General features: G+C 44.1%; 2 protein-coding genes across 2 annotated transcripts; one reads left to right on the top strand and one right to left on the bottom strand.

Moving 5' to 3' along the window:
* Window positions 1–20,827: 20,827 nt before the first annotated feature.
* EAF2 (ELL associated factor 2) lies at window positions 20,828–29,283 on the bottom strand. The gene is made up of 5 exons (XM_082001374.1): window positions 29,097–29,283; window positions 26,436–26,530; window positions 25,610–25,746; window positions 24,710–24,855; window positions 20,828–21,166 (listed from the first exon to the last, which is right to left on the bottom strand). The coding sequence occupies exons 1-5, from the start codon at window positions 29,197–29,199 to the stop codon at window positions 20,844–20,846; spliced, it is 804 nt and encodes a 267-aa protein (XP_081857500.1). The 5' UTR covers window positions 29,200–29,283; the 3' UTR covers window positions 20,828–20,843.
* Window positions 29,284–30,285: 1,002 nt separating this feature from the next.
* Window positions 30,286–49,224, top strand: IQCB1 (IQ motif containing B1; the record flags this gene model as incomplete). The annotated part of the gene is made up of 13 exons (XM_082001399.1): window positions 30,286–30,403; window positions 31,238–31,400; window positions 33,060–33,189; window positions 35,425–35,518; window positions 36,623–36,722; window positions 37,102–37,274; window positions 39,885–39,997; window positions 41,092–41,201; window positions 46,046–46,188; window positions 46,617–46,765; window positions 47,223–47,351; window positions 47,733–47,889; window positions 48,995–49,224. The coding sequence occupies 13 exons, from the start codon at window positions 30,286–30,288 to the stop codon at window positions 49,222–49,224; spliced, it is 1,809 nt and encodes a 602-aa protein (XP_081857525.1).
* Between the last annotated feature and the right edge of the window lie 22,562 nt (window positions 49,225–71,786).

Genomic DNA, 71,786 nt, shown 5'->3' on the forward strand with positions numbered 1-71,786 from the left:
GATGAGTGTTGCAACGCCCATGCTATGCACTGTAATAGAGCATGCAGTCGTTTCTCTTTATGTCCTTGATCCAAGCAGAGTTTAATAAAAACCAGTTCCCTTTCAAGAAGTATATTCTGAGCAAAACTATTTCATTCAAAAATATTTTCAGCCACTTCAAGTACAACAGCTCAAACCCATTTGTGGCATTGTGCATACTCTGCAATTTATCAGAGCAATAGGCAATATTTGCCTTTGTCGTTAGCTACGGTAAGAACCTTTGCTGCTGCAGACACTCCCTTCTTTCCGTATGCTTTTAACACCACCTCTGCCTCCAGCTTCTCTTTGCTTCCACGCACTTTGCAGATACACTCATGAGCAAAGTCAGCATCTCATTCATGGGACAGACAAGGCAGAACAAAAAGAGGGCTGAAAATACACCTCTCTTGCAGAAGGGAAAGCTGAAGTCTGTCATTCTGCAGGGCAAATCAAGCAAGCAATAAAGACCCTCACTTTCCTTTGGTAACAGCCTCAGTGAAATCCAGACCCAGAAAGCCAGCCAGGAGCACAGAAGCATATTGTGAGCAATAGAGCAAACTCCCAAATGGCACAGGACTGAGCATGTCCCCCTGTGCTCTGCAAACTGCAGCTGATTAATTCCTTCCACAGCCCTTCTCCATCCTCCCAGCACAGGAGAGCTTGCCCAGCACCTCCCTTCTAACCAGCACACACCTTGCCAGAGCTGACATCTGGGATTTAGCTTTGCTTTCAGTGCCACTGCATGGCCAGCCCGGGGACTGGCATGGGCTCCACTAACCTCACAGCTGCCCACTACAGCAGTGCTGTACAGGTGTGCTGTCCAACTCGCAGAGCTCATGGAGAGTCACAGCTGCAACAGGGACATACAGGAGCGCAATCCAGCAGGCAGGAGAGACTCCTTCTTCATGGACATCCACAATTTGATGGATAAGCCAGGCTTTGAAGATGATGTTATACATGTTTTCCAAACATTTTATCACTCTGGACACTTACTGACCAAGTCCTTACAGAAGGATACCTCAGTTTCCCCATCAGCACACTCAAACACAAATGGGTATAGTCACCTAGCACTTTTCCTCAGTTTCAAGAAAAAAAACCAACAGCATTTCCAGACATAAAGACCTCACAGTCACCACCAGATCTTGGGAAAGAGCTGCAGAGGTTTCTCCCTCTTCCTTAAGGGCTCATTACCAAACTAACACATAGTCAGGGTTTGCTCTTAGGTGCTTTTTCGTAAGACAATCTATCTGCAATTCAAACAGTTTAGAACACAGTATGAACGCAACACAATTTATCTTAACTGAAAACAGCTTCAATCTGGCACTATTTGTCTTAGAAAGCGGGTCTCCCTCCCAAGGTTATTCGAGTTACACAACGCTCTGTGTCACGGTAGGTATGTAGAGGATGATGAGATAATGCTGAGCACATGGAAAGCAAGGCAGGCAGACCTGGAACGTCACTCAGTATCATACAGCCCATCCAGCTGAGAAGCCACAGGATACAGGCATCAGTTTCAAGCAGTTCTTTGACTGGAAATTGCTATTACTCCTCTGCATTCCTCACACCGAGATGCAAGCCAAACTATTCCTGCAGGTGAGAGCAGCAGCAAACCATAACCCTGAGATTAAAAAAGTGTCAGGAGTCCTGGCATCAGCCCAGGTTTATCACAATGAGGACCTGGAGCTTTGGATGATGGCTGAGCCAAAAAAAAAGAACATAAACCATAAAACAAACAGGCTGACCTTTAACAGTTTGAGGCTGTTTTCAGTGAACTCCGAGCCTTTTTCTCCTCCAGGTCACACTAAATGTCTCATTTTCCTCCCTAGAAATTGCAATGATTTAAATAAACATCAGTTTCAGCAAAATGTGTCACATTTTATTCTGAGGCTGTCAGAGCAAAACCTTACTTGGAAAAGTTCTCCCTCTTCATTTTTGGCCCAAATAATTCACTGAACTCAGCTCCGACTCCCAAAAATTTCAGTCCTCAAAACTGTATTTTTCAATGAATTAAGTATTCCTCAAGAGGCATTTCACCCTATGCTGATGACCTCTACCATTTTCTTCTTTGATGTTGCAAGTAATAAAAGACAACTAAGCGAGAACAAGACACTCCTTTACTTTACCATTACACAAGCGATTCTGCTCCTGACCACTTTTTCAGGTTAGATACAGGCTCCTCAGACTTTCAGAGATGTGAAGTTCCTTCAGAGAAAGGAAATGACTTGCCTACAGTCACACCAATTCAATGGCAAGGCAAAAGAGATCTCTTGCATTGCAACTCTCTGCTTGAACCACACAACACCCTTGAGAGGAAGAGATTTATTTCTACAGTTTCATGGTTTGCAACAGAAGCACCACCACAAGGGTTATTGTGAGGAATAATCACTAACAGAAATACCAGAGTCATGTCTAAAAGCACCAGATATGACAATTGCATTGTGTGAGATGTCATCCCCACACCTAGTGAGAGACAGGCCTTGGAGTGCAGGGCTTGCAGTCTGTGAAGACAGCTGAAGGATATGATGAGAAGTGTTAGTTCCTTTCAAATGCAGAGAGAGGCAGTGACTCCACAGCATTCAGTCTGCATTCCCAGAGCACCAGACGGGCAGCTTATCTTGGACAGACTTTCTTCCCTAATGTGTATTAGCCAAGAAACCACAATTCATTTCTGCAAATCTCCCATTTCTCACTGGTTGCTACTGAGACGTTCTTTGTTGCCTCACTCAGTGCTGGCTGCCTCCTCCCATGCAGAGCAGCAGCGATCAGGGCGAGGATGTGTCGATGAGATTCTTTTTTGGATAAAAACCATAGAAAGCTCTTGAGGCTGACCCTGCATGAACTGAGGGAACAAGGATGCAGTGCACCTTGCCTATTTCTAACTCCTACTGCTCTGTGCAATCTCAGCATGATTGCTCAGTTGTGTTCCCCAGAAACCCACCTGCAGTCAATGCTTAGCAATGACTGAGCGTTATGCCATCCTCCGTGGGGGCCACCAAATTCAGGAGGCTGTTAAGTGCAAATAGGAAGACCTATATTTAACACCTCCCCAGACTCCATGGGCACACGTGCATAGACAGGCACAGGTCAACACTCCCAAGCTCCGACCTGCCTGGCGCAAGCCAAATCCTGCCTGGGAATAAGTGGCAGAGTTAGTGCAGCACTGCCCACTCTTGCTCACACTCGGGCAGTGTCAAAGTACCTACCCACACCCCAAAACGTGTGTCTGACAGGGGCAGCACACGAGGACAGCACGCGTCCTTCACTCAGGACGAGGAGCCCCAAGGACACAGGGACCCCATGGCACCATACTGCACGGCGTCAAGCCTCGCCACACAAGCACTGAGCGATCGGCAGGCAGCGCATTTTTCGGTAGCTGGCGAGCACCGGGTACCACACTGGTTTCTTTGTTCCTGAACTGAGACGTTTGAGAAACACAAGTCTGTAAAGGATAAAAGCCTACGTTACCAGGTCAGGAAAGAGAGGGGAGGACAAATCAAACCACAGCATACCAAGTGCTTTTTTGGCTGTCAGCAGCTGCCTGCTGGCAGCGAGGAGGGTTTCCCTGGCAGAGAAGACCTTCTTGCTCCAGCTGCTCTTGAGCCCCAAGAGCTCATCTGGGCTCTACCCACACCACCAACTGCACTTTGAATTTTCCCTCCCAGCCCTAGTGCAGGTGTTTCATCCTAAGGCGGAGGTCGGGCCTGGGAGTGCTCCGGGGCAGCCGCGGCTCTCCTCGGCGGCAGCGGCCGTAAGGGCGGGAAGAGGCGCGAGAGCTCCGACAGCTCTCGCAGCTCCTCACCGGCGCTCACTGCGCCCCCAGCCCCCGGGGCCAGCTGCCCTCCAGGCCCCTCTGAGCTCCCCTTTGCTCCCCATCTCCACCGCTCCCTCAGCTGCATTTCCCTGCCGCTCCCCAGCCCGCCCTTCAGCCCCCTCCGCCGTGCGGCGCAGCCCAGAAGATGGCGCCGGCCCCTCAGCCATTGCCGCCTTCCGTGCTGGGGAAGGCGCGGGGCTGGAGTGGGCGGCACCTGCGGGGCGCTGAGATAAAGCACGATGGAGGAAACCTGCTTGTCCCCCGGGACAGCGGTTAAAATAAAACAGCCCCTTGCCATGCCCGCAGGGGAACAGGAGCCGGCGCCCACGCGGCTTTGACTGCAGCTCGCGATGTGAAAGCTGCCCGCAAGCAACCGCCGCCAGCGGGTATTGAACCCGCCGGTGCTGGCTGGCACTCTGGGCGCTGCTGTGGCCCCTTCCCGCCTCTCCTCGCCTGCCTCCAGAGCCCGGCCAGAGCTGGAGACCCCCGGGGAGCGCTTCAGGCCACCGCCGGCCCCTTCCCGGGGTGGCTGCCTCCAGCCCAGCCTGGCCCCAGCAGAGCTCCCTGGCCCCAGGGACTCAGTGCTAGGGGAAACGGGAACATAGGAGATCACCCCAGGGAGGGAAAAGACCATTTTTTGTTATGGCAGCTTTCAGCAGGCAGGATTGAACCATGACTTGCAGAGACCAGGACATCTGCTGCCTACAGAACAAGTTTTCCGGCACCAAATGGAGCAGTCCAGGGAACCAGTGGGTGAGGCGGCCTGTGGACGCTAGGCCTGGACCTACAGCCAGGAGCACGGCTCTTTCCTCTAGAGCGGGCTGCAGAGGAGCAACACGCTCTCCCTGGCGCTCTCCTCAGTCATCACTACCTTTAAACCTTTAAATCGCTGCGGATCGATTGCCAAACAGCTTGGGTGCCTGCTTGGTGCTTTCAGGCTGCAGCAGGAATTTTGTCAGGGGAGGTTTGACTTGACAGCTGGGACTCGGTGCTTGCAACAGACCTCAGGAAACGCAGGAGGCAATATCCACTTATAACAACAAAAATGCAGCTTAAAGTTGGTTTTAACATGGCTGGTTCTTTGGAAATGTTTTTCTTTCACGGCTGCTTGGGAAGGCAGTCCTTGGGACGTATGGCAGTTGCTGGTGGAACTGGGGAAGGAAATAGTTCCCTTCAGAAGTTATTCTCCTCTCACCTATATGTGGATGTACACATATAAAGCAACAGTGAAGCCTCATTTCTCAGCAGTGGCAAACACCTTCAAAAGACAAACTGAAACATCAAGAGTGCTTTTAAAAAGGGAGTCAGAGATCCCAAACACCAGTGTTCTTCAAAGACAGCAAAACTCTGGGCAACTGCCTGGTCTGGCACCTGGCCTGAGCACCAAGGCACATTATCCCCACTGGAGGAGTGAGGCAGGGGAAGGTCCTTGAGTGGGAGCTGGGGAGACGCAGGTAGCAAAGCTCACGGGTATGGCCATGTGTGACCTGACAGGGAACCAAGCCCACTGGACACAGAGGACACACAGCTGCCATTTGGGTGTTTGTACAACTGTTGTCACAGGTCCCTTGGGGGAAAGACCTTCATCTGGGGGAGATGTTTCAAAAAGCTTCACTCTATTTGTCTTTCTTCTCTTTTCTTTTTTTCTATTCCTGCTAGTAGTCAGTTGCATCTTCTAGATGCCCAATTCCCAGTGTCCTGGTTAGAAGATCTGGTGGCACTCAGGCAATCCGTTAATAAAAGGTCCTGCTCTGGACTGCTCCGTGGAATGACCTTGAGAAGCTCTGTGAGCTCTGTGTGTCCTAATCCATACCAACACCAGCTCTCATGGGGCTGGTTCCTGTGCCCAGCCTCAGGATCTCTTCACTCTCAATCTTAGGTTATGGAAAAATGGTCTGCCTTCCTTGGCAAACTGTGGTTGCACAAGAAGGAAAGCATGCAGCATGCAAAAATAACAGATTTAAGACTAGAACACTGTGGGAAGAGGCCCCAAACCAAATTGCTTCAGATTTCCTTGCAAAGCAAGAGTCCACGGAATCAAACTATTCCCGATCCTCTCTCGCACACAAATCCCCCAGAGCTGAGTGCTGAAACACCAGTTTTAAATAGTGTTGTTTATGTGCTTCACCAGCATGCAAATGTAAGTCTTTGGGGTTAGACAAGCTCCTGGAAAAAGGTGTGTATCTGCAGGAACCAAAACTTAAGTAAAGATTTGCCCAGAGAGAATACAAACTATACTTGGCGTCAGTCTGGTCAAATTTGTTGAACAATTTGGGATGCCAAGTTTAGGCTTTTGGAAACCTGCAAGCACATGAAACACAAGTACTTTCATCAGCTGGGGTGTCTTTTAATTGCAGTTGTTTTATTTAAAAAAAAAACAAACAACCTTGCTGGATTTAAACTTCCTCTTTGTTGGGGAGCAGCACAGGCCGGCTGCTCCTCAAGGCATGGGGAGCCAGGATCCAAATGTGATAACACAGCCAGCAGAGATGGTGGCCTTGTCAGTGAATTCCCGCAGCGCTGTCTGGAAGCATCTCCCCATGGTCACCAAAGGAAGGGGGCTGCCCTGGGCTGCACTGGCTCTAGCTCAGCCTAAGCCCAGGTACCAAAAGCCCCAGGAGAGGGGATACTTTCAGGATCTCTACACTCTTCCCACTGGCAGCCCAGCTACGCTAGTGCATAGGGATGAACAGTCCTGCTGGCAATCATTGGAAGAGTCAAGTACAGAAAGATCAACCAAACTACACCAGTCATACAAAATGAGCTGGGGAAGGTGACACTAGGAGTTGTGCATGTATCTAATCCCTGTGGAAATTCCTTTTCCATGCCGTGAAGAATGCCGCTTGGATATTTGCAAATTCAAGATGTCATTTTGGTCACACTGAAGTCAGAATTTTGCAATTAATTTAAATGATTGTCAGAATTTAAAATCCATGTTACTACCCTGAGGCATTTAAAGCTGTTATAAATGAAAAATGAAATTTATCAACCATTTCTCCCTCACACTGAAAAGTGCCTTTCAGCGAACAATTACTGCTAACAGTTCTCTTCATCCTGTTGAAGTCGAGTCCAGAATCTACAGCACCAAATGCTCTTTCTTCAGAGCTCTCTGTATCTCAGCACACATACACAAAAGAGAGTTAACAGCAGGCCTTGCAGACACACAGTTTTATCTTAACACAGCTAATACATTACCAGCTAATTCCTGGAAATTCAAAGCAGACAGGTCTAGGACCCCACTCACACATGTTGCTTGTGATAAGAAGCCACACTTTTGTATTTATGCATCTGTTTGTCAGCATGACTGAACAGGTAAGCTGTTTTACTGCTAAATACGTCCTGACCGTCTCGTTTCCTCCCAGCCCACTGTCAGCCAGCTGTAAACCTGCCTCTCCAAAGAGTTATTTTGGCACTGCCGGTCTCTAACAAACAGCCATCACACTAAAGATTAAAGTCTGAGGGAGGCTGCACTGTGGCTGGGGATGGGTAAATTTTATGCTGTCCATAGAGGGCCTCACAATAAAATGCTCAATTGTACCATCCCCTGAAAACCTCAGATAAAGCCATTTGAGAAAGCAGTGTTCTAATTTCCAGTTGTTTTGTTGTTCAAGAACTAGAAATGTTAAAAGCAGGAACAATATTCTAGTCAGAAAAATGTCTCTCTGCAAATTTCCAGAGATACACAATTAATACTAAACTGTCGTTACCCCTGCATACAGCTTTACAAAGCAGACTATAAAATAATCTGAAATTGCGTCCTTGCCAAATTCATCAGGACATGCCTTTTCAATACAAAGATGCTGATTGTTTGAAACAGCTCTTAATGAGTCACTTTGGACCACAGATAAATTGTTTCTGCCTCAAGGGATTCAACCCTCCTTTGTCAGATGCAACAGTAGCAGCAATATATCTCCGGTTTGCCTTTTATCATCGATTTTGTGATGTCTATGTGTAAATCCAGCTAGACCCAGGCCCAGGATCCCATTTTGGCAGAGTTCAGACATTTCTGCACCAACAGCTCCTTCCAACACCACCTTGAGCTTCAGCACAGCCAGATCCATCTCCTTCAGGACAAATTAGGAGCAATACTTACCTGTTGCTGGGGTGGGTTAGTCAGCACAGCCTCACCTAATCCTACTCACTCACCCTCTGTTTATGACTCAAACATTTGCATTTTATGCTTTTTCTTTCCTCATGGATGGTAGCACTGGAGGCTGGGAGACCATGCAGCTGGGTGGGTTATGCCCTGACAGAAGGGTGAGCTTGGATGTGTGACTAACTTAGACACAGAGGGAAAAGGACTACCTGGTGTGGTTCCCATGGCTTGTCTCCCTTCTGAGATGCTCTTTCTTTGTGCTTTGAAAGTGGCCCCTTTAGGAAGACCGCGTCTCATTCCCTTTTGTCAGAAAGGACACAGCAACAATGTAAAAAACTATTGCATCAACTGGACCAGCATAGAATAACTGCATGAAGAGTAGGGTGAGAGAGTCATGCCCACTGGTTATGGACACAGGACCTGCCACCCATCACAGCTGCATATCTGCAAGGAAGCAATGTGGCACTGCTACAGAGCTGCCCCAGACCAAGTCAAGTAGATAGAGGAGACCAGAAGAAGGGCACACAGATGTCCCATTTCTCTTTTCACCCAATGGGCCACCCAACCACACACCACCATGCAAAGTGACCCAGATGTTCCCTTGTGACTCCAGCTTGACTTCAGCATAGTCATGCTTCAGCCATCAGAGAAGGTACCTGATGTGGTCCTTGCCACTGAGGCTGAGGGACATGGGAGTTGTCTCTACCTCCCCCAGTCAGAGGGAGTGGAGCAGCTGTACATATTGCAAAGGTGCTTTTAATTCCCTCCCCTGATGCAGCGGGAGGGTGGAGGGAAGGAACTTCAGTGGCTTACACCATGAGACCAGGCTAAGCAGGCCTCAGCAAAGCCAGGAAGGAGTGGGGGCATATTATCACTTCCCCACACCAGATGCAGTTAACGCAATGCTAAATACTCTCTCCCATGAGAAGAGAGGAGGGACGGGGAAAAGAAGCCTGTGAGACCAAGCGGCCTGATTTCACTGGATCTGTGTTGTGTGGCAGTCTGGGAAGGCTGTAGTAGTGCAGAAAGCTGGCGGGGTGTTAAATTGTGTGGTTTGTCACCTAAGCAGAGTCCGGCAGCGAAGAGTCCTGCTGCTGAGTCACTGTGCTACCTTGAAGAGTCACCTCACCTTATTGTGGGATGACCAAAATATTTCCCTCCCTACCGAGCACCCTGCCACTATCCCTGTAAACTGGAAAGATATGAGAGGTGCCAAGGCAAGCAAACTTGAAATTACAGTTTTCATTTAGCTTGGAAAACAAATTTACCATTTGTACAGCCCTTCTTCCTTGTCAAAGAAGTACAAGGTGAAGAAAACACAGCTGCGAGGCAGCCTCTCGCAGCTGAGCTTCTATATCAGGCAGGAGGTCTCTGTGTGGTGTGAGCTGCTGATAAGACCCAGGAGGTTCACAAACTACCACACAGCAGGGAGCAGTTTGCAGTCGCCACACTTCCAGCAACCAACGCACCTGCCTGGGGGTTGCTCTCAAGGTCCCAGGAAGCCTCAGATCAATCCACCAGCACCGTCAAGCACATCCCACAGACACTGGCTGTTTGCCAGCTTCCGTTCAGAGAGCTGCTCCCATTTAACAGCGGCTGAAATTACCTGACAGTGATCATTCTCTAGTACAGCCCAGACAATCTCACACATATTTTTGTTGGGTTTAGAGAGATCTGTGCAGCATAAGCACTTTTCATTTCCAGAACAGAGATCATTTAGATCAAAGGCTCTGATGTAACATGGTAGCTTCTTTGGCTCGCTCAGCTTAGAGTCTCTCAACAGAATTATAAATATAGCCGAGACATTATTAAAATTTTAACAAGTTTCTCTCTTGGGGACCTCAGTTATTCACCTGTGAGTAGCTGTTTTTTCATCACCAGGAGGGAGTCAAATGGAAAGTACAAAAGCAGGGATCGGTTCTAAGCTTTCAGCAGTTGTTTTGTTTTACAAATTAACGGGGATAAAAAGTCCCCACTAAGCTCAACACACTCCTTCCAGGTGGTACTTTCTAAAACATACTCATTGCGGCAAAAACTTCTTAAATAGCTTAACGGTCTTGCATCCTTGGCTAAACATAGTCACAGACACTGATCATCAGTATCCTTGACAAATACCATAGCCTGGTGAAGGTTACTGGGCAAAGCCTGGCTTCTAAGGGTGGAAGTAGCTCAAATAAGGGAGAAGCCACTAATCTACATGCAGTTTTCCCCACCTACGTTCAGGTCACATTTGGCAAACATTTTTGATGATCAGTGTTTATAAATAAAGCATTTATGAAATGTTAGCTAACTGTTTCTATTGGTGACTTTCGCACAGGGGATAAAAAAACCCCAACCAACCCCAGGTTGTCATTCAGTGCGGAAGTGGAAGTTGTTCTACACTGTGGGGGGAGAGGATTGTAAAGCACACAAGCCTTTGCAGAAGCATTGCTGAAGGACAGCTAATTCCAAAATACTTTGTCTGACCCTAATGCTCCGAGTGGCCCATTAGCTTGCGCTGCCTCTGTTGTGCCCTTGTTATTCCAGCAAAATCAGACACTGGCACAAAACCTGCTTTTATTTGAAGGGGGAATCTCAATCGGACATTGGCCTTTAAAACGGCCTTAACTTTTAGGAATGCTCGGTGGTGGGAGATTTGTTAAAACTACCATAAGCACTTGGATCAAAACTCCAGTAAAAGCCTAGATCTTTTCATAAATTGTCAATGTGGAGAGAGTCAGGTGTAAAATGGAAATTGGTTAAGGGATGAGTTGGCATTTCAGGCTGCAGTCAGGTCTCATGTCTCTCTGAGAGCTGTGTATGAGGATGTCCATGAGGATTTATTCCAAAAGTCGTGGCAACGAAAGGGTGCAGGAAAAAGGAGGGGCTGCAGAGTTTATTGGAAACTCAATACATTGAGGATCTTAGAAAAGGTACAGCCAATTAGGTGAGCTCAAGTTTAATTCTGCTGGCTGCTAAGAGGAAGTCATTGCGCAACTGTTTTGCAAGACCATTGAAACTGGTAGAACAAGATACACAGCATATGGAAGTGAAACTAAAGAGATTAAAGAACAGTTTGGGTTGTTGTTGGGTCTTCTTTAATTACCTTTTTAAGACATTCCACTTTTCTTTAAATAACAGCATGAAGAAGGCCTCATCTCTTAGAGGGAGCAAATAATCTTCTGTCATGCGTAAGCACATTTATGGGAACAAGCCAGGTATGAATTTTCAGGAGACAAACCAAGCCACACAGAAAAGACAGCATATGGGAGATGAGAGATGGAGAACAGGTTCTTTAACAAGGGCCTCTGTTCAAAGCAAGTCAAGAGAGGTCTCAGCGGCTAACTCACCAGGTATGTGTTGTACATCAACAAAGCCTTCTCTGTTGAATGAAAGGCTCCTTCATCATTGCCTCTAACCTCCATTCCTTCCTTACCACAGCAGAGGGATTTGCTTTTCAGAGAAGGAAAATCTGAGAACACACTCATTTCTTCTATGGATTCAGAAAACCGCAGAAACAACTCAAGCCCAAGCCCTAGCTGTTCCCAGCAGGCCGGACCCTTCACTACAGCAGGCGTAGCATGGGTTTTATGAAAACCGTGTATGAACTTGGTATGTCTGCTTAGGAGCTGAATGGTTCTTCCTGCTGACACAAACTCTGAGCTCTGAGTCAGCCCTTCAGGAGCTTTTCTCCAACACCAGAATCTGCAAGCAGTGAAATAAACCCCACACTAACAGATTCTTTAGAGCCTTCCACTAATTCAGCCCATTTCTGTGCATATTCCTGGTAAGCAAGGAGCTGCTGTCTGCAAATATCCAAGCTATCATGAATTATTCTTATGCAGGGGGACACCAAGATCACTTGGGACAGAATTGCTAACCATTTAAAATCCAGGAGAAGCTGTCACCACAGTTTCATTGAACTGGGCAGAGTAATAGCTGAGACACATAAGTCTTTCAATCCTCCCCTCAGATGTGGATGACTACTCCTATCAAGTTTTAGGTCTAAACTGTGAAGGAAATTTTCATTTCACACTTTTTTCTCCTCATTTCAGTACATCTTTACCTTCTTTTCACATTTCCCCTGCCTCCCCCAAAACAGCAGGATTTTAACAAAATGAAAACACCCTTATTCAAAACTTCTCTTTTCCTCATTCTTCTTTTCACATCTCCTCAGAAAGATGGTCTGAACTCTGTATCTACTTAGACTGTCCTCAGCACCTTACATGGTTAGCTGAAGGACCGCAAAAAGTGGTGAGAGGAGGAATTCAGATATACTGCAAGCATTCAGCCAGGAACCATCATGAGCGAAGTCATATTCTCTTTCCTCCTCTGGGCTTCTTCATTTCTGTCCAGACTAGGCATCCTCATGTCTTCTGTTTAAGCAGGACTCACCAGTCTGCTTGGCTGTTCTCAGAAACCTTTCCTGTAGAAAAAAAGAAAATAAAAACTGTTGGCCAGAAATGATACACTTTTTGTGGGCCAAAATCTTGAGAACCAAAGCAACTAATACCTGACATGATCTGTTCATGTTTGGTTCCCCAGAAATCAGTCAAGAAAGACCCAACAAATAATTCTTCTAGACATATTGTTGCTCTGTTCTCAAGATGATTCACTGTCTGTTAGCACAGAAGTGACTTATAAAAGTCCTTTAATCTGAAAAATGGCTATCTCCCACCTTCCTCCAAAATAAAAAACAAAGCTCACACAATGACACTAATCATATCAGGTGCCTTGACAATAAACTCCGCAATGAGCTGTGCTCCAGCTGATGCTGATATCATGATTTTAATGAGCAGCTGTTTGCAGTAATCCATGCCTAGGCATCAAAATAATTTTCAGAGATTGTGTGGAAAATAAGATTATTATTTACCAAACAAATTCATAACGCACAGACATTATATCGAGTTTGCTGTTTATAAATTAGAACTTCCCTAAAGGCCCATTACAGCATTAGGGGCAAGGATCTCAAGAGGAATTTACAGATAGACAGAAAACCCCAAGGAAGTGGCAATCCCAGTGTTAGCTGTGGAATACCATGGTGCCAGGGCTGCCCTGAAGAGATCACCTCAGCCTCCCCACATGCCCCAAGGCAGGGCTTGTGAAAAAAAGCGGGTAGGACAGAGATCTCACAAAAACTGGAAGCTGCCAGGCAAGGTAGTTAAAATTGGTAAGCACACAGTATCACCATTTCGGGACTTAACAAGGGTTGAATACTGCAACTGTGAAGAGGTAGTTACTAGACAAATAGTGCACGTCTCAGTTGCCATGCAGGGAGAAGGGCTTCGGCTGCAACGCTCCTTAGCATTGCAGTAGTTAGAAGACTAAAAAATTTTGAAGTTTCCAGTTATATTTGGAAGATATATTTGACTCATCAATGTAAGTGATATGCAGATGTTCCTCAAATCCAAACCATACACAATAGCTTAATTATAATGTCACAATAATATATTCTTCAAATGTCTGCTGCTTAGAGATACATACACACACACGCTTTAAATCTCTGGATGTAAAGACAAAAGAGCTGAAAGCAACGAGGTAGAACCAGATATATTTCAGAAGACTCTTTTGAAAGAGGTACTCAGAGGTCACAGCAACAGTGATCACAGGAACCTGCTGATTGTATTCATTGCTAGTTAAGTTGGTATAACAGGAATAAAACTGTTTTTAAAGGTGAGGAAAAGAATTTTCAAATTTCGGGGCACACAAACCAAGCCTTAGGGGAGGAAATATCTGCAGCAACTCACAAATGAGATCCAAGCCAATCCCCTCTACATGATGACAGGCCCCTTAGCTCACTTGCCTGTTTGGCACTTACATGGAGGAGGGGAGTCAGATCACATACGTTTGGGCTGGAACCAGGATACAGAGCTTTTTTCCTTCACAAATTTAAGATCTGCTATCTTTTTCCCCTTGTCTCTATAAGAACTCTGTTCCAGAATCATATCTCCTGTCTTGATATTTAAAGAGAGACTGTTTCCTCTATTATCAGGGCTGTGCATTTGACAGAAAATATCCATCTAGGTCACATATTTCTACTGGCTAGTGTCTGACTGGCCACTAATCACTTTGTACTACATGCTATACAAAAGCTTAACTGACTCTTCCCATCTTTCAACCCAAAGATCAAATCCTAAAGATAGCACAGGCTCAGTTACAGTCCTGAGACTCAGGGACTTTGAAATCTGCTTTACTCCCAGAGCTATATTTAAGCACCTGTACACATGCGAGTGCAATTATATACAGATACAGGTAGAATGTACTTGCTGGTTTTATTGCTGAAGAATTGTAATCCATGAGTAATGAGTAATTGTAATCCACACACACTCTCCGTGATTTAGACCCTGGCCTGGTCAGTGTTTCCACACATCCGCTGACTCCCAGACACCCCGAATGCACTGTGATTTGGAAAAAACAGCAGCACTGTGGCTAGAATTAGAATTTAGTGTTGGCCTAAGGGAAGACTTTGATGCAAATAAAACACTGGTGACGGAGGAAGGCAAAAAGAGAACATTTCAGCTCGGGACACTGCATTGCTGTGCACCCCTTTATTTAGCACACAAGGCTGCTCCTTAGTCCTCAGGTTACTTGCAACATCTCAGCTCCTCACATCACCCTAGCAGATGTCAGCAGCAGGTGCCAAGAACCAAGTATTCTGCTAGAGTTCCAATACCAACAGCTATGATCCATCAGAGAACTCAATACCCTTTCCCTTGAGAAAGTTCCAAGTATCTTACAGTGGTGATTACATAACATCCTTCCTCAAGGTTGCTCATTAGCCCTTTTCTTCTCAAAGACCTGTTCGCCCATGGTTATTAACTTGAGCTTTTTCCTTTGAGTATAAAAAAGAAAATGTTTTTCTTCTTACATTACCTACTTTAGTCAGCTGGAAGACTAGAATGCTGTTACCTGGTGCAGAGCACGGACCAGTGCCATAGTTTGGGGTACAGAGCGTGAGGTGGGAAGCATTAGAAAGTGGAATTTCCAATATTCATTTCTGCCTGGTGGTACAAATAAATGTTCCTTTGTGAGGGTTAGACATGGTTTTCGCCTCTTCATCTGTCTAGAGGTAAGTACAGGCTGATACTCACAGCGTAGTTGAGAGAATACGCTAGTCTAGTACCATCCATTGTATACATTTACTGAGCATGCATTTTTTCATGTCTGCACATCCAGGCTTACATATAGGATTCAGTCCTCACAGTTTAGACACAGAGATGCAATTCAGTCACTGCAATCTAGCAAAGGAGACTTCTGTGCAAGACTGAGCAGATTTATCTCATCGGAATTCATCCTACAGACATTTACAATGGTTAGGTACAACTCTTCAGTAGTAAACTACAGGATGAAGTTTGGACTCCTACCTGCAGTCCTTCAGATCTTGACGTATAATTTAAAATGAGGAAAAAATAAGACTAGGCAAACACCTTTTCTTGTCTAACACAGTAACCTTTACCAATGGCATTTGGATATAATCTGTAATAAACATTCATCAGCACACTAGCACCGCCATAAGCTTCTGGCAAGCTCTTTAATAGTTGTCTTAACGTAGGCAAAGGCAATAAACACCAGAATCCTGCAGACAGCATGGAGAGTCCGTATGAGCTACCGTTTCACTGCTTTCTATTTCTTTGCATGACTCTTTCATTGGCATGACTACTATAGGTACAAAGTGGAATTCTTAACCAGTAAAAACAGAATCAGACGCATGAAAAATGATAAATATTGCTTTATTAAATTACTTTTATACTCCTACAAAGAAATTTTCTGATTTCCGTTACAGAATTAAATGAAGAAAATTCATTGCTGTCTCTGCAGTTATCTAAATTTAGATACAAAAAGGTTGTAAAAAGACCAGCCTATTCAAGTTACATAAAAAAAGGCAGAGAATAGACAAGTTCCCTTAGGAATCTTGAGGCTCAGAATTATAAGTCCTATAATACAATGAAATTAAGAATTCAGCAATGTATTGAAGAATTGTAAACTGTAACTGCACTAGTGGACCACATTATTCAGCAGTTTCCTTAAAGTTATGAACTGTGAACTGAACAAAAAGTGTAGCTGACACTGCAGACCTCATTTAGTTGTTCTCCCTTTCACTCCCTCCAAGTAAAAGTTGTGAGATCAGCATTCAGCATTTAAATGATAGGAAGGAAACTTGCCTCCATAAATATCAGAAATTTCTCCACTCCGTAACTATTTATATAAAGTAACTAGCTGTTACAAATGAGTTTCAAGTAAAACAGGTGGCTGAGGCAAAAATAATCAAAATCAGATCATACACAATTTTACTGTAAATACAGTAATTTGAAAGATAAACACATAACCATAGCACTGACAGGATATCAATGCCGCTGTATTATAGACATGATGTGTCAGTAGAAAATTAGGATGTCTATTATCAAAATCGAGGACATTCATTCCAGTCTCTGGTAATCTAATCTTAGTGCAAAACAGATGCTAAGACACATTTAGCAAAAAAGGTGATACGTTTAAGGCCAAAAATTTGTTCAGTCATCACTATCGCTTCCAGATTCACTCAGCTGCAAGTCATTTCCTAGAAGAGAGAGAGTCATCGTATTAGTCATTTTCAAGGAAATACTTTTCTTCTTTCAAGATATTCCCTTTTCCAATGAGCAGCTTACAAAAAGTAATACCAAACAGGTCAGCGTGGTTGGACTAGACTTCTAACCCAAACTATTCTATGATAAGAAAATAAATAGGTGTAGAATCAAACTTCAGTGACAGAACCTTAGAGAGATCTTTTCTATGATTTTAAAATCTTGGCAAGGAAACCATTAGCTTATTAGCCACAAGTGCATTTATTTAATATCACCAGATCACAAAAGACAACACCTAGCTATCTTTGCCACCCACATTTTCATGCTTCGTAAGTGGGAAAACTGCTGGTGAGTGCAGTTCTGTGAAAAACGAGTTGGTTTTTTTGAAACACATCTGAATGCTACTCAGCTGTGCTTGGAAACAAAGTGGTGTCTCAATCAAGAAGAGCAGCTCTTTGATGTACCATTTAACGATGTATCAGTGACCTACTATTTCAAACAGGTTTTGGAACAAGTGAACAAACAAAACATCAAAAGAAATTTTACACAGCACTTCAATTTGGTGGCTATATATATTTCAAAAGGGGGAAGTAAGGAGAAAGACAACATTGTGCTTGCAGTGGATGCCCATAAGCTCAGGGGGTGGGAGGGAATCTTTCCAGGATGACAGATAACTAATAAAAAATACAGCAACATGCTACACAGAATCTGCATCATATCTAGCAGCTTCCCCACATTTTTAAAAAATTGTTCCAACTATAATGCTCTTATTCACACCTTCCTTGCCCAACAGCTATTAAAAAAAAAAGAATGCATCTCAGACTGTTTTGTGCAGAAATGGCCTGAAAAGCAAAGCGGGAGGGGGGGCGGAACCACTGAAACGGAGTAGGCACACTATTTCCACATGCCTTTTCCTCAGCTGCAGCACCCGTCACAGATCACTTTTGCAGATGGGTAAAAAAGTAACCTCAAGAGGGTGAACCCAACAAGACACTCAGATTGGATCTTTTGTTATCAGGCATATTATTTCTGACAGAACACTAAAGTCTTTAACACGGGTGCATTTAGACTTCTTTTGTTTTCCACTATGTCATCACTAAAGCTTAGAAAGTGGTACATGATTCTCTGCAACAAAACAGAAAACACTTTGTATAAGACAAGAATAGTGAAGATGGCTGTTTCTAGCAATCTGTAAAGTACTACTGTAGACAATTTTTTTCCTAATTCTCTCTATATTAAAATAACACGGCTGTAAATGTTGTCTCTGTAAAGTTAAAAAGCAATTTTGAAAGAAAAAAAAAAATCAGGTAATTTGTCAGTCATTATTCAGGACAATACATTATCCTGAGAAATAATACTTCATGGCAGAGAATGGCATTAGTAAATTAAACTCATGCATTTATCACTCAAAGGAAAACTTACAGTGAATTCTTAGAAATCCCAGCCCTGTTATGCACTACCTACTTTAGGAGAGAACTGGGAGTACGAACAAGAAGATAACCTTCCAAATAGTGATTCTGCAGCCTTCAAAAGTTATTTCAACATAGTTAACAGAAATTACACAAACCCTGTAACACCAGCCAAAAATACCAATGCTTGTGAAAACCAGCAGATGGGAAAAGCAAGAACTCCAAGTTCCAGAGTCAGAAATAATGCATTAGGATTTACTTCAGGGAAAACTTTCTGCCCTATTTTTATAACCCTACCTCCGAAAAACAGCTTCAGAGAGAAGGCAAAATAACACAGACTAGTGTTGTTTTTTTTCAGATGGGTTTGGTGCAAGAATGGAAAGTCCATCTGAAGAAACACCTAGACTCTATTGTACTTATGAGGCAGCAATAAAGTGGGGAAAACTGTTGAATTCAGTTTTCACAGTGCCAACTGCGTATTAGCAGTATTAACTGGGGAAATACTGCACTCCAAATTATGACATTTCCTAAACTTTTAACTCCGTGACTGTAATACATTCGATTGAATTCTTGTGAGTTATAGGGGATGGGGAAACTCATAGGAGTGACCTGTGTTTCACAGATCTTAGTAGTCACACCAACACCAAACTAATACAAGGGAAAATTATTTCATGACTAGCTGCTTGTACCAGCACCAAGAATCAAAAGAAGTGAAGTGCTGAATACTATGTACATAACGCAAGGCCCCAGAATAGCCAATCTATGCTGCGTTTTCTTTGGAAAATTACTTTATTTAACATAACTCTTGTCTAAACAAAAAGTAGACATAAAGCAACAGATGATCAAATATTTATTAAGAGATTCATTAGTGCCACCATTTCCAAACTTTGTTATAAGGCAAGTTGTGAGCCTATGCAATCAAGATTCTGAAAGGGAAGAAGCAGTATTTTGGTGGTGAGGAGCAGTCTTGAGTGCTGGATTCCTGAAGAGGTAGATCATGTATTTCTGACAGAAATACTTGGTTACCATGCTCTAGACACCACCTCCTGGGTTTTCCAAGTTCCACAAAACCTCAGCCATATGATTTCTACATGCAAGATGAAACTCTGCTCTCTAACCCTTCCCCCAGCCTTCTGCCTGCACGCAGCAAGCCAAAGGAAAACTTCGCTAATTACCCAGTATGGCCCCGCTTCTATAGAGATGCACAAAACTAGTCACACACATAAGCCAAACCTCCAAACAGGATTAGACAAGCAAACAGCTTGTGCTGACATTTGTTGATTCAATATTTTATTTTTGTAAAACATTATTTGAGATGGAAGAAATGACTGTGCAGGACCCTGACTAAGAACTCTTGTCATTCAAGCTAGAACCATGTGCAATTCATTTCGTTTCTCCAGGTTTCACTCTCCTGCCAAATTCCCTCAGCAAGGGAGCTAGAGAAACATATTCTCTTTGAAAGTAACACTTTTGATCTTTGTCTAGTTGAAGTGTATTTTAAGCGTTAGTCATACCAAAAGTTGGGGACACAATCATTTTAAGCAGTAACTAGATCTGTAACCATAACAGAAGTAAATGGGATTAAGCTAAAGATCTAGGCAAGCTCAGGTAGTCAAGCCCAAGGCTTGATGCTACAGACAGAGGTTCCATCTGTCAACATGCAGCCTTTCAGTATCTAAAGGGGGCTTATAAGAAAGATGGGGACAGGCTTTTTAGCAGGGCCTGTTGTGATGGTTTTAAACTAAAAGAGGGCAGATTTCGACTAGATAAGGAAGAAATTTTTCACAATGAGTAGTGAAACACTGGCACAGGTTGCCCAGAGAGGTGGTAGATGCTCCATCCCTGGAAACATTCAAGGTCAGGTTGGACGGGGCTTTGAGCAACCTGATCTAGTTGAAGATGTCCCTGCTCACTGCAGGGGGCTTGGACTAGCTGACCTTAAAAGCTCCCTTCCAACCCAAAGATTCTACGGTTCTCGAGCACCACCAAGCCACCAACTTCCCTTGTAACAGTTTTGATGTTATAATGTCATGTCATGTTTTAAGCAGCGTTTTCTCACTATGACTGTTGGAACTGGCCACCTGTACTTGTAAGAATATTAAGTATTAGCTACAAAAATACCCAAAACCCTGCTCATGTTATCCATTAAGTACTGAAATAAAAGTAGATCTGTCAGAGTCTAAAATTTCAGTATAACAAGTTTACGTATAAATAATGAACCTTAAAGATCTTAGGCTGCAAACCAGGGTTGATGGGAATCTCTAGGTGCTTAGCTGCAGGCTCCTGTAATTAAAAACGTAATAATTTTCAAAGAGTCACCATAGCTGAATACTCACTTTGTTGCTATTTAGGTAGTGAACTTAAAACTCTCTACCTAGTGAGATTTTTTTTCCTGTTCAAACGCTCCTTTTTTGAATACACTGAGCATTCAATTCCAGGCTGCGCAGCAACCATGTCTTGAAGAACATCATACCTACTCTTCAAATTACATTTTTAGTTGCCTGAATGGGTGGAATAAGATAGTATCACCTGAAAGCAAACAGTCTCCTTCCTTACATGCAAAGGACAGTTTTGCCGTGCCATCCAGTGGAACAGTACCATGCATAATAGTAACTGAAGTAGCTAAGAATACACCGTCTCTTCTGTAATTCAGAGTATTGCTAGTATAGTATCCTTCCCATAGTTCTACCCAAGAAATTATAAGCATGTGTTTTGGGAGTGCCCTGTTAGTTCAAGTATTTTCAATACAAAATTACTGTTCTCCAGTCCCAATGTATATAACTGAGAGGAAGCCAGTAGAGCTTAGGAAATATTTTCAACTGCATCAGCTTTAATTTAACATTTCTGGGGACCAAGAACCTTGTAGCCTAGTGTCTAATTCAGACCGCTGCTGAACAATCAAACCCTAGCATCACTTCCCACAGTTTTAATTATAACAGTGACATACTTAAAAACAATATGGTTTCCTTTCAGAATCTTGATGTCTGGAATTGTGCACTAAGAAAAGAACAGCCTTTGTACTTACGTAGTGTATTCATCATATGACCACCGCTCTCTTGGGATCTGTTATGACTGGCATCTTTGTCAGGGACAGCCTGTTGTGGTATGGCAGACACAGTAGGCTGTGGCTGTAAATACGGCATTGACATAGGAAGAGAAGGCTTCATTTCCTCGTCTTCAGAATCACTAGAACTATTCTCACTACTTGATGAAGATGACGAAGAACTTTTAGAGTCAGATGAACTATCAGAGCTACTCAGCTGGTCCATGATACTAGCTTCTGCTTTTAGCTCTGCAAACAACATGATTTGTTTCTCAGTTAACATTCATCATAATTGAAATATAAGAAGAGAAAAAAAATAATAAAAAAGAAAAATCAACAATAGAAGTCAGGTACATGCATCATGGCAACTAAAAAACCCAAACCAAAACGCACCAAAACTCTCCAAAACAAAGAAAAGGGCACATGCAAGCATCCAGCCTGTCATGTGGTTTTCTTTTCATGGCTTGGGCACTTTCTCCCTTTCAAGCCAAGCATTAGAACAAGGGTGACTGTGAACCCAAATGCTAACCCCACATTCCACAGGGTAGTGCATCCCACATAGCCTTTAGTTTCTGCAACGAGCAAGTCTTCTCTGTTTTCCTTAGCACCCCCACAGATGTCTTTCACTGACTAAAAACTGCAGTTACAATCACACAGATAAGTTAGCTGTAAGATGTCTGCAGCTGCACCCAAAATGCATCCCAGCAGTTCAGCATTACAATCAATACACTTGTTTAGACTATGTGACATTTTGCTCAAAATCAAGTTAAGCACGAATAATACCCACAGGAACCATTCACAGTTTACTATTAGGAAGATTTCACCAAATCCTTGCTCTCTTTATAGTTTTGGGGGTGGAGGGGGGAAAGCTAGAACAACATGAGGTAGACAAGAAATACTGGAAATTAACAGATCAAACTAACTCAACCAACTTTGCATTCTTGATGAAGTAACTCACCTGACTACAATAATATTTAGGAGAGTATGACTGCATAGATCATGCTACACAATATGCATTTTTCATATATACTAGCCAACGTACAGAGGAAGTTAAGTTTTGCAGAAAGGTTACACACAATAATTGTGTACAATAGGGGAGCTGCTGAAGTGAGAAGTCTGAAATAGACCACTGAATCGTGATGGATGAAGATTTTATACAACGACAAGTTACCCAGAGTGCAGAAGTTCATCATTATACAAGACACTAACTACCCAGACATTTGTTAAGGTGGTCTTGCAAGCACTCGGAACAGCTTTGATACAGCAGACAAAAAGCAAGCAGGAGAGTGCCTCATCTCACTTCAAATTTACCCGATACATTAAGACCATATTGAAGATGAAAGGCACCAAGATGCAAGACAGCTCAGACCTTAATCAAGAGAAGAAGGGAGACAAAAGAATGAGCTTCCACGCAAACTTCATGAAGACTTCAAATTCTGAGTTATCAAAGGCGACTCTAAAGGAAAGGTACATAGGCCAGTTAGACTTATCAGAGGCCAATCTAAAGGAAAATGGTGTTCAGGAAAAATGGTACCTGAAACAGCGTGGCTATGGGTACAAGGACAAACTAACTCAATGCCAAGGAAGAACAGAAAGTACAATAAAAGGCCATACTGGCTGACTCAAACATAAGGAAAGAGGAGGAGGGGGCAGAGCATCCTCGTGTTACTAACGACAGAACAGATGTATAAGAGAACAGCTTAAGGACAAAAAAGACGACAGAAGAGCTACGGCAAAAATTAGGATGCAGCTAGCAGAAGTCATTTCAAAATTAATTCTAGAGAGGAAGGGCCAAAGAAACAACTGTTCTACCACACATCTGGAGCTGTAAGCTAATTGAAAGATACCACTCAAGTCCTATGCACATAATTCCACTGCCTCCCTGCTCTCACCAATGTCTAGTAAGAGAAAAATTTCAAGTGAAAGGCTAACAGTTAATACCAAAAACTGAGAAGCAAGATCTCTGCCTTGAATTTTGATGTAATTTAATCTGGCAGAATTTAAGCATTTTCAAACAACGAAGGAAGGGTTGTACATATACCAGAGGACAGAGGTAGAATGATCTTTCCTCCACCCGAGAAAACAAAGTTAGTAACAGGTTTAAGGTAGAGTACTTAAGCAGGAATAGTCAGTTACACAACCATGGGATGAAGAACGATTAAGTAGGCAACACTTCTGAAGAGTTTGTGAGTTATAGTGGATCACTGCGCACAGTCCTACCTCACTGTGCTGTTGTGGAAATGACAAGTGTTACACTAGGACATGATACTATTTGGTCTTTGTACACAGAGACCCACAGTGTCTGTAAGAAAGCCTTCTTGCTCAACTCAGCACTGCTAAAACTGTAGCTGAAACAGTAAATGTATTTAGGCATTATACTTCAGGAAGTTTTTGGACTTTAAGACAGCTAAAGGAGAGTGACAATGAATCAGGCATCTAGAAAACCTAACTTCTAAGGAAAGATTGAACCAGCTGGCATAATTTTGCATAAAGAATGGGAAAGACATAACAGCTTCTGAGTACATGAAGGACTACTCAAAAGCAGCAATCTGGTCTATACTTGCATGATCAACATAAAAATAGTAATGGGCTTACTGTCAGATTATTTATTAGGAAGAACCTGAACAGTAAGGAGAGTAAAGCCCTGGAATGGATTGTCAGAGGGAACACAGGACCTGTCACTGGAAGGCTTTAAGAACCGTTTAAAAAATTATGTCAGAAATCTGACCTTAGGACATTAGAATAGACTAGATGACTTCAGAAGGTCCCTACCATCCCTATATTTGTCAATTATTCTGCATTCTTTAGTAGTACTCAAAACTGGACTGGCACTACACAGGAGTTTGATACATGTGGGCAGGCACGTTGGTGACTTGCAATAGTCTGACACCACTGCTCCCCCGAGAACAACAGACCACCAAGAAAAATTATAATTTTATTCTATGCGCTCAAGTACTCCTTCCTCTTTGCAAACCTCAGGTGTATTCTAGTACTGTTCTGTAGTATAGATTTCTGGTCAGAGTTTAAAACCAAAATGGAAAAAAACCCAAACCCTTCATAATGACTCATCTAAAAGAATCTGTTTAAAGGAATTCAGAACATCTTGGCAGGCAGATGTCAATTCCAGTCAATGAAACTGCCACCTGTCAGCATTTGTGCAGCAAGTAATTACCACCTGCCATCCTCCTTGTCCTCCAAAAGGAAATAAGGCCTCCTATTAAATGAAACACGAGTGTGGCACCAAACCAGAGTCTCTCAGGGATACAGTACACAGCACTGTTCAAGGGTTGATTTATGCAGGTTTTGTAGCTGTCTTTTTCATTGGAACCTCATCTTTCACAAGGTCTTATCTGATAATTTAAAATGTATTTTGAGTTGTAAAGCACTGTAACCTATACGTTACAACCTCTGAGTGCAGAGAAAGAACGAGCAGCAATGTCAAAATGGAATTGACTCAGTTGGTTCCAGTGCCTCAATACAATCAACTATATACTTGATTAAACTATCAGCGGAAGACAGAATCAGGGAGAGAGTGTAGTGGGACTCCTTGGCATTATTAAGGCTAATAGTTGATCTGATTTTTTACCTTAGCAAGTTCAAACACTGCTGGGTTACCGCTTGAGCCAGAGTGGTCATTTCCATATCAGGGTAACATGCTTATATAATTAGCTTCTAGCATGAATCTCAAATTAAAAAAAAAAAACCACACAAAAACAAAAACACCTTGACTCTTAAAAGAATAATTGCTAGTTAAGAGCAGAGTTTCTGAAACTTACGGCCAGCAGCACTTACCTCGTTCAATATCATCCATAGGAGAAGACGGAAACATCTTTTCTTTTGGTGGAGAATTTTTAACGTTGTTTGGAACCTTAGTTGCATTTCGCATTTGTTGCTGTTGCTGCTCTATGCGAGACTGGACTTTACTGCTTCCTTCAGCTCTGTGTGTAAAAGAAAAAGAATATTTTTAATTCCTAGAAGACAAGATGCAAGGAAAAAGGCAAGAATACAGGGGATACAGTACCTCAAGTAATGGAATTATTTGTCATGTCATTCTAAATAGCATCATTAGATTTCTAGGTATGTTATTATACTGGCATATAATTAAACATAGATGTATTAAAAATTGTTTTTTAATACAGTGCTAATAACTTTTTAACCCATTGTCAGTTGATTTGTTTTTATACCCAGCTACTCAGGATGACTTCATAATAATTCCGTTGGAAATTATTTATATGGACTCAGCATCAGAAAAAAAAAATATTCAAAAACTTGGTATGAGAAAAACAAGCCATTAATATTACTGAAACATGTCACAGAATTTATCTTTTTTTATTTTCTCATTTAGAAGTCAGAAGACAGTAGGCAAGCTCCTTTCCAAACATATTTTTCCCCCCTCTAAACTCAGCAGAAAATAGTTACCATCTTTTTCAATAATGTGACAGTCTTTAATTAAAAAACCAACCAATCAACCAAAAACATTCCCATTTCTCCTGCCAGTCAAGACTCAAAAGCTGTGAAGTCAGTGCGCTGAGAAAGCAGGCTTTTCAGTCTACTGAACAAGGCCAGGTACTTTCTAAAAATTATGTTTTGATAAAAATAGTAACGGGTAGTCCTGCATCTCCATTTTGACTCATTAACAAATTGATTTTCAAAATGAGTAAAGCACAGTTGTTTCTCCTGTAAACCACCCACCTGGTTTTTTTCACAGTGATGTTGCTACTAAGTTTCTCTAGGCGACATTCTCCAGTGTCATGGTTGATAATTAAGATACATTCTTTTAGGTAAGGCTTCTTTGAGCCCTTGAACACAGTCACTGGTGGAGTTGAGCCCTATAAAATCAGAAGTCCTGTAAATGTTACTACTGTAGTGTTTTTTTTTTTTCTTCTGAGAAACAGCAATCCATCACAGTGATGACAAGTTCACTATAAGTGATCATTTCTAGCCTTTAAAAATGTTGTCTGTTAATTCAAATTAGATTCACAGTAGCCATGACCAAAAGTAGCTGGTGACTGACTGGAACAGGATTTCACCCAGCTTAGCTTAGTTTGAAACTGATTAAATGCTTATTTCCCAATGAGAGCATGGAGAGCATGCTTCCTGGGGTTCCAGTTACCATATCAGCAGAGCAGTAAAGCATGGCAGGCAGTAAATTTTCCCTTTCCAGTCTTTCCTGCTTTAGAACTGCACTGCAGCAGTAAATACCAAGGGAAAACTTGCACTGCCAACATCCACATGAAGCTTTTCTGTGTACGCAACACTTCTGGGTCATCCTACAGTGTATTTCCAATGCAGGGAATACACTTAAAGTTACAGCGCAGCTGTTTAACCTTTAGGTCTTTTGTAATTTTACATTGGTAGAGCAACTGTTTTTCTACTCTTAAAAAAAAAAAAAAAAAAAATCACACAACCAGCTCTGAAACAGCACTGAAACTTCATATCCTTCTATAGTCAGTACACACTTACGGCAACAAAATTAATCATTCCCTTAGACCCACCACTCTCCAGCCACCCCACTCACCTCAATATTTGGCAGTGTTATTGTCACCTGTTCCCCTTTGCCAACTTCAAGGTCTCCTTCACAGGACATATCAATAGATGCAGGCTTAAAGTCATCTAAAGATAAAACTAAACTGGATTATTTACGGGCTTTTCAGGAATCTTATAAACGTAGACACCTTTTAATTGCAGTTGGAGGCTATTACGTTAAAGCCAATTCTTTTAACATTCCTCTGAGCAGATCATTCCGTATGTCACTAGAATTCAAAGTGAAGATGGTTTTCTCAAGATTCAGTATAACTGTTAACACCTTTCGGCTAAAATTAGAAAAATGCTTTTAGGTTTAATGGTTAGAGAGACTGAACAAGCTGTTGTATTTCAAAAGATAAATTGTCACATAACTACTTTCAGAAAAATCAACAAATAGTTCTTGAAAATGTTGATCCAAAACATGGAAGATGTAGACAAGTGACTGAAGATGCAAAGAACATCAATCCTCGATATCCACTTCTGCATCCATTTCTGATTTTACTGTCAGATTCATGTCAAAAGCTGGCCAAAAAACTTGGGCTTCAGTATATTTGTTTTTGTTAAAAGTGAATTACTTTCCAATTAAATGTTAATTTCCTTTTTGTCCTTTTCAACATCTAAAGTATTGATTAAAGTAAGTTTTAAACAAAAGATGGTATCAATTTCTGGTCCTTTTCAAAAATCTAAGACACTGAAAATGAGCATGCATTCAGACATCAGCACTGCACCTATGTAACATACCATTACCTATGAAGTATGATTTCCACCACAAACGAATTAGGAAAGGCTACAGCTAAAAGACCTGCCTGCACAGATCTAGAGAGAGATAGGACAGCACCAAGAGGCTCTGCATGGCACATGGTAACGTATGTGGGTTTGAACCCGTGGTTCCAGCGAACTCAGGCACAGGGCCAGTCTCACACCCGGGGGATGTTCGGCACCCTGCCTCGCACGCTGGGGTGCAGCACCCCGTCACAGTTGAAGAGAGGCACGGAGGGAACAGGCGTGTAAGGGGGACCCATTAGACGGCACGCTCCCTGACCGCAGCATGGCACGTGCGCCTTGCCCCGCAACCGGACACGTCACAGGCAGCACCTGGGGAGCTTCCCAGTTCAGTAACGCTGCCTGCAACCCACTGACCACAGCTGGGAACCCTGCCTCCAGCTTGCACACCAACCGGGCAAGAAAACCAAGCTTCAAGAGCTGGTGGGCAGGACTATGCAGACAGCAGAAGGCTTTGAGCTAAGATACAGGTAACAGCCCCTGCTAATCTTGTTTACGGCAAAAACCCCACACATCGTCTTACAGGGCTAAGTGTAAAACAAATCCTAAGTTTTTCATTGAATTAGAGAATGTTTGCTTTAATATACGGCCACTGGGTGGTTAACACTTCAGAAAATTAAGATACTGATTCCAGTGTCCATAAACACACTTCTGATTTTAACTTTTAACCAGTCTTCCCCTTTACTCGTTTGTTAACAAAAACTTCAGGTATCAGAGAATGATATTTTTCATGTGCATTTGACAGAACTGATGAAATTGCCAGTTTCTAGGTCTCATTTGTTGGGAAGGAAGAGAGATTTCAAAACAGATTCCAGAATAAATCATCGAATTACAGGAGTCAGCAAGAAATCGTAAGGGTAAGAAGTACCAGACGTGGTTTTTAGTCCTCTTTAAAATTAGGGTAAATTTCAAGTTACAGCATTTGTTTAAATCCATTTATAGCTTTTTCCCTCCCCTCTCCTCCCCTCCCACAGTTGCAGACAATCCTACTAAGTGCCGTTCCATTTGCTCACAGAAAGCACATTACCCATCTCGCTGCACTGAGTGAAAGCAGAGGGGACGTTCTCCAGAGAATGTACGTGAGACTGAATCTTGGGGATCAGTCTATAAATAATGAAACATCAAAAACCAGAAGCAGCAGTCCGAAATTAGCAGAACTATAATCCTGAGAGCATTTGTTTCCTAGCTACCCTCAGAATCTTTGAGCACACACCTCTCTAGATAGTAATTATGTACTCAGGGAGGGTACACTAGCTTTGTGATTAATAGTGCCTTTAACCTTTGATTGCTGAATTGTACTTAACTTCTAAAAACTAAGCACTAGGAAAGAGGGCAAAGCCAGGGGTTCAGCCTAGTTCGGTTTTCAACAGAACTTCATCGAGACGCTATTCTGGATGCAAAAGGTGTAAAAAGTGAACCCAGCGCCCAGAAAGTAGCGAGGGGCAGCACTGGGATACAATGGCCGTACCCCTCCCCAGCAACACGCTCTCAGGAGCGGCTGAAACTTCATCGCTGCCTGCCCAAGCCAGGAGGTCCCCAAGCCCGACCACGACGCAAACACACCCCGCCGTCATTTTGCTACGCTGCCCTTCTCCTCCTCCTCCCCCCTAAACACCCGGCCGCGCCATACTCTCCCTCACACCGACGACCCGTCCGGGCCTGCTCCCACCCACCACCACACGCTCCCGGCCGCCGGGCCTGCGGGGAAGGGCAAACCGGGCCGCGGCACCTGCCCGGTCACCATTCCCGCCCCCTCAGGGGGAACGGAGGGTCCGGGGGTGAGGGGGTGCCGCCGGGCGGCGACACGCGGCGCCCCCTCCCCGGGCCCCCCGTTCCCCCTACGGAGGTCCGTCCCCATCCCCACGCTCACAGCGGACGGTGTGGAAGGCGCAGCGTGGCTGTTTCTCGAAACTCTCCCCCAGCTTCAACACCCGCTCCTTAGGGTCGAAAAGCGACGGGACCGCTCCGTTCATCGCGGCGCCTCAGACCATGGCGAGCCCGAGCAGCCACCGCCGTTGCTGCCGCTGCTGCCACCACCGCCGCCGCCACCACCACCACCACCACCACCGTCGTCGTCGTCGTCGCCGCCGCCGAACATCCCTCGTACCGCCCGGACACGCCCACGCGCCCCCACGGACGGTGGACGCGCCCCACCCTCCCCCTCCCGACCGAGGGTAGGCCCTACCCACCCGAGCTCCCACAGCTCCTCCCCTTCAAGCCCCGCGTCACGGGTAGCGTGGGCTTGGATTGGGCGGCGAGGCGGCTCCCTCCGTAGACTTCCACGAGTGGAACTGTCGGGGACGCCCGCCCGCACGCGGATATGTAAATGATACCCGCCTCCTTCAGGGGAGAGCTCTGGTTGGTGGGGAGCGGCCGCGACCACACAGCTGGGAGGGGGGGGGGGGTGAGGGAGTGCTCGGGTTAGAGCCGGCGGGTTTGGTTTTCCAATGCCCCCCCCCCCCCCGAAGTCGGGGAGCCCCCGCGCGGCTGTGAGACGGGCTGTGGGGGGGGGGGTAAGGGCCTTCCCCGAGGGCGTACCTGACGGCCCCGCTCGTGAGGACTCTGGTCTTGGGGCCTCCGTGGCATCGGGACCGCTACTAGCAGAGGCCGTGGGGGCACTGAGGTGACTCTGGGACTCTGGTGGGAGAGGGCACCTCTCCCTCGCCGCCCTGCTGGTGGGCAGCGCCCTCCCCTCCCCCCACCCCCGTGGCTGAGGTGATGCTGGCGGCCCTCAGGGAGGCCTCCCACGCTGCCCGCCCCGTGGGCCCTCTCTCGGGCTGCCCTGCTGCAGCCTTGCGCTGCCGGCAGAGCCAGTCCCGCTGCCCGCGGCCTCGAGAGGTGACGTGGGGGAGCGTGGATGGGGTTTCCTCCATGTTTGTTTCCTTCCTCAGGGGGAGACCTGCAGCCCCAGGCGCAGAGCGGAGCCTCGGCTTCCACCTGATGGCACAGGAGCGGGAGGTTGGATGGAAGTAGTGGCTTAAGGACCCCACGCCTGCACCGAAACAGTTAAAAGGGGAAGGAGGCTCGGATCGATGGTATTGTAGGCCTCTCTGCTTCCTATGGCCAACGCACCCAGCGCAGGGCTGGCAGCTGCGGACCCCCGGGTACTGGCCTTAGCTGCTCAGGTCACTGAGAGCAGAGAACAGGACATCCCCCTGCTACTTCTGAAGTTAAAGGGTAATTAATGCCGTTTCTAAAATAAAAGGATGAGGCAGTGCAATATGGGCAGTCCTTCTTCCTTCTGCCTCCTTAAATACAGAAGGTTTTTCTGAGTATTTCTGGCAGGGCTGGAAACGCTGTAAAGTTGATAATATGGCTGTTCCTGCGAGTGGTATTGAGTGGCATTCGGCTTGGCAACAATAAGGAGGAGGAGCTGGGGAGCAAATGGGGGGGAAGTCTTTTCTCCTTCTCAGCTGTCACCGTGTTTCTAAGACCCATGCTGACGTGGGCAAGGATCTTGCACTTGGGCAAACCATTTCTCCCAGTGCTTTTGGGTAGAGAGCCAGCATGGTCATCAGTGTTCAATTTTTAAATCTTCACACAGACGCAAGCGCGAGCTCCTGTGAGACTCCCCCTGTCTTTCCTTTTGCCACATAGCCACTGCTTGTAGAAACGGTAGGAACAAGTTATGTCCTGTTCTAAATTGGGATGTAATTATAAGGAAGCTATATGTTTCACAGTGGTTGTGGTTTTATCTGGCCTAGGAAATTTATACAAATGGGCTATATCCCAGGTAATGTATGTTTTACTACTAAATGTGTAATGAGAAGATGGAAACTTAAATTTAGCTATCCTTCCCAATTGTCATATAATCTAACAAATGGATTGCAGCTGTAGGACTGAAAAATGCTGACAAAATATTTTATGCCATTGTTAGCACTTTTAGAATTACCTTAATCCTGGGTTGCCCTGTGTACACATACTCCTCTTAGGTTTTGGAAAAAGAAAAAAAAATCTTGCACATCAGAATCTTATGCTCCTCTTTTTTTCTCTCCTGCTTTCTTCCCACAGGAATTTTAAATAGTGCTTCCTTGGGGTGTGAAGAATCAAAAAAAATTAAGCAAGATATATACAGTTACGATCTTACTCAGTACTGCATGCTGGTCCTTAGACAAGACCACTCTCGACTGCATGGAGGCTGGGCTACTGCTGCCCAGCTAGCAGAGATACTCAGGTAAAAAAAACTGCTGAGAAGTTTTCTTTCTGGCCTTTCATCTTGCTCTTTTTTTTTTTTTCCCAAGCTGTAATACATTGGCTCCCATCCATAACAAGGCTTGTTGTTCAGGAAAGGCCAGGGTTAAAGTGCAGGGAGCAGTCAAGAGCAGAAGGGTCAGGCATAGCCTAATTGGTTCTGTTTAATTCATTCGCATTGTGTTTCATTGAGCTGGGTAAACTGCTCGGTGGGAACAGTTTTTGTGTTGGCTTTACCTTTTTTTGTGAACAGTACTCATCAGTGTCACAGTTCTTACCCAGTAATTGCTAATTTTGAATTGCAGTTATTTTAAAAAGTTTGTTTACTTAGATTTTGTCATGCAAAAATCTTCAGCCTGATTGACTCGCAGCTTGGCTTGACTCTAAATATCTATTTAAGGTACCTATTTTAAACATCTATTTACATTTTAAACATGATAGAGGACACAGTTCATACAGACTAGATAGCTTGATATAGTGATATTGTGAGAATGGCATTATTAAATCATATTATTTACTAGCTATGAATTAAACACTAAACTCAAATCTCAATTTTTGTGATCCAATCTCAATTTTTGATGTAAGGAAAAATAATAAGTTTTAAATTTTCCCCAAGTTGTACTTGATTTTGGCTTAATTAGGGAGCAAAATTCTAAGGCATGAAGCAGTTGGGCAACCATCCCTTATTTATGCTGTATCTGTAGTATGAATTTTTAATGCCAGGAATATTACTAAGAGGTACAAGATTTATCACCAGAGTTGTATGACTTAAATCATCCCCTGTAAGCTATTTCAGTTTGCAGAGAAAACTGAAATTTATTTTAGCTATAAAAATGTCCTTTTGTAACTAGATGAATCTCAGCTTCATGCCTAGAATTTGCTTTCCAGGGGCTTTGGTAAGCAAAGCTTTACATGTATGCATTCACAAAAAGCTAACAAGCCTAGATAAGATGTCAGAAAGCAAAATTCATAAAAAGTTAGGGAGACTCTTATGTTGCACAAGTATCAGTGCGGAATACAGAATTGAAAAACTTCCCAGTTGTAAAATGTGCAGTTTCTTGTAAGAAGTCTTCCAGAAATGACCGACATGTTTGTGGTGAGTAAAATAAGAAAACTGAGATCTGAAGAACTGATTTCTAGCCTACATGTATTCCTCAAAGGAAAGTTGTAGACAAACTTGCTGAAGGTTTTGTGGTAACTAATTGTTTTTAATACATATTTTTGTTGCCTGATCTGCACCCACTTCATCATCAGGCTTCCTTTATCAAGCTTTTGTGTACCTTTCAATTTTGCCTTTTTCTTTATGACCATCAGAGCCCTTCCCTAGTGTGTGGAACAAGCCTGAACAGATCCTGTGAAGCTAAAGGAGAAGGTGCCTTGGATATGTTTCAAACTGAGACATGCTGTAATAATCAGTAATATACTTGCTGTCTCCAGCCTGCCAGTGATTCCTCTTCCTTTTGAGGCAGCTACCTTGGAGCCAGTCACAGCAGTTAACTGTTGTTCAGTGTTGAATTGTCCCATGCCAGTGAAGCATTTCTTCTCTGATGACGTGACATTCATTCAAAGCTGTTCAAACAGGCCCTTGACTATTCAGGTTGATTTTTTTCCCTTTTTTTTTTTTTTTTTCTCCCCACTTCAGTTATTGTTGTGTAGGACTAGAGGTGAAAGAAGATCCTGAGGAATTTTACAAGAAATTCCTTCCTTCAGCTATAGACAATCTGCTGTTTTTGGGAAGACGCTTGCAAGCACGATTTATCCGAGCTATCAAGGTATTTAAATTTTGTAGTTTAAAGAGCAGAGAACCCCTGTAAACATCCCAAGGTTATGTATTGTATAAGTAGAATATTATTCTAGGGACACTGTATTATGGAAATTTATTTTCCAGAAATTACAGTAGGTTTTTCTTACACCTTGGAACTTTGAATCTGTCATTGTGGAGCATTCGGTCCATTGCACGTGCAAAGGTAGCTTGTTACCATAGGTTTGTTTGGAGAGTTTGGATACTACTTTTTGCAAGTCTTAAAGGTAGGAAGAAGGAATGCAATTGTAAGTAGGATAGAAGAATTAAAGCACTATGATTAGTAAAAAATGCCTTACAAAAGGCAGCATCCCAGTCACAGTAGTGTCTTTTTAACTTTGCATATAATTAGTTTAGTTTTTGTTAACAGCTCAGCTCCCACTGCTTTATTCAGCTGTACAAAAAAAGCTTTCACAAGTCTTAAGATTTTAAATCAGATTTGCTGACGTTTCTTTTGCCATATAATTTCTGCCGCAAAATTGGCAAAAAATTCCGAAAATGCTCACTGCTTCTGAACCTGCACGTTGGGAACCCCAAAGGCAGACTTTGTGAATTTGTAGATTTGAGCACTGTCTCGTATTTCTCTCCCTCTTTTCAGAGAAGAAGGGTTTTTCCCAGCTAGGTTCCCTCATGCTTTTGAAGAATTCAGAGTTCCAGTATCAGAAGGAAAAAACCCCCAAAAAACAATAACAAACGAAACCCATGAATAATTTAAGTAACCAACCTCATGGATTCTGATACTTTCTTTTAACTCCCCTGTGGTATCTCATTTCTTGTCTCACTGTTGCCTTGTGTTTAGTCAAAGTTTTCCTACAGAGTATTGTGATGGACACCACAAACGCAATCAATTCTCAGAAAGTATCAGTAGCGTAACGTATTTTCTGTTAGTTCAATACTTTAGAAGTGCATTTAGTGCTTAAGGAGGAAGCTTCCTGAATGACATCCCAGGAGACTCGAGTCCTATCCGCAATATGTAATTTCCCCCACACTTTCTTATTATGTCTCAGCCTACATGCTACTTGAGTCATGCTTGTGGGCAAAGATTTCTTTTGAATGCAAATGCAGTCTACATTATAATTAGTGCTTTGGCTTTTAAACCTTGTGGTCTCAGAGGTGACTGGGCACCTAGATTTGGTGCTTGCTCAGTGGAACTTTGGAAATCCCATTCTACCAGTGGAGATTTGTAGTTTATTCTGTGCTCATTTGCTCTTTGTACAAGTCTTTGAAGTCAAGGGAAGTACTGAAATAGCTTTCAGAAACTGACATGTTGCCAAAACACAAAACAGGTAATATTCCAGCTTAACCTATTACTGTGATTTTTGTGTCATTGTCAGTAAGAACCAAATACCAAGTTACACCATGACTGACGGCTGGGACTTACAGCACATATCTAGGAGTAGGCTTTCCAGAGTTTCATTTGTGGAGGCTCAATTAATGTGGGAGGTATCAGGCTAAGTTCTTTATAACAACATTTGTCAGCAATGTAGTACTATCAAAAGCCCCTTTGCTGTCCCACACACCAAGATTTTAGATTTCCTGTGGCTAAACACCTGGAATACAGACTTTAGTCCATGCATCTGTATGTGCATTCACATGTTAAAACCTGGGTTCTTCCTGGTCATTTTTTGCAGTCCTGTGTTATCACAGGCAAGCGCATAACATAGTCTATTTGGCAAACTCATCAAACTTCAGCTTAATAGTGGCTTGGTGTTTGCTCCCAGACTTCCAACTAGAGGTGCTTCTGAAGCCTCACCATGCCAGTTTTTAGGAACCTTTAACATTTGAACTGTGTCCTTGGCCACTTTGTAACCTTTTTTCCTGTGCTTTAATCTTAAATAATATATTTCCTACTTTGTGGATTAAATCTATGATGCATTTGTACTGAGCTATTATTTGTCTTCTTAGCTCTTCTATGCTATCAAGTATTTTTACGGAGTAAACAAGACTTCTTTCTCCCTGTTACGATTTTTTTCCAGGAGTGGATGCTTTTTTTAGTATGTTTAGAGTTTGTTGATTGATCTCTGGCCTTTAAGGGCTCGCAAGTTATTTTTCTTACTGGTTCCTACAGTTTCACCAACCTCATCCAGGAATTTAATGGAATTTTGGTCTCCAAATCCCAGAAGCATGCAAACCTTCCTACTGCATCAGGCTGAAGTCCTCAGTGAAGATACGTACACATGCTTTTACCTACTTCTTTTTTGTTTAGGATGGAGAAAAACAAGATTTTTTACGCTGGTTCCAAACAGTAACTGATGCCATCTGCTGGCTGTTCGGTGGGCATATTCAACTAGCAGTGTGTGGTAAGTGAAAAGTGAATGCATAAAACCCCTGAGAATTTATTTATGGCAACTACAGGTATCAAGAATCACTCTTAAGCGCATCTCCACCTAGTTTTCTAAATTGGAGTAGATGTTAAATCAATCTCTAAAATGGAGTAGTCCACTAAACAGAAACAGCAATATCTAAAATGGAGAAGATCCACTAAAGGGAAATACTAAAGAATTCCCCTTCCAGTCTTGGAGAGACAAACATTAAAAGTGTTTTCCTGTAATTTCATTTTGTAATTCTAGACTTTAAAAAAATCAGTTTGTTTTTTTCTGATAAGATAGAGTTGATCTTTTTACCTGTGTGTGATTAACACATGCAGAAATTTGACGTGGATAGACTTGAAAACAGATTTCTGAAGTTGTTGCAATGCCAGAAAATTTTACAAATATCTAACAAACTTCACTATACACTTCTGACCAAAATAAGCTTTCAATTAAACCCATGTTAATCACACTGATTTTAAAAAGCAGAATTTGGTTTTGTTTCTAATATTGTTTTTATCTAATATTTGTTTCTAGAACAAAAACCTAAGGATCATAAGATGTGTAACTAAAGATGTGTAATTAAAAACACACACGGCCAGAAAAATTACTAAATATGTAGACAGACTAAATACGTAGACACTAAATATGTGATACACTGGAATAAAAAAGATGGTGCTTTAATGACATCAGTGGACTTCCATTAAATAAACGTGGTGTAATAAACTGTCAGTGTTGAAGTTCTTATGTTTTTCGAATATCGTTGCCCCAGTGATAATTCCACTGTTGTAATAAGAAACTGGTACTAGTGTAACATAAAAGGTTTTAAAGCTTTTATTCCATTGCAACACCAGTGCCTGAGGGATATCCAAAGGCAGAAAAAACAGGGCTCAAGATGTTTTTTGGATGTTGAAGTAGTTTACTTATTCCAGTAAGTGTCAGTGTAAAAATTGTAAAAGAGGGAGTTTGTTCCAGAAACAGGATCTGGTTTTACTTGCTATGGCTTATGTTCCATAATGAAGTTTATTTGTTTTATGGAATTTTCAAGTCTGGTTCTGATTGTGTGATTTTTTTTTTGGTTTTGTTTTTTTGCAGTCCTGCAAAACGATCACTTCCTGCAGTTGTTAATAACAGATGATGTTGAAACAGCAATTATAATTATGTCTGTTTTGCACAATGTTCTGAGGGTCAATAGGTTAGTTGTTTTCATATCACTGATTTTTTCTGAATTTTAAATTTAAAACTCAGTTCATTACTACTTGGTAAAATAGAACTTTTTTCATATACAAGAATTGTTGTGGTTTGGGTGGTTTTTTTCCCTAGTCTTTGTTGTAGAAATAGAAAAAATAGCTATTTTCTTTATCTTGTTAGATTGAGGGAATGGGAATCAGTTGATTGAAACAGCAGTTCTGCCTGGATCACATTGCTGGTCCAGGTAGCTGGGTGTGTTGGCTTGCTGAATGACTGACATATGTAAAAATAAGTCACTGTTAAAAAGCTCGTAGTTTGTAATTAATACTTCAATTCTGTCTGTGTCTTCCATCCCTATCCCCCCCACCACCTTTTTTTTAAAGTTCTGTCTTGCTTCAGGTTGATGAAGAGACCCTTCACTCTGTTTTGGATGAACTTGTTTATAAGCTTTCATCTACTACCAATCCTGTCATAGGGAATGCTGCTACAAAACTGCTATTATTGGTGGCAAAATTTTGCAAGCAGCTTGTGAAGTTACTCACAGTTCGCTACAAAGGTTTGTAAACATGCATGGGACCAATCTCTTGGCCTCCTCTTACATTCACTGTAAAAATACAAAGATGGAGGCTTCCCATCTCTGTTCAATAACTATCCAATAATGGAAATGGAGTACTGTGTTGGATTTTTTTTTCTTCTGTTCATTTTCGTTGTAGTTTAAGGTGCCACGCCTCTTTCTGTATTCTAGTTTTATTTCTTCTGTGTATTGAGGACTTTGCATGTGGCAACTTGTCTTTTAAAGCTGCAGTTTGTCACTTCCAGCCTCATGGGTTTTACTTCTTTCTATGTGATGTTCTGCATCTTTTTTCCTGTGCAGGTTGGCTATTGAGTGATCCTAGTAGCAGTGTGCCTGTACTGCCATGGTAAGAGCCGTGTGTCAGACATCTGCCAGTGTGCTAAGGCTCACTAGTCCAGAAGTATAAAAGTTTTATTTAAAGCCAATTCTGACCCTGGCTGTTACAGGTCTGCTTATCTGATAGGTGCTGTTCTGTTACTGAGGAGCTGACTGTCTTGTGATATCTAAGTGACTGGAATGAACTCTTTCCAAAGATTTATGAAATTAGTTTATCATTTTGTTTCGATGCCTTTAGATGAGGAGGCTGAGTATGCATATAATTTGCTATATGTTATTCAGTATTTATTGAGGTGTCCCGTTTAATGCTTCTGTCTCTAGCCTAGCAGGGAGCTCCAGGGAACCCCTTTGTCATCTCTCATGCCCACGGAGACTGAGAGAAGCTTTGATGTTTTCCAGGTCTTTTATATTCTATGTTATTGATGGGCAAAATGACTTGTGAGCAGCCTCAGTCCTTTGGGGACAAGGACAGTAAGAAGTGGGTATGCTAGGCAAAAGGGTCCGATTCCCTTTTTTTATGGTTGTGCTGACTACCTTTGAGGCAATATCAGCCAGATAAATTTCTGGACCAGATGGGCAGCTTTGCCACCCTTTTGCCCACAGAATTGGGAGGAGGGCTTCCTTTTGGTATGAAATTAAGTATGAAGTGCCTCAGGCTGGTACCATGTTGTAGATTCTTGTGAAGTGCTGATCATCCCAGCTGTAGGATGCTGGCTTGTCTGAAGAAGTGCAAGTCTCCATCAAAGGACTACGCTTTATTTTGCTCTGGAATCACAATATGCTACAGTCATTTAGAGACTCTTCATCTCTCTTCTGTACAAGTTTCCTGTTTCCACTAAGAAAAAAAATACCACTTTCTGCCCTTTTTTTTTTTTTTTTTTTTTTAACATTCTTATGTTAGTTTTCACTCAGGCTTTGGAATCTTTTAGGTAGTTTGAGGAACAGCAGCAACAAAGAAACCATTACAGCATTTATACCATCTGGCCATCTCATTGAAGTAACTTGGCTTCACAGTGGCTCAGAGCTGTTGCCAGTACAAGGTACTTCAGCATAAGCTTTCTGTTAGTAAAGGCAGCCTGTCGGAGGTGAGGACATCACCTGAACCTCGAATCTCAAAGATTGCACAGAGTTTACACATGGGTTGACACATCTGAGAGGCACACTTGAGGTACTCCCTGTCAGTAGCTGAAATGTGCATATAGCTGTGTTGTCTGTACAGAAACTGGCAAATGGTTGCATCAGACGCACAGGACTACTGCGAGGGAACTGCCTTGTGTGGCCAGGCTGCGTGCTTTAGCACAGCTCAGGCAGCCTTGGGGCACCCACTGACTTCATTTGCAGTCTCACCTGTCTCTCCTGAAGTGTTTAACCATCATCATCTTTCTAAAATGGTGCATGTGTGATAGAACAGAGGTGCCATTTCTGTCTGAAGGACTTTGTGCTCCATATCCGGATCCTGTAAGTATAGATGAATGTTGGAGTTGCCCAGTGTATGAATATGCTTATGGACAATGGTTTGCAAAATCATCACAAAGAATGTAAAAGTTACTTGCATCCACAGTTCTTCGGGAAGCTATCTAAACATGTGTCTACTTCCTGCCCTCCTTCATTTTCCTTCCAACTCCATGCAGAACTCTCAAGATCTGGGGGTTGTCTGATACAAAGCTAAAAAACCTGTGTTCCTGTCTCCTTGTGTCCTGTGCGCAGCACAGGCAGTGTGTGTGTGTTGTGGGGGGAGCACGAGTGTGCTTTTTAGCTACTGTGAATCTAAAAAGCTGTTTTGTCTCAGGAATCGGATGCACGCGTACTCACAGTTAGGCTGTACTAGACAGATAAGACATCAAAGAATTCCAGTTATAAATAAATACAATTTATTATTAAAAATATGAAAACAGTGCTAATAAAACCTAGCACTTGCATGGTGTTTTATATCCTTTTAGTACCTTGTAATGACTTGCTGATAAGACACTGAAAGTACATTGATAATTTAACTGCCATTTATGTAGACCCAATAGATAGTGACTTGGACATACAAAATTACAGTCACTGTATAATACTTCTTTGTGATGGTTGAAGCACCAGATATTCATTGATAATGTTCTGCATTGAAACTCAAAGATGACTGATGGTGTTCAGCTCTAGTATTCCTTTGCACATAGAATCAACTGATTTTTTGACTTGAAAACTGTTAGTTTGAAATCCTGAAAAGAAATAATTCACCTTAGCAGTATCGCATGCTTCTTCTCTCCCTCTTAGGATTAAAAGGGCTTTTAAGTAAACAGTGGACTGGCAAAGGATTTGACAGGGATCTCAGTCAACTCTTGGACCTGCTGTACTTGGAACAAACGAATGGAAAAGGAGAAATGCAGGTACTGAAGTTTAATGAGACTTTTGTATGTGAAATCCTAGTTACATGTGATTTATATATGTTTAGAATGGATTTACTCTATCACTTTGGTGATGCTTTTCAAAGCCTGTGTTATTTTTTCATTATATTAATGGATTTTTAAATTTCCTATTTATTAATTTTTTTCCTCCCTCATTTTTGAAGACATCAAGAATTTGTCCAGGGATTAAGATATGAGGCTGTGACTCTAGAGATTGACCTTCTGTTGCAGATTCACCATAGATTTCTATACAACCTTAGGGGGGGGGAAATTAATCTAGTTTTGCTAACTATAAAACAAAAATAATGGTATCTGCTTTTCTCACACCTGCGTTACAAACTTAAATCACTGAATTCTAGGCAGCATTCACATAGAATTAAGTCATATAGAGAAAATGTTCAGTAACCTTCTGGACTGTGTTCCCAATAAAAGAGACTATGTGTGTTTTATGAACAAAATTTTGCATGCAGGTTTCTTAGAGACAATACTTTAAAGGAAATCAGAGTTATGCTTTTTGAGACCTGCTTTCATCTTCAACAGAGCAGGGTGTTTTGTGTGGTTTTTGTAGGTTTTTTTAAATTTCAATTTAAGAATAGAATGGATTTTTTTTTTTTTAATGTTTGTTGCATTTCAGTGACTTCTGATCATACTGCAAATGAAACACTTTCCCTGCTGCCAATTCTCCAAATTTGTCTTTCTGCCCTCTCTAGTGTAGGTATTTTGATTGAATCACCATTTGAAATATCAAGTGCTTCAGGTATTTTAAATACAAATTTCTAACATTGGTTAATGCAGCTAATATACATTTTAGATTTCTGCTGTAGATTCATTTGTTTACCACAAAGACCATCAATCCAGATGATCAGATTAGCTGCCTTTGGAGCAAGTACAGGTGTCATCATAATAACTGTCTTGCAGGACCTTAAATTCCCCAAGCTGTTACAAGTACTCAGTTTTGATGCATTTGAAAACTGATATTTTTGGCCAAATGTTGAGATTGTTCCAAATATGCAAGCAGTAATAAAGTGGTTTTATATGTAGAGAAAATATTCCACCAACTGCTTTATTAATTTCAGAGGCAGCATCAAGCAGCTTGTATAATCCAGGCTGTGTGGAGAGGATTTCAGACAAGAAGAAGGCTGAAAAAACTACCCCAAGCAGTGACCACTTTACAGAGAAGCTTCAGGTAAACAGTATGGCTTTGTAAAAAGCACTAAAGAGAAGAATGTAGTAAGACCGTTTGGTTTGTTTTTTATCAGATCACAGAGTCACAGGAAAAATTTAGGTCATCTAATCCAATCCAGGGACAGCCTCAAAATGCAATCTGGCTGCTCAAGGCTGTGTTCAGTTCTGGAGGTCTCAAAGGATGGAGATCCTACCACTTCACTTGGTCCCTGTCCTGGTGCAGCACAACTTGCCATATAAAGAATTCTTCCATTGCAGCCAGTGGGAATTTCCTTGTTGCTCTTTACCACTGCCTCTTGTCCTTTTTCTGTGCATCTCTAAGAGTCTGTCTCTGTCTTCCCTTCCTTTAGGTAGTGGAAGACAGAAATTGGATTTCTCTTCCTTTATCCTAAACAAACCCATCTCTTTGCCTGTCTTTGTATATCATACATTCCACGGCTCTAGTTGTCCCTGTCTGAGCAGTCTCTATCCCTTCAGTTTGTCAATATCTGTCTTCTACAGGGGGGCCCAGTAGAGTGTGGCCAGTATTCCAGATGTGTCCTCAAGAGTGCCAAGTAAAGTGAAATAATAATCTTCTTGACCTCTACCTCCGCTTTTGCTAGTGCGTCACACTACGCAGCTAGCCTTTGTTACTGCAGGGCCACGCTACTGGCTCATGTTCAACTTGTCACCCACCAGGAACCCCAGGTGCTTTTTATTGGAGCTGCTGTCCAGGTAGTCAGTGCCCAACCTGTTCATGAGGTTATTTTGTACCCTGTGTAGAACTTCCCATTTGAACTTCATGTGGTTTCTCTTGACCCATTTTCTATGTTTGTGGAGGTTCCTCTGAGTGTCAGCCCTGCCCTGCATAGGAGACTGTGATGACAGCCTTGAAGAAGTCAAGGAAAATGACATCAACTGCTCTCCCCTTGTCCGCAGAGCCAGTCATCTTGTCACAGAGGGCAATCAGGCTGGTCAAATATGATTTGCCTGTGATAAATCTATGCTAGCTATTCCCATTGACTTTCTGTCCTTCCTGGAAATAGCTTCCCTGAGGATTTGTTCCCATGTCCCAGGGCATAAGTTGGGACTGACCAAGAGTTCCTTCATCTTGAAGATGCTTTTTTTTTTTTAGTCAGCTGTTATTTCTGAAACATAAAGGTAATGTAATGCCAATATGAGCTGTTTCACTACAGATTCTTTGAGCAGAAACATCCAAACAATGTGCTTTTCCAGTAGTACCAAACTGCTGGTTTTGGTGCCAAAAGCTCCAACTGTCCCTCTCCCAGCTGCCAAACTTCTCCATGAAAAAACTTAATTCTGTGATGCTTTTATATGTTTTCAGTGTAAAAATTTATGGCATATGAAAAACTAAGAGTGTGGCACACTGTAGCATGGGATTGCACTAAATAGCACTAGAAGATGATGTACTGGTGGTAGAACAGTTAACTGGTTCACAGTTAACTTGACAGAGAATTGCACTGTAAATTGCATGTGGAGCTGTCCTGGAGTTTCCAATCTGCCATGCCAGAGTGCTACAAATGAAGGACCATCGTGCTTGCAAGACCTTGTTCTTCATTAATATTTGAAATCTTTGACTCTCAGAAGTGGAGTCACTTCAGTGACCTAGAAATAGTATCCTCTGACTTGGAGCACCACAGAAGAATGAAGCTATGTAAATAATGCTTGTCTCGAAGTAGAATTTCAGCAGTAATGTTAGCACGTTAGGCTAACTCTTGAGAAATTTAGTGTGACTTTAACATGGGTTAAGGGATCTAAATCAAGTTCAGACTCTACAGCTGGTTTCTTCAACCTTTTTTTGCACATGTTGAGCACTACTGTGCCAACACTAGATCTTAGAAATCAGTTAGTCAAATCACACTGGATTATGATCAGGGTGTTAGAAAGCAGACAGTTATGATTTGTTGTCTAGACTGGCATTAAGAAGATACTGGACTATCTAGGGTGTAATCTTTAAATTCTAGAAGATTTGCAGGGGGAAGCAGTGTGTCTATTGAGGGCCACTAGCCACTCCAGCTTTTGTGCTGAAACGCCAAGAATGACATCCTTGTTGCTCCTTTTTACTCCACCATACACTCTGAGCCAGTATCAGACACCTTGCAAGCCAAAATCACAGCCTAGAAAACTTGGGTGATGGGCTAAGACGTAACATGGTAAAGCAGAAGGGAAAGGGTGGCGAGGTTATCAGCAATCAACAAGCTACTTGACTTTCTTGTGTCTTAATTTCAGTATTGTAAGCATTACTGCGTGCCCCTTAAGTAGTTCTTGAGTCATTTAAATGGACTTTTGAATGTGTTTGTTTAGTAGTGAGAAGAATGAAAATACATTAATATCCTTACAGTCGTGTGTTCATGGCTCAGTCCCAAGGTACTGAGTACAATATAGTAACTGTACAGCTCCAGTGTTGTGAGTTTTCTTCTGTCTAGGTCAAAACTGTAGTTAGTGTTATGCTGAAAGGTAGTGTTTGGAATACTGTAAGCATGACTTTAGAAAAACTTTCAAGAGAACTTTTAAATTTTTAACAGTCAGGGTTTGGTTGTATTCAAAGACTTATTTTAGAACAAGCATGGTTAAATACTGCTGAGGTTGAAACTCCGAACTTGGCTCACCTGCAGCTGCACTGGAAGATCTTAACTCTGCAAGTTTTAAACTTCTGAAACTCTGTAGTTTCAGAAATGTCTCCTCGGTGAACAGTAAAGCCTGTAATCTCTTGAAGTTAGTTCAGTGTTACATAGCTAATTGTAGAACTGTTAAAATGGCAATAACTTGTATTAATCATGTCAAAAATCACACCATCTTCTATATATAAAAAGGTGATCAGAGGGAAGCTGATCTGTGCCAGGAACTGCTGAAGGAAGCTTGTATCTTACTCTATGTGTGTTTTGCTTCTGTTCAGAGGCATTTCCCTGTCACAGTGTGGTCTTGTGCAAATAAATACATCTTATCATTAGGAGGAACAGAGAATGAAGAAGAACATGTGTTTTGCAGACTACACAGGAAAGAATCAGTATCAAAGAAACCTTTAAATACCTGATAGACACTATTGGTAGTTTCACAGATGCACATCTGAGAAGTTCATGAAACATTTGTGTAGTTCTCCACCTAGTGAAGCTGATAAAAATTTCTAGGGAAATTTATTTATAGTTTTATGAAGAAAATGTCATCAAAAGTCCTGTTTGATCCTGTGACATCATTCTGTGTAGAAGTATAATATGTGCCTGTCTGGATTAAAAATGCAAAGATTTACAGCTCTAATTCACAGAAATATGTGGGCTGAAAAGCTCTAGTTTCCTTGAGACCATTCTGATGTAATCACATATATCATGATCTGTCTCTGTAGGTAGATGTGTGGGCATGCTTCAAACCCGCATTACTGTCATAAAAGGATTATGGTCTCTCAGATCATGGTGGAGGCTGTTTTATCAGTTAAGGCCAGATCTTTAAATCCAGAGCATCTCTTTTACAAAATAGCTTCCATCCCATTTTCCCTACCCAGTTACAGAGACTGAGGAGAAAGTATGGTTGGTGGAAAAATTACAAGTTAATTTATGCTAGTGATGGGAACACACGAATAACTTAATAGTACTGTAAGTCTAAAGGTATGTGACATGCAGCATTACCAAAATTGCTGGGCATTATTTCTAGTCTATGGCCTTTTGTTTCCCCTTTCTGGCACCCCTTATGCCTGTGCTCTGTCCATTTGTTCTCTTTCCTAGTGCCTAAGGTGCTCCTTTCATCGTCCCTGGAAAAGTGCTAGAGGGGAGCAGAACACACAGCTGTCAGCCCAGGGGTGGTACTCGGGTCCTGAGCTGGCAAGTGATTTTGCTGCAATAGGAGAAGGAGTGACATCATTACCTCATTGTGGGGTGAACTCTTAAAGTCTCAAGTGTTAAGCTGATAATGAGGTCAGGTCTATTGGGAGGAGAAGGAGTACTGAAGGGAGGGGGAGCCCTAGCCCACAGCTCCTCATGCTTCACTGAGACCATCTCCAAGAGGTCTTAGTAACTACTAGTATTGATACATCAGTATATTTAGTATTATTATATTAGTCACTCTATTAGTATGTTAGTGTGTATATAATCGATATACAGGCTATTATTAGCTTAAACACTCCAGGGCCGGTTACAGAGTTTTCAGTTGTCTCATCTGTGAAATATCTGCTAGGGCTTTTCCAATGCCAAGCACGGTGGGGCAACATCCTAACATCAAATTACAAAACTAGTACAGATTGAGAAGAATTTGCAAGGAAATTCTTTCCTAGTGTTCTGTTAACAAAGTTGGTGGAGAAAATGTGTCAGTCTCTATTTCCTGGAGAAAAAAAAATCCCTCCAAATTTAAGAAATGAGCCTTAACAGCCAGCATTCTGATCTACTCTTGCAGTTGGTACAAAAATAATAGTATGCATTATGGAAAGCAGGTGCCATGCATGCTGATGGATGCACTGGAAAAGATGCATACTGGAGCAGATTGCTAATGTTGCTTTACCTCTTCCCTGGATGATGGAATCAAAGTTGTTGTTCTAGTTCATGCTAGCTGTGAATGTCCCACATGGAGCATCATTCCCTTCAGGGTCCTTAGAACTTTATCCTAAGTAAAAATATATCCTTTGATATGATACCAGATTGAGTGACTGGATCAGAATTTTCATGCCTATACATAGTGAGGTAATTTGTTAGCTTGCAGGTGATTTCTTTTTGTTTGGTGTGGTCCTGCAGCCAACAGCTGGGATGGCAGATTATTTTGTGGATCTCCTTCTTCGATGCTGGACCATTAACATAAAGAGAAAGAGAGGTGCTTTTAAGATGTACAACTTAAGCTAATTGTTAATGTATTTGTCTATTGCAGAGCTAAACGGGAACAGGAGTTGCAGCATTTAAAAAAACAGAAGGAAGATGAGGCTCTAAAACTGCAAATGCAACTTCAGAGACAGAGGGCCATGAGACTCTTCCATGAACGACAGCTGGCCTTACTGGAAATAATCCATGCCAGTATGATTTATATTAAACTATATCAGAAGATTAAACTGTCTGGGTTTCTTTAAGAACAGTTTCCTCAAATATATTTCCTAATCTTGGATGTCTGTTTGCACCATAGTCTTGCTGTTGCTTCCCCTGACCCGATTATCTGACAGAGAACATGATAATTCTACAAGGGTTCAGTAACTACTGATAAAGATCTGCAGCCTTCAAAATGGTGCAGGAGAAAGGGGGACCCAGTTTTCTTGTGTTACAAAGCTCCACTGCAGCTACAAGTCCCTGAGACGTGGCCCACAGCTAGTGGACCTTGGATGAAGAGGGGTTTTTAACTGATAGCACCCAAGGTTTTTTTTGTACTATCTAGTTTGAGAATTAAAAATGTAAATTGTTAAGACATCCCAACGCACAGTCTTATAACTGTATTTTTGTTACATTTGCAGGTCAGGTAGATAAGTATATGGAGGAAATGGAGGGGAAATCAGCATTAACTATCCAGAGATTCTGGCGAGGGTATAGAGCAAGAAGAAATTTTCACCAACAGAGACAATCTCTGAAGGAGTATAAAGCGGCTGTCGTCATTCAAAGAGCAGTAAGTACATATATTTTGTTCTAACATTAGGTAGGACCGAGTGGATTATTGCAGTGCCTCAAAAAGCTCTGTTTATTCTCTTACTGTTGATGTAGCCATAATTTATTAAAAAATTATTCAGAGGATGATACTGTAGAGCACAAGCTGCTTAGATGGGTTAAACTTCACATAGGTTACAAAGTCTACTACAGCCTTGTAACAAATGTAAGAGCTGCCACTTTGAAACCTAAGGTTGAAGTTTCACCACATACAGCCTAGTCAGTAATTTATTGTGAGTGTTCTTACTATTTAGTATTCATGCTGACTGTTATGTATTGTCTTTTCAGCATCATAGATAAATTTATGCTTTAACAGATGCAGTACTGAAGCATTTTTCTTTCACTGACTGATTAGAAACAAAACGAGAAGACAAACTTCCTGTCTGTGATTGTCATATTCTCATATGTTCCTTACAAAGGCTTGTAAATTCTTGGAAAAAAGAAGGAGGAGGAGACCTCTCTCTCCTTGGAAGGATCCCAAGGGACTGACTGATGAGCAGAGACTAGCTTTGCAGCAGAAAGTGGATGACTACATCAAATTGCATCCGGTCTGTTTCTTAGTCATTTCATAATTCGCATTAATGATGCAACATAAAATACTGTAGGGATGAAATATATTCAGCTTTATAAATTCTGATCAAGATAGTCCGTGTGAGGTATGCATATATTAACCCTGCTTGTTTGAGAATAAGGTACTAGGATAGTGGGGATTTTAACCATTACTCTAATAAAGAGGGTCAAAGCAAACTGTAATTGGAAAATGTATATACTTAATGATGGATAGTTTTGAAGAGAGCTGCAGAAGAAGCAAAATTATTAAGTTAACAATTAAGAACAACATTTGCAATTCCTTGTTTAAACATTATTCTGCCTCCAAAAGATTTAAAATAAGCAGTTGATAATGGTAACAAACTGTTATTTTCCTCCAGGCTTCCCAAATGTCAGAAGAAATGAGTAAAGAATTACATATGCAGGCCCAGGAAAAGCTGGCACAGTTCCTGTTGAGGAGCAGACTGGATCAGAGAGCAGCACAGCGGAGAGAGACATTACTGGCTCAGGTCAACACCGACGTGGAGCTGCTAATGAGTATGTGACTGCTCTGGTCATAGTTTTCATTACCATTTGAATTAAACTGATTTAGAGAGAAAATTAGAGGGAACAGTGGTAAAGCCTCATTTGAAACTGAAATCTCTCTCTTCCTTTGCCATGTACCTTATCTTGAGATTCAGGCTTTGTTAGAGATTATCCAGGTGTTGCTATAGGTCAAGTTTACACACCTGCTTTTCAAAGACCAGCTTATTCTTCTGCTAGAAGTCTTTTTCTGATATGTTCACAAGAGAAGCAATGGCCCTGTAAAAGGCATTGGAATTTCTACAAAGGGGATCTCACACAACCTCTTGCTCTACATTTGTTTTGCTTTGTTCAGTTTCTGTAAGTAAGCTGCTGATTGAAGCACTCTCACCTCTTCCAGATAAAGAAGGAAATCTTTGAGCTATGAATTCCAAGTCATGTTTTCATTTTCTCCGTCCTGGCTTTACGTGAAATGGAATTCACTATTGTGCTATCTTAATTCCAGACAAGTAGCCCAGAGTGAAAGGGTGAGAATAGCAAACTGCAGCCACCAGAGAGCACCCAAGCCAGACAAAATTCAGCAAGATACTGAATTCCATTACTTAGTCTGTCACGTGCTGTGTCACTGCAGCTCATCCCTCCCTGAACAGGCAAATCAGCAACACACTGTTACACTGTGCTGGGTCCCCCAGGCAGGGAATACACAATGCTGCTGTGCCAGAGCAGTGGAAACACTACACTGATGTCCCTACACTGATGTCACCCTGCACCAGGAGTGCTGATCCAGTAGCGACCAGGAGCTCCTCTTTCTCTTAGGTCATAGTTTCACAGGAAGTCATTTTGGCAGATGCCACTACTGCACCTCAGTGAAGTAGTCCTGCTTTCCCCTCTTCTTCTGCCTCCCCCATGATGTATCTATTTTCAGATTAGCCTTAATTTGGATCAATTCTCCAATCAGGTTTATCATGCAGCCAAAAAAATTATAATGCCAGCATGGGTAAAGGAGTGACCTAGGACAGTGGGAAGTGGGAGGGTAGTGCTGCTCCTTTTTTTGTTTGAAATACTCATAAAACCACAGCATAAGAAACAAAATACAGAAAACTCTTCTTGTTCTTAACAGATGCTCCAGGGTTAGCAGAGACCACAGAAAAAGATCTTGATGTCTTTATGAGTCGATCAATCCCTGTAGCTACCAAGGCAAGGCAAGCGCACAACACTATGCTGAAATACACTCGCTGGCCATGGTGGAAGAAGCTTGGAGACGAGTTTGTGGAGGATGATGTCATTCCTGATGATGCCCTAAATGCAGAACTGGGAACTCTATTTATTGGTGGAAGGAAGTCCTCTTAGGTAACAGGCAGAAGAGTTTCTTACTTAACCAGACTCACCTTGCACTATGCATTCTCTTGGGTATGTTTTCAAGGAAGGAAAACACTTGAATTGTAAGACAAAGCACTGAAAAAGAACAAAGCCTTATTTTAGTGCATTTTACTTATCTTACTAAGAATCTCTTCCTGTACATCAACAGTTAGAGTCTACTGATTGTGCTGTTGCAAATAGGATTTAAATAGTGTAGTTGTAAAGAGGATATTTTGTGATTTGTATCACTTTAAACGTCATTTCATAACCTTTGGCTTTTCAGTTCTTATTCACACTTGGATGCGTAAAGAATCATGCCATTGTAAAAGCCTGGGCTTTTGCAGCAAAAATTTTTATCAGGTGATGTGCTCTGAGATGAAGATGGCTTCAGAACAAACCAAGACATAGGTAAGAAGTCAAGCAAGCACTAGGTAGGCTGGGTGCTTATGTTAGGGTAGAACAGCTAACTCCAGTCAGCAGAAGCAAGCTTGGCCTGAGGAACCTCTTGATAGCAGCCAGGGGGGAAAAAACCCCACCAATATTCTTGGATTATATGTGTTTTTCTTTAAAAGCATGCAGTTCTTTCCACAGCCAGTGCAGTGCATTGTAACATGGGTGCAGTCCAAACTGTTATATGGGACTGTAGCCTCTGTGTGACCATCTGGACCATCAGCTCTGTCTTCTTAAACTGAACAGATGCTGTTTAATCCAGAACGGTCTCCAGCACAGGGCATCTGGAGTCACTGTGACACTGTACAGAGTAAAAAACTATCGTCAAGGACTGAAGGATGCTCCTTACAGATGTGCCCAGAAAGCAAGGAGAACTCAAGACTGCAGCTAGTGCCTTAGGTGCCTGCACTATTTTTCAGGTGAGAGGCCCAGAGAGCCTTAAGAATTAGGTCTTACCTCACTGCAGAGGAGGAAAAAACCCCAGTGATTTCTGTCAGTTGTACGTGGGCAGCAGTACTGGTTCAGCATGTTTGTTTTCCATTCTTTCGAGACGGTTTTGAGTTTTAATTTTAGTGGAGATGAATGGAAAACAAATAAATAGGAATAGTGGGCAGAAGCCCAGGCCCATTCAGATGCAGCTGATATATTGAAATTAATAATTGCATGGCTGCCAAGGGGAAGACCTGTGTTTTTGGTTAATTTTTTTAACAGAGCTGTGATTTGGAAGGCACTGAATTGGCTCTCAGTTCCTTTCTTGGAGAGTTAACTGGTGGAACAATCCACTAAGTATTTGCCAGGGCACTTGTGCGTGTCTGTTGAGTGAGCTACTGTTCTGCAAAGCCCTGCTATTAGTTTTATGCCATGCCTGTAACAAGACAGGTGCCCTACAACCACCAGAGTGGAGGGGCTGGGGGGCAGTCCCCCAGCACTCCGGGGGATGGAAGCTACCCCCCAGCAGCTGCCAAGCTCTGGCACTGGAGAAGGCCCAGCCTCTCTGTATGAACTGCAACAAGCCAGCTGTTCCCTCGCAAATACGCGAGTCCTCTGTGCACATCATAGTCCCCTCTGCTGTGCAGCCAATGACCCCAAACTATTTTGAGACAGCAGCCTCTGCTGTTATGTTTATTCCTAATCACCCTCGTTACAACGGTGCTTTAGCACAGGGGCATGTTCACAAAGGTGCGTTGCTTAATGTATTTGATATAAAGAGATGAGCCCCCCTGGCCAGTGTTAAATACCAAGTGAATTATAGAGCCATCTTATCAAAAAGCCATTTATTGTAATGGTAATGGCCTCTGCTACTCACTGCCATTGGAGTGAATAATGAACTCCCCCTCTGGAATATGCAATTTGCTGGATAATGTGGGTTTTTTTAAGTGAACGGAGAGCCTGGGGAAAGGTCCAGACCTGCTGGAGGAATTCAAGTTGCTGGGTCATTTATTCCCAGCCCAGCAGCACAAATTCCTCTACCCCACCACTGCTCTAATAAATAAAAATGCCTCTTCTTACTTAGTGTTTGTCACCAGGATATCTGTCATCTCCATTTTATAGACAGGGAGGCTGAGACAAGAGCACCATGAGGGAATGTGCCTACAGCCACACACAACCATATAACCTGTCAATTGTTCCCGCTATGTCCCAGCCAGAGCAAGCCAGCAAGGAGCCACTGCAGCATGCTGGGGCGGAGCTGGGAGGTGCCCTTGGATGCTGGTTGCTGTGGCCAGCCTGGAGCCTGGGCCCAGCAAAAGAGATTCCTGAGCTCCCCTGCTGCTCCCCTTTGCTTGTGGTGGGAGGGATTTGGCATAGCTTGTCTCATCCTCTTTTCAGGTCCTCCTGCGCCATGCGCAGGAGGCGTTGCTGGCGATTTATTTCACTGCAGCTGCTTCTGGGATAAAATACTCCTACCTGAGTAATGGGAACAGATGTAGACCGCTGAGCAGGGGCCACCTCCAGCCTGCTGCCAGGTGAACGGTCCTGTTTGGGTTATACAATCACCCAAAAAAAGGCTGTCGGAGAGGCTGTGAGCAGAGGTGGGTCCAGTCCTGCTCCCACTTGCCTGCTTGCCACAAGCCCAGAGAGCGGGGAGCTGTTAGTGGGGCCTAAACCCACAGCACAGGTGGCCCAGCCAGGCAGGAAAAGCGGGTGGAATTTGGTCGTGCCCAGCAGGCCTGGGCTATGCCACTTCGGATAGCGAGCAGGCCTGCCCTGGCAGCCTGAAGACAGACCCTGCTGGCCCCAGAGGAAGCGTTGGGTGCCCTTGGCCACCGGTGGAGTGACGAACCTTGGCAGGGGGGGCACGCTGTGACGTGAGGAGGGGCAGAGGTGAAGCCAGAGCTGCCGAGGCAGCAGAGCTCAGGTCATTAAATATTGATGCCGTCTAAGCTGGCCTGTGGGGGCGATTGAGCTGAATTGCAGGTTTCTGTTGCTGTGATAAATTGGACCGATTTGTCATGTGGTTTTGTTTCTTCCCTCCCTTAAGTAAAGCTGTACAGGAACATTATTGCTACAGCTTCAGCAGCAGCAAACAATCTGGAAAACAAAATCCGATGATGGATATGGATAAAAAAGAAGGGACAGTGACTGTTCTTCTGCCAAAGGTGCCACCAGAGTCACAGAGCAGGAAGAAGGCAGCAAAAGGAACAAAAAAAAACCCCAAAACCAAAAAAAATCACTCAGCCCTTTCAGAGCTGGAGACAAAGCAGTGTCCTCTGCTGGCTCCTGCAATTGAAGAAAATTCCTGTTTATGCAGACAGATACTTTTTTTTTCTTCCCCAGCTTTAGCTCTAACTGGACTCTGCAAACAACAGGATACTCAGCTCCAGCAGAGACAGAAGCATGCACTTGAGGCTACGCTGCTAAGTCCAAGGGCATAAGTCCAAGAGCGTCTCCTGGCCTTTCTGCCTGTAACAGGAGCTCTGAGCTGAGGACAGGAGATAACCCTGATGCTATTTCACCTCTTGCCTCCAAGTCTTCTCTTGCTGCTTTCCATGGGAGCAGAATCTGGTACAAACATCTGCTTTCCACGGCAGAGTATCACATCCATTAAGTACAAGGAGAAATGAAAGCTTTCTCCGAGTAGTGGAATGGGGGATATTTATAAATTAGCATGCATCAAAAAAGGAGGCAGCTCTTTGCGGGGGGGGGCTGCAGAGACCATTGCAATCCGTCTCCAAGTTCTCCTTTTCATCCTTCTTCATAGTGCAGTAACACTGGGTCATCCTCCAGGCATCCTTGCGTACAGTGAAAAAACTTTAATAAAAAGATTGTTTACTCAATGAGTGATACATGGGCCCAGAGTTTCCAAGGGGAGCTAAATGGTGGGTGCTCCTACCCCCTCTCCCCTCTCCTCTGCCCTCCCTGCAGGCAGGGCCGGGGTCACTCCAGCTGCCTTCTGGGGATGGCAGGGCAAAGTCTGTCAAGTGAGGACCACGGTCGGGACACCGTGGCTCTGGCAGTTTTTCGCAGCTGTGCCGGAGAACTCCTCTGTGACCTTGAGCCCATTCTCTCTCTGCTTCTGCCTTTTCCTCTCTTGGATGAGGCTTGCTGAGGAGGTTTTGTACGTTGCATTTGTAATTTGTTTTAAGAGCCGTCAGTTCAGGATGCTGTGTGAGCCCACTGCTACTGAAATCCCTTTCTACTGAGGTGAAATGGGAGTTTGACAGGCCCAGAAAGAAAAAATGGCTGTATAATCACATGTTGAACACAAAGAAAGAGTTCAGCGTTGCCGTGCTATTTATTTCTCTCTGAATTCAGCTTTTCTTCACAGAATTTAATTCTCTAGTTAATTACATCCCCAAGCAGAAACAATGTCTTTACCTATGCTTGATCACTTAATAAAACTCAAGAAAGTAAGTAATTCTGATCAGGGAAACTTCATTTAACATATCTCACCAAACCAGAACCTGCCTGTTCAGAACAAGATGAACATACACATGTACAAGATGGATAATAAAACCCAGCTCAATCTGGCATTACATGACAGAGCCAGTGAACTGCGACACTTAATCCTAGAAACAATCAAAGCAACCATTAAGTTTGCCAAGTCCTGAAAGGACTTTCCTGTCTGAAAGGGAAGAGGTGTTCAAGCTGGCACTGCTACCCCTAAAATGAACGGCCAATTAGAAGAAAATATTGGCAAATGCAGGCTACAACTCAGTTCTATGCTCAGGAAGAGGAAAAAATGGAGGTGTTACCATTGCCTTGGCTTTATTCTCTGAGCAGCTCCACTGGGTCGAGCGAGACTGCCCGTCACGTCTAAAGGCTCATCTGGGAAGGGAAGTCACAAAAGTCAGCAGGGCCACGCTTGCTTTAGGACAAAGGAACGCGCAGTCTGTGACCAGGTATCGGGGACTTCCGAGGTGGGCAGTCTAAAGGACATCCACTGGACATGGGAAACGAGGGATCCCAAGCACCGTGAGAGGAAGCCGAGAGCTAACCCAAGCTCGGGCACGCTGGGCAAGGAGGGGAGCAGGACTGCCGAGCCGGGCCGCCTCCTGCTCTCCGTCCTGGCGGTGGCGGCGGCTCGAGGAACCGTCCTGGCCTGGCCCGCGGGAGCCGCCGCGGATGCCGCCGCGCCCGGCGAGTGACTGCCGGAGCTGCCCCCCGCTCCCCTTCCAGCAGCGCCAGCGCTCAGCGCGCCCCACCGAAGCCAAGCGCCCGTAAAGCCGAGGCGGCTGGGCGGCTCCGCCCGGCACCGCCCCCGCCCCGCGGGGACACCCAGCTCTGTCCCCTCAGCCGCTCGCCCGCCCGCCTCCTCCCGCCGCCCCCCCCGCAGCCGTTACCCCACCCGCGCCGCACGCGCTGCCGCGCGCCCGCCGTTGCCGTGGCGACGGGCTAAGCCGGGGCCTGGCTGCGGCTCGGCGGGCGGAGAGAGGGCGGACGGACAGACGGACAGCAGCTCGGCGCTGCAGGGGCATGCACAACAAAGGCGGGAGGCGACGCGTCCCGGGCGAGCTCCTCAGGTAGGTGCGGACGGGCGCGGGCAGGCCGCTCTCGGCAGCCGCTCCCGCAGGATGTCTCCGCCGCGCAGCGAGGGCCGCTCTCCTCAGGGCAGCGCCGCCCGGGGCGCGGGCTCCAGCCGCAGCCCCGGCCGGGCCCGGCGCCGCACCTTGCGGGCGCGGGGCTGCAACAAAGGCAAATGGCTGCACGCCGGTGGCCTCCCTGCCTCTGCCTGGCTTCTGCCCCTCTCCCGGGGCGGCACAGGGAGCGGAACCGGGCACAGCCTTTTATGTATTTATTTGCTCTCTGAGTCTCGCTCCCCAAGTCCTTCTGCCTGCGCCGGCAGGGCCCTTCGGGTACAACCGCTAGCTGTGCGCCCAGCCCGGGGAGCGGGGACAGACACACGCGCTTCGAAAGCCCTTCCACGCCTTTCCCGGCTGACACCGGCTCGTTGCTGGGGGACCCGCATGCCCCCCGCCGCCTCCCTTTGCTGGCTCCTGACTCGCAGCGCTCAGCCGTGGCTCCGTTTGGCGGAGGGCGGGCTGGAACGCTCTGCTCCGGGATGTCGGCTGCTGCCCTCGCTGCGCGGGGCTTCGGGTGAGCCCCCCCGGCTTTTTCTCTCTGGGTCCTCGAACAGCAGCCGCAGAGGCAACTTTGCAAATTGGCAGGCTAGAGCCTTTTAGATGCTTAGGGGCACTTGTCCCAGGCAAGGTGGAATATTGTGTGCTTATACGGCATTAGCCTGGGTTTAATTGTTGTAGAGGGTGGCTGAGCAGCACCTAGCTTTTTAAATATGCGGGGTGCAGGTGAGTCGTTGCTTAATTCGTTTCCATGTCATTCATAACGTTTTCAACTCCAGGATGCATCTTCCCAAATTCATAATAGGTTTTGATTACTGAGCTATGAGCAAGGGCATCTGTTTGAATCCATAGATGTAGAAGTTTTACTGCATTATTGAAAATAGTAGCTACGACAGAATTCCCCAGAGGGAAATCTATAAAACCTGGTCCTACCATTTCTATTTACACTGCAGCAAAGCAGCACTGGGCGCATCTACACTTTTGCCTTCCCTCATTTCCTAGTCATTGTGGCACTGAAAAGCATTATAAACAACCCTGCATTGTTTGTTGGTATTATAGTAAGGCCTGAGGGCTTGGTAATGGTTTCTTTCATTCATGGCTCTCAAAATGCTTCACAGACATCAATTAAGACTGGCAGCCCTGCTGCAAGTCGAGGAGGTTTTATTGATCCGATTTTACAGATGGAGGAGCAGAACAGAGACCTAGAAAGATTTAAGTCAAATCCAGAACCTAAGCCATCATCTCACAAATCCCAAATCCTCTGTTTAGGGTGTTCCTCCCCACCTCCTCCAACAAAATTTTCCCTTAATTTCACTGGCTGCTCCAGGAGCTGTTTTGAGCACTGACAGGCCATGTATGCTTTGCGATTTTGAGATACTGCTCTTGCACTTTGCCAAAAATGATGTGCCACTAGTGCCATACTGTCAGGAAGGATGGTTTCTGATTAAAACAAGTCTCTGATTGTTGTTTGGTTTGTACTGGGGTAGAATCCAAGAACTCCGTCATGAGTAAGGCTGCATTAAGCAAGGTGGTGTACAGCTAGACAGCAAAGTACACACAGAGGTGATGGCCAAATACAGAAATCCTAGATACCTTCTGTGACTTCTTTGACAGCCTCCCTCACAAAAGAGAGAGGGTCTCTCCTCACTGAGACTCTCTTTGACGGACGTATTCCAAAAGCAAAATAAGTGGTACCTATTGTGACTGTAACCCAGAAGACTCCTGATCCTAGCCTGGGTTTGGGTCTGTTCAGTTGCTTTCGTGGCCCAGACAGGAGATGGGCTGTGGTTGCGATCTGGTTCCCGTACTTAGGCACTGCTTCTGTTGATCGCCTTTAACCTGAGAACCCCAGCTGCAGTCTCAGATTTCAGTCTGCACAAGACAGCAACGGTATCCTCAAAGCATTTACAAAGTTTTAAGCTTCTTAAGCTTCATCTGCGTAAGAAGAGCCTGCTGCAGACTAGGTGATGATGTACAGCTCTCAGTAGTCACAGAGTGAAGGGAAAGGAGCAGAATGAATGCTTTTATGGCTTTTCTGGGTTTAATATACATTAGGTGCTTGCCGAGTCTGATCTAGTCTTACAAGGTGTTCTGGAAATCCTGATTTCTTAATATTTAAGTTTGTTGGAGATCAAATTCAACTTTAAATGCACCAAAACAAACAATCCTCCCCATCCCCAAACACCTTGGTGCTGCAGTTGCAACAAGCATCATTCATTGCTAGTAGGCAAGATACGGTATCACAGTTTGTTTCCTTTCCAGTGTTTCAGAGGACAGTTCTTGTAGAGAAGAGCAAGCACATAGCTCCAGGGCCTCCATGGCTGGGCATTGGCCAATTACTGTCATATCAGATTAGCTTTATGGCACATTAGCACTCGTTTATGTTAATACAAATGCAACATGACTGTTCCATAGTATTGATGGAATTACTGTATTTACAGCCCTGTAATATGACTAACTGAAAGGGAGGTTCTGATTACAAAACCATGGACTTCCAAGGCGATTCTGTCTGTATGGGCCAGTTTTGAACCATGAAGAAATGAACTACTAGAAGACATAATCCAGTTTTTATTTAGCATTGATGCAGTTATCCTTTTGGCAAACTCTAGGGGAAAAAATCCTGTATCACAAAAGAAACAGGAAGAACTTTTTTCCCACCTTGCCATCATCCTGACTCAGTAACCTGTGCCACTGTAGCTATTTCTTGGCTGCTGAGAAGAGCTCTTACCTGCCTGCGCTCTGCAGGAATCTAGCCCTTGAGACCAGCATAGAGATTTCCTCAGCTGCCACTGCAGCACGTGAGCACATTCTGCTTGTCCACAGCAGCTTGGCAGCAGCAGTCGTGGGTGTTAGCAAAATGAGAAGGCATCACATGCAGCACCCCATAGCCAGGATTGTAAATCTGTCCACAGCTTGGTGATTTTCCTGCTCACGTCACCTGACGTTCAAAAGATGTACCTATTTGTCTCTGGGAATAAACTAGGCACCTCTGGCCAGAACGTCCACAAGTTTCGCAGTCCCTGCTTCATAATTAGCTCAGCCTCAGCTTCCAGCTGCTTTGCAGTTTGCGGCAGCCCTAACAGCTGGTTCCTGGCAGCCATTATCACCTTCCAGCACAGGAACAGCTTTAGCTCTGAGTCTTAGGAGGATGGACAGGGCTGGCAGGATCAGTGATATCAAGAAAAATAATGAAGGATCAAAAACCAGGTGCATGGGCATGGGGAGGGAAGGTAGGCTGAGAACGTATGTGACGGGAAAATGAAGCAACAGATGGGAGGCACTGCAAATCTGTAGACTTTGTGGGAGTCGCGTACGAGGTAGGATGCAGAAGGAAGCAGGGAGCTCCACAGCTTGTAGGAACCGGGTGAGGGTTCTCCTCTGCTGCGCCGGACAGACTGTGTTACTGCTGCCAGCCTGCCAGCCCGCTGCCCGGGCTTGAGAGCTGTTCAGCCAGCCCTGAGCCACTGCAGAGTGCCATGCAGCATTTGTTATTTTCAGAACACCCCGCTGGAGGTTACAGCAACAAAGGGTGAGTGGCTCCCGGAACTGCATGGGAGTGCTGGGGTCAGTAGCCTTGTCCACAGTGCCATCCCTGCTTCAGGGAGGGCCCTGGGAAAACCTGCGTCACCACAGCAGACACCAGCATCAGTTATATGAGGAGCAGCGATTTGCTGCTCAAGGACAGCAAGGACAGTGAAAAGCCTGTGATTTCAGGAATTAGTTATGGAAAGCTGGGACCCTCAGGCTGAGGTAATAAGAATAGCTGGAGAATTAGGCAATTCCCATATTCATACGATGACAGACTGCAGTCCCTTTGCCAAGGCTGTATTAAATACACTGAGGGGCAGAAGAGTTTTCTGGCTTTGCTAACAGCTGCTTCAAGGTGAAGCACAAGGGGAAAAAGAAAAAAAATATTCTCCACTCCTGATACTCATTTTGCCATGTAACAACTCAAGGCCTGGAACAACTCAGGGCCCTCTGCAGACCTTTTGGAACCTAGGCTTGAGAGAGTCTGCTCACCTTCTAGAAATAACCTGATCAGGAATTAAACAGTACCTGTCATAATGACAGGAGGGAACTAAAGCTTTTTAAATGCTTTTCCATCTCCTGTCCTAGGCAGGAAGTCAAGAAGCAGCAGTAAATTTTTTCTTGTAAAGAAAGAGCATGGCTTTGTGTTTTTAGGCTAGAGAGAGTGTCTATGCCCTTGCCTTCTCTGCTGCTGAAATGCTTAGTGATACGTGTAAGCAAAAATCTATTTTTCCTTTGGGATATGAAGCTTCAGTAGATGCTAGTGAGAGTTTACAGGCTTGGTTCTTTGTCAGTGCTTGCAGGAGCAGCCAGACAGTGCACTGGCTGTGGATGCAGTGCTAGAGCTGCCCCAGTCAGACACTGTGCAGCCCATCTTGTGGCTTCCCTGGCTGCTGGGAGTAGTGCTGGCAGTGTCCTGTCAAAACTCATTTGTTTGCAACACAGCTATCTGGCTGTTTCTACAGGAATGTTTAGGAAGCCAGTTAGCAACTGAAAGATGACAGTGGCTTTGACCACAAGCAATTCACGACTGAGTACACACAGCTGAACTTTTCATACAAGGTTCTTCCCCCAGGAAGAAGGGAATTAAAGACCCTCAGCCACTGAGGAGACACAGCTCCATTCAGAGCTAGCACAGAAGTGATACACATTAGTTCTGAGTGTCACAGCCAGTCAGAGCTGCTGTGAGAGATTTATCTGTGGGCTTTGTAGCTTGTCTCAAGGACAGCTCACCTACCATTCCCTCTAATCAAGTCCTTGCTCATCTTAAGGATCTTTGCATCTCAGACACCTTGCTCAATAAACCCACTCTGCAGAGAGGTCTAGAGGCAAAGCAGTGGTTTGGAGCAGAATTAGCACCAGCCATGGCTGGTACTGGATTGAAGCTGAGTCTTCTGGACTAACAGGACATTGGTGCCTGGGGATATCGATCAGCTCTGTGCTGAAGTACTCCTGTCACTCGTGGTGATGTGGATGATCTTTCCAGAGTAGACAGAAGCAACTCCTTTCAAGAGGAGGTCCCTTCTGAAAGACCCCTTTGAAGAAAGTGCCTTTCAAGAGCCAGGGAGGTAACTGCTGCTCATAAAGGATCAAGCAATACAGTTTCACCGCTAATCTGTGCTGTGGTACTTTAACCTGGAAAAAAACTCAGGCCTGAACTGAACTAAGACCTCTTAATTACAAGAAGATCTGAGAGCACTCCCTCAGGAGTCCTGGTTTGCGGTACCTAACTGTTTTGCACTGATGTGTCCCATTTTTTACCACAGCTGTTGCAACAGCTCTGTTCTCTGTGGACAATCAAGGCTCAGGTTTCCACAACACAACCTGTGAGCCCCAATGCAGCAGTCCTCTTCCTCGTTTAAGGGCTAGACCTGGTTTTGGAAATTGGCAGAAGCCATACCTACAGTGGGGAGACCTCACAAGTCATTAGTTCATCTTGTCTGAAAGCTCAGTATCACTGAGAACTGAGAGGAAGGAGTAGGCCATGGAAACCTTCCTTACTGATAAGCAGCCCCTGAGCTGATCAGCTTTTTAAGATTAAGGTGCACAGCTTGCTTGTTTGATCTGCCACTTGAGTCTCGGGACACCTTCCAGGAGGTATGGGAAGAGCTGACATCCCATTCCTGGCTCTGAGAAACAAGTCTGCCAATACAGAGCCAGTTGTGTCTTTCTGGGATGATCTTCTGCCCTTTATTCCAGGTTCTGTCCTACCTGGTTGCCATATAGCTACGTCCTCAAGGGACACAGTCATTGCTCGTCTATACAACACTGCGTTATTTCTGGTCACAGGCAAACAGTAGAGCAGTAACTCTGCAACACTTTTTATTCTGGCTCTCCGCGTGCTACTCAGGCTTTTCTTCATTATAGCAGTAGCATGAAGTAAATCCGTAAAACAGAGCTAGCCCAGTCCAGAAGCAGCTGCAGGCACTAGCATAGCCCCCAGTCATGTCAGCCATCCCCTCCATACTTACAACAGTGCAGTATGCATTAGTGCATAGCTTGGATTTTTTCATACAGGATGGCTTTTGACCTCCATAGGAAGAAGCTCCCTGCTCCCTCTGGCCTGTCCAGAGGGATGAGAGCCAGGAACTTGGTTTCCTCATTGCATTAGGAGTCATGCTTTTACCTGTAGCTCACTTTGTATAAAGACTGTGTCAAAATACAGTCCTTTTTGAGTAAAGTCATATTCAGTCAAACTCCAGTTATGCCTCAAGCTAACACTACCGTAAAGAGTAATCCATTTGAGAATGTCTAAATGTTACACAAATCAATTCAAAGTTGTTGTAATAGGAAAGGCAGATGATATATATATGCTAAGTAGCACATTATTAAAAATAATGTTCTTAGCCCACCATAAAGACAAAAATAGTAGACATACTTTCCCTTCTTAGGATCTGTGGAAGAAACACTTCCCCTTACCTGGTCATACCTTCTGCTTTCCTCCCAGAATGAGACCCAGCCTTTCCCTCCCACAGTAGCCAAGGGGAATGGACCTGCATGCATGACAGAGCAGAAGCTCATGCTGCTCATTTTCAGTGGACTAGCTAAAAAGGTGTCCTAGCAGATGAGTACTGGCTTTCTGGACCAGGAGAGATGGTCTGCCATTTTTGGATGGAAAAGAGAGAAATGAGGGAGGTTGGCCCCCAGATAGGTATTTATTTAAGGGGCAGATTTCCAGGGGGTCTCTGTAGTCCCTGCTGAATGGTTTTGAAAGATGTGAGCACTTATTTTTGGTGAAATGATGTAGCACATTCTGTGATAATATAGCTATGAATATAGGTGCTGAACACTTGTAAGAATGAGGCTTTTGTGCTGTTCATTGGTGGATCTGAATGTGGTTAGAGAGGTAGATATGTGTTAGCAGAGTGACAGAACTTTTGAAACACATACTGAAGCAAAGCTAGGTCAAGTGAGATGTCCACCTTCACAGACAGTGAACAAGATCATGGTATGTCTGGAAATACAACTCAGTCCGTGGTTCCACCTGCAGGAGTACACAACATCAATTTGTAAAATAACATTAACAGTCCACTTTGGGTTATCTCTGTAGATTAGCGTAATTATCTCATAGTAAATGTGTCCATGTGTAAAAGTCCTCAGCAATAACATACGTGTGCAGACTGGAGTTTGTCACACATGGTATTTAGCAGCTGCATAATCCTGCTGATATCAGCATAGCTTCCACAGGTGGAAGCCATGTGCAGGGTGTGGTAATAGGAGGTAAGAGGTTCATAAACTTGAAGGGTAGACAAGAAAGCCGAGATGTAATCTTTTGCTAGACATGGGCTATAGGACTTCCCCAGAATGATTTCTTCTGTCCAATGCCTCTCTCCTTTAATGGCTGTTTCCAGCCCATGAGCCCTGTGAACCAAACCTTGTAATTCACATCTCTGATCTTGGCGGCTGTCAGCAAGCACTGTCACCATCAGCTGCCCCTCTGGGTGCCTGTGCCGTGGCTGTGCCCTCACCTCATGCTGCAGTGCTGCTTAGTTGGACACAGCATTGTGTGTGGGGAGGAGGGATGTACTTTCTGTGCCTCACACATTCTCCTTCCACTCAATGGCAATCAGCTGCTGGACTGAGCGGAGACAGAGCCACGTGGGGCAGCGGGACCTCACAGAGGGGCAGGGTACCGAGGTGTGGGCAGTGGATGCTGCTTCAAGTTCAATACCCGCTTCATAGCAAGGCTCCAGCTCATAATTGATGTGGGGCTGCACTAAAGCTGTCATGAGAGTACAAGTGGCTATGGCTTTGGGGGCAGGTGATAGTCCTCCTTCAGCTTCTTCCTCAGGGATGTGGGAGGACCAAAGGATGAGGAGTTTATAGCAAAGCACAGAAAGATGTGTTGAGAGCCTTGTCAGGCAACAGGATAGCAGAGGGTACTTGCTTTGTGGTAGGGAACGGAGTTCCTGTAGTGAGGAAAAGAGGGTGTAGCAGGGGTGGCTGTGCTGAGGAGTGGGGAGGAGAGAGGGGCTCAGGGGGAGCAGGCTAAGGCAGTAAAGCAGAGGAGAGGCAGGACAAGGGTGTTAGCCAGGGCAGTTGTGCCTTGGCTTGGGAAGGCCTTGTAATTGGGGTAGGAGTCCCACATAGAAATGCCTGGAGCTTTTGAGATGCAGCCCCATCAAGCACCAAAGCAGCAGCCGGGCAGCATGACTCCAGGTGAGAAAGAAGAAGCAGCAGAATGCCTGGCTCCTAAACAGGTTCCCCTCGTACCCTGCCCTATCCTCTTGCCCATTTTGCCGTTCCTGTTGCTGTTTGAAACACCCAGCATCTGGAAAAAGCAATGCCCTTGTATAGTGCCTCTGGCTTCAGGAGAGTTATTCCAGCATTGAATTTGGCCCATGGATTTTAATTACTCTCCACTGTGGTAGTAATGAGAGCCAGTGGAATTGTAGTGATTTTATTTCCTTTTAATTTGTTATGATGCTCTGGATGCAGATTAACTTTCCCAGCTCGATACATATTATTGATTCATCTTGCTTCATGATGTGGTAAATGGCTCAAAGAGGTGGCTGATTGCACTGTAGCTTCCTTTGGTAGCTCTGTACTGTATGCAGTGTCCTCACTCCAGCAGTAGCCAAAATCAGGTACTGTTGCATGCATCTGATTGGGTTATTTACATCCATGTAACTGAGGATAAACTCGGGCCTATGGTAGTGCCTCTTTGTATGCAATAGTGCAGGTCTCCCAGCTTCTGTTCTGCTTGATGTACTGAGTGTGAGGACAGGTTTGTGGTCATTTGATGGAGATGAACCTGCTTCTAGGCCCAGCACACAGGGGTTGTCCTCACCGAAGGGAATCATCTTGCAAGGAGGGAGGAAAGCAGAGGTGTCTTCCAGCAGCACTACTCCAAGCACACACTTGTCTGGGAAGCCCCTTCGCAAAGCAGTGGCCAACCTCTTGCCCCTGTCCCCATGTGCCAGACTTGGCTGATGGGCACATGGTAGACTGCACTGCCCCGTTGTCCATGGGGTTGTGGAACAGCAGGGAGACTCTTAGCCTCAGGGCCTCCCTCCTAGTGAGGGAACCTGACAGCAAAGCTTGTGGTATAAGACTATACCATGCTGAGGGATCCTCCCCCACTTTGTTTAGAGAAAAACCCTGAAGTCATTATTGCAGAGTAATTCATGCCTTTCTTCCTCAGCTTTGAAGCTGTAACAGGGGTAAGAACAGAGCCTGAGTTCTCTCAACACAAAGCCCAACCAGAGGTGGAGATAAGGAGGCTGAGACAATGTCTTGTTGGTTGTAATAGGGGGTGACTGCAAGATATCCTGCAGCCACATTAGCAGGAATTTGCTCCACAGGCTCAGAGGCACCCCATTGGAGCCAGGCTGGGTGTGTCAGTATATTGGTGCAAGTGCATGGCCAGCCCTAGCTTGGAACTACCTGCTGACTCTGCACCACACAGCCTGCTCCTCCTGGCTGCTGGTGGCTTGCTGGGCCTGGCTGTAAACCTGGTGCTCCACCTAATCAAATTAGCTATGGGACACTGCAGTGCTCAGAAGCCGTGGGGGTGTCTTCTGTCCCCCATGGTGTTCCTATTGTTTGTCATCTTGGGTAGCACAGAGCCAAAGGAAAAAGGCAGGAGTTAGACTCAGCAGCCCTGCATCCCTCCCTGTGCCAGCCCCTTGGCATGAACTGCAGCAGGAAGCCCGGCGTGCCAGGACCCATCTTAGAAAGCTGCCTAGTCCTCAGCCATGCCCATGACCTCCCAGCTCAAAACACTGCTTTGTGGTAACTGATCCTCTAGCGCCATGTGTGATTATGGCATGAGACCAGTGTATCACTCAGCAAGTCCAGAGGGACACTGACTGCATTGCATGAGTGATGCAAGTGTCACCTCCTCAGAGGCCATCGGGTATTCAAGTGCAGTTGTTGCACTGCTGATGAGTGATTATTACCTGTTTGCTGCTGATGGTTGTCAGTGCCTTGGAGGCATTCGCTGGAGCAGAAACTAAACTCAGGCCAGAGTAGCCTTGCCTCAACTGAGTCCGATCAGTAACTTCAGATGTAGAACGTTACTTGTTCTTCTTGCAAAAAAATCCATCAGCTCTGTGGACAATTCTAATGCTTAGGAACCTATGTACTGACCATGCAGCACTGGGCAAGCCGAGATAAAGGAGATAAGAGGTAAATATCAGTTTGTCTTGTCACACATCTCTGACTTCAGGACTTAGAAGCCTATATCCAATTAAAGCAGCCATGCAATTAACATCAAAACAGTTGAGCCTGGTCTTCATCTGGTGCATGTTAACATGGCTGCTGTAACTGCAAGGAGGCCTTGGAGTTAACTGAGTGGGTTTGCCCCTGCCCCCCCTTATCTCCGTCTCGCAGAACTTTTGTTTCCAAACCTTGCTGCATGCGATCTGTCCGGAGCATCATGGTGGCAGCAATCTTCTCTCTCTCTCTGTCTCACTTCACCTCCAAAGCTATCCTGTGCCCCTGCCTGCCAACATCCCGCTCATGCTGGCCCCTGAACAGGGAGGAACTGCTGTCACCAGCTTCCTGAGAGACACTGGGCAACAGTTTGGGAAAATGCTTTTTGGAAGGTTAGAAAATAGCAGTAGGCAGAAAAACTGAGGCAAATTGAGGGACAGTGAGAAGTCAGATACTGGGGATTAGATCCCAAATGTCATCATCCTAGGGAGCTTGGGGCAGAATCCTGCAGACCCTTAGCCACAGACACCCATCATGCGTTAGTCCAGCAGTGTCACAGTGTCCTTGCCCCTGGCAGCATTTCCCCAGGATACTTGGTGTTCATTTAGGAGGAGCAAAAGCTTTGGAGACATAATTATTCACTTGAGAAGGTGCTTATGCTGCCTTAGGTGAAACAAGTACAAATACACACCTTTGGCTTAGTTCCACCATATCCATAGAGAAAATAAAAAAACATTTAACTTTTTTTTTCTTCCTGCTTAGGCTAAGCCAAGTTTAACACTTAGCTGGGCTCACCCGACAGCGGCACTGAGTGTGCCCTCAGCACAAACACCGAGGGCAGAACTGGGAGAACCGGGAGAAGGGCCCTCACTGTCGCACCCGGGGGGGGAACAAATGTGTCTCTTCAAGCAACTTGCAGACCATTTTGTGATCCCAGCCCAGCCATACCAGTTTCCCCAAAGTCCTAGCCAGCACAACTACATCCATTTTATATCTTTTAGGTTGAAAAAAACCCCCAACAAACAAAATTAACAGAAGAATTTAAATTGTGCTACTCTTGATTTACACCAAGTTTGCTTTCCTTTTTGCCAGGAATAAGAACAAGGCTGCTTTGTGCCCTTCTCTAACTTTTGTTTTTCACTGTTTAGGCCAGGAAAGTGGAAACCAGGTGAATGTTTGAATAGGCTCCAGCCTCTACCCTTCCCCAAAATGGTTTGCATTGAAATGGACTTCTAATATCTTCCTGAAAAAAATGGGATTGTATTGGAACTGGTAAAACTCTTGCTTCCCTACTTCTCTTACAGTCCCAACCTCACAGAATCGCTTGGAAGGAACAGCATCTCCTCCAGGGTTTCTTTGGGGTTTTGTGTGTGTGTGGTTTTTTTTTTTTTTTTTGTGGTGTGGTACGTACTTTGTTTTTTTTTTAATGATAAAATCCTTTACTGTCACCTCCCAGATGGAATTCCCTGAAGCATTCTCACATGAGTGTATCGCAGGGATGATGCCTTGCTTAGATAAAATGCTGTACATACCAACTCGTCTGAAAAACAAAGCAAAGAAAGCCACATAGCAACTGCTGTTGTCTGGCAAGTCAAGAGGGGCACTGTGCCTCCTAAACCAGCTCCCAGAGTGATGGTACATTATCACTAGGTGCGCTTTCCAGAAGGTAACACATGATGGTTTAAAAAAAAAAAAAGAGGGAGAAAGAGAGAGAAAGAAAAAGAGAAGAAAACAATGGTGAAAGGCTAAAGGAGCTGCAAAGACACAACCACACACACAGTTACCCTGGTGGTGGGTAAAGAGAGACAGGTATGCTTCATGGACTGTCCTTTGATACCACATTTCTTGCCCACATACCTGCATTTCCTTACAGCTTGAGGGGGGAAGGCACCTGTGTCTTTCAAGGTAGCTACAGCCATGTCAGCTTGTGCTCAGACAGCGGCTTGGAGCTCTTGCACTTAACACAGGTCCCTGAGTTGAGTTAGTTCCAAATAATTGCACTTCAGTTTTAGGAAACCTTACCTAACTTTCCTTGGTGCTCAAAGACTGCAAGGAGAGCAAGGGTCTAGTTCTTGCAGATGCTGGAAGGTAGTTTTATTATGTCCTCTGACAGATACCAGAGCTGAAACACAGGAACTGGAGTGTCTTGTCTGGGCAGACCCCAGGAGATCAGAGACCAGACATCAGGTCTCATGTTACCAGGTTACAACGTGTTCACAGCATCTCCCGCTCTTCTGCAGCTGTAAGAGTTACAGTATTTGCTTCATTCACATGCTTCAGGGTGAGAAGTCACAATGTCAGTTTGTGGCTTCTCCAAATGAACTTAACCCTTATCCACAAAAAGCTCAGGAGTGTAAATCAATGTCCTGTGACCCTGTGACCTGCTGCAGAGAGGCTATTAACAGACAGCAAGAGAAGAAAGTGCTGCATCCATTTCAAGGCAAGGGGAGTTGGCTTTAATTTTTAAAACCCTTTCACAAGTGATTGATGATACAGTATTTTTGGAGAGGAGAGGAAACTGGCAGTCTCCTGGGGCTAGGTCAGATGTCTTATGATGCCAATTGCCTACATGAAAGTACTTATACTAAAATACTTCAGACACCGAGGCCTGGCCAAAAACACCTCCTCTGGCTGAAGCAAGAATGGCATCTGGAAATAAAATATGGCTTGAGGCAATCAATAAGCTATCAGGATTTTTCCCTATTCGTCAAGATCTTGAGTCAAAAGCTGTCTTGTCCAACAGTCTTAATATGATCCCGAGCTGCTGCACCATCAGGGCATCCTAGGTGCCCGGTGGGGGACAAAGGCAGGCAGTGCAAACCAGAGCTGGAGCTGAGAACAGTACCGCCGCAGGACATGGCACTGGCCTGCGGGACCGGTTCCCATACTCACCAGTTGGAAAGAGCAAGTGATGGACTTAGGGAGGGTCTTTAGCTGTGGCTAGCGGAGAGTTTCGTGATTGCATTAGGAGACTCTGTACCAGCAGCTGTGAGGAAGGAGGGTGTTCATTGTATTTATCTGTTTTTCCTCTTTCTTTCTTAACTACAATTCCTCTGAGCTCTGCAGAAGGAGGACAAACAGAAAGAGGAGTATCAGCCATCTAATTACAGTGCCTGATTTTGCTGTTGCTTTTATACATCAATCAAAGGTCTTACCATTGACTTCAGTAGAGTTGAGAAAGAGCCCTTGTTTCATCGAGTGGCACCAGATTAAGTTAGTGGGATTCTGTTCCAGGGCTTCTGACATGCTTCCAAAATCCAGCCCTGACACTGCCCAGGCTGTGGGTAATTTGATTCTGCTGGCACTGCTGAAAGCCAGAGCAGCAGCAGAGATTGCACTGCAAGATCTTCATACTCAGATGTTAGTGCCTACTTCTTTGAATGTCCGGCTGATTTATTTTCAGACATAATGATCAGAAAAGCAAGCCAACACCCTCAGACATCCCTATCTCGTAGTAAATATCAAAATCTAAAGTTGATTTGAGTAAGAATCATGAAAAATGGAGACATTATATTCTTCAGAAGTTGATCGCTGAGGGAGAATGCTTCATGCCCTGGCAGAAATTGGTGATGTTAGCTGGCTGGCTCCTATTTGAGACCTCATTGATTTTTGCAGATGGCAGCTCGATGATCTCAGTGACAGAAATTGAAGCCTCCCACTTCACATGGAGAAAGCCCTTCAATCTTTAACTAGCCCATCTTTGACTTCATTTTATGTAAAGATTTTAGGCACTGTGCAGTGCTAAAGAGGATCTTGCTGAGCTTCTATTACCTCAGCGGCAGCTGATATGTAATGAATTATTCAAGACTAGCCAGTTCCTTCATTAATTTTAATAAATCAAGTATTCTACCATGTTCTCAGCAGTGCTGCCAGCTGGGATATGATGAGGTAAGCCCATTATTGCCTGGAGCCTTATTCATTTGGTCCATATTTACATACCTGAGGGCCTTCATAGTTAACAAGAGGTTAGTAGGAGACAGTGCTGATTTGGGGTAGATCTACAGTGGGCAGAAGAGGCAACAGAACTTCCCCATCTCTCAGGAGGTGGCAAAGCCCTGTCTTTGCACGGGGAAGATGTCTTTGCATGTACAGAAATGGACTCAGCTGGTATGTGCTGACCTCCAGGGCAGAGAGTAACCCTTCAGACAGATGGCCTGGACGCCACAGCAGCTGAGAGAGGCACTTCCCATCTTTCACACAGACTCACTCTCATGAAATTGGTCCTAGGTCTCTCATACGTCTCCAGAGCAGGCAAATTGTGGTGTTTATGAACCAGTCCCATTTAGTAAGCTATTGATCTATGTGGATCAATCTTACATGTAACAACACATGCACGCATTGCCATGCACAACTGTTAAAACATATGCAAACAGCACTTCTTGGGATGCTGCATACATCCTGCCCAGGCTGCTGATAAACTTCTTCACAGTGCAGCAGCTGCCACAGCAAATGCAAAGTTGATCTGGTGACTCTTGTAGCCTACCTTTCCCTCAGCTTCTGCTCAAACTCCACAACAGAAAATGCTTTCTGACACTGAAGCACTTTCTTTACATTTCCTGAGTAGGCAGGAACACACTTGTCTCTGTTCATTTGCTATCAACCTCAAAATTGCTCAGTCTATTCTTTGCTTCCACTCTCCTGGCCAAATAAGAACCAATCTCGTAATGGAGTCAAAGGCAAGAAGATGTTCTATGTCCCCTATAGAATTTTTTTTTGCCATATTGTGCTGTGTTGCATAAAGAAGTCAGATTGACCTATTTCCTCCTTTTTCTCCTTCTCTCTGAACTGTGGGTTTACAAAGAAATTCTTAACTCAGGGCAGGGGATTTCTCCAGCCCCAGGTCTTGCAGAGGGCTTAGCGTGCATGGCTCTTATCCTTCCTGTACATAGGACGTGCAGTTTTTACTGGAGAGAAGCAGAGCGTTCAGCCCAAACCCCTTCTACTGTGGCTGCACCTATCTTCAGGGAGCTTAAATTGTCATGAGGACATGATCAGATATAGCATAGCTGCACTTCACAACGTATGCAAGGAAGGCAGAAATCTCTGTTATCATGTATTTTAGGAGAGGGAAGATGAACTGCTGGGGAGAGGCTGGACACCAGCAATGCTGAACACGAATTGTTTACAGCCATGGTGATAAATTCAGTCCATGGGTTAGCCCGTGATTATCTACCCTGCCAGCATCTACGTGGTGCATACTCTCAAGAATGTGCTGCCAGTAAGGCATCCAAGTACAGCAGCTTATCCAGAGATCTGGCACCAAGGCTCAGTTTGATTGATAGATGAAAGACAGACCTTGCTGAAGGAAGGCCACAGTTACGGGATATTGAATGATTTGATCTTTGGGGGTGGAACATGAAGGAATAGCACCTAATTGTGAGAAATAAGAGTGTGGCTCCTCACAGTGTATTAAACAGCAGTATCCATATATCTGTGTTTCAAGAACTGGGAGGGACATTTGCAGATCCCTGCAACCATTGCACCTGCTGACTCTTCTCGTTGGCCTCACACAGACATAGGGCTGTTTCCTGTACGTGAGCCATTCCCCCATCTCAGCCCCTAGAAAATTGTTCTAGAGGTTAAATATCTTCACTATGAAATCATACACCTTTCTGTAGTCTGCTTTAGTCTAGCTTCTGTTCCCAGTCAACAGGAATGTGCTGCTCTTATCAAATGTATTTTCCAAACTGACCTAAGTCTAAGGCCACTCTTATCTCATGCTTTGGTATTCAAACAAACAAACAAACAAAAGAATCATCTCATACTAATGTTGCAGAACTCCCAAGACAGTTATTGCTGAGCAGTTGACAGAGGTAGCTTTCTACTTACTCTACATTCATGGCACCGCTACTGACTAGTTCCACTTCATTTTTGGAATGACACTATGCTGTTTTTAGGACCCAGTGTATTTCAGCTCCTTCACACCATCATTAATCCTGAAGCTCTTTAATCCTCCCAGTGTAATTTTTCCCTTATCAGTTTTGTGCAATTCTTAGCTTGTCATTTTTATTTACTACTTTCTATTTTCCCAGTGTTTATACACATAACATGCTTGCTTTTACTTTCCCAGTGAACAAGAATCCTGTTTTTTTCCAAACCAATGTATTTACTTTCCTCAGACCCAGATTGTGGCTATCTGAACATTTAGCAGAAAAAAAAAATAGGCTCCCAATTACAATTTGTATTTTTCTACTCAAATTTTCTTTACTACCTGGCACACAGTTGTTTTCAGCTCTCTGAGATTGACATTTTTAGAGCCGTAATGATGGATAATTGGTTTGCGCTGGGCTCTGTTTGCACACAGCAAATATAACTGTGTAGTGATCATTGGTAACTAAGCAACCAGTTATGTTTTTAATTCTGTGATCAATTCCTTCCTATCTGTCAAGATTAAGTCTAACACAGCATGTGCCCACAAGGGATACAACAATTTTTTGGAGTTAAGAACCCATCATCTATAAGATTGGGAGTAATAGCAGCATGAGGCCCCTGATTTACCACTCTGACTGCAGTCCCTTACAGGCATGTAGCCCTTTTTCAGTGGATGTAGAAGTTTAATGGTCTTGTAGTCTTGACGGTTAGGGTAAACGTTATCCAGAAGTAGTTAACTGGCTGCCCCATTTTTTTTCTGTGATTTAGGCAGTGACAGCAAACACATTTTTACCCTTTATCTGTTAAATGATTAACATTCAAGGGCTCTCATTTGGGGGCTTTGCGATTCAGAAGTCAGAAGGCCATTTGCGACAGGCTCGAGTTGCTTTGCTCCTATGTCCTGGAAGGTCTCCTGGCAGTGATTGCTGCATGGGACATATGAAGACTCTTGATTTTCTACTCTTTGTTTAACCTGGCTAAGTAATACTAACTGAACTCAAGGGCTCGGAAAACTCCTTGTCAGGGAGC

This window comes from Phaethon aethereus, assembly GCF_964289735.1.
Source record: "Phaethon aethereus genome assembly, chromosome: 6".
NCBI lineage: Eukaryota > Metazoa > Chordata > Aves > Phaethontiformes > Phaethontidae > Phaethon > Phaethon aethereus.

Excerpts from the sequence above, each read along its gene's own strand:
- EAF2 (XM_082001374.1), bottom strand. The coding sequence starts at position 29,199 with ATGAACGGAGCGGTCCCGTCGCTTTTCGACCCTAAGGAGCGGGTGTTG. Across the intron at positions 26,531-29,096 it reads CGCCTTCCACACCGTCCGCT|ATGACTTTAAGCCTGCATCT; the intron begins GTGAGCGTGGGG and ends TTTTATCTTTAG. Across the intron at positions 21,167-24,709 it reads TATGGATGATATTGAACGAG|AGCTAAAAGCAGAAGCTAGT; the intron begins GTAAGTGCTGCT and ends TGTTGTTTGCAG.